Source organism: Cebus imitator, unplaced genomic scaffold (assembly GCF_001604975.1).
Source record: "Cebus imitator isolate Cc_AM_T3 unplaced genomic scaffold, Cebus_imitator-1.0 Scaffold288, whole genome shotgun sequence".
Classification (NCBI taxonomy): domain Eukaryota; kingdom Metazoa; phylum Chordata; class Mammalia; order Primates; family Cebidae; genus Cebus; species Cebus imitator.
The window spans coordinates 2,048,099-2,120,187 of record NW_016107603.1 but is presented as its reverse complement, the minus strand read 5'-3'; the positions used below and the strand labels follow the sequence as shown (position 1 = coordinate 2,120,187).

Here is a 72,089-nt window from a genome sequence, read left to right as displayed (position 1 = left end):
CAGCTCCACATATGGCTCTTTCATCTTACCGTGAATTTCTCGTGGGAGTATAAGATTTTATGATTTGGTAGGTCTGATAGAGGTCAAAGGAATTCACTGATGTATGTCATTCAGGCCAGCCTTCTGGAGCCTGGAGACGGGTGGAGAAGGGTAGACAGTGGATTAAAGGCAAACAGAAGATACTCAGGTCATTCCTAAATCTTGCCCACTATAGAGGCAGAGCCCTGGAGGAAAAGCAGAACTTGCATTTTAGTAGGTGGCTCATTCCCAATAATTCTTCTAGATTAATCTATCAATAAATGATGTCCACCACCCAGGACTAGAATGAGTGAAGAGGCAGAGAGAGGTCAGAAATGTGCTTAGGGAAAATTCCTCTTAATAGAAACCCAGAAGGAAGGAAGCATTCCTGCTCCAGTAAGCACGATGGATCAGGCCCAGGATGACTAACACAGCCTCATAGGGGAGGTCCCATTAACAACTAGAATGTTCTAGTGCTGTCCAGCTCCAGTGCCATGCAACAAAACTTTCTGTAGAGATGAAAACTTTCTAAAAGTCTGTGCTGTCCAGGATAGTCACTAGCTGCATGTGGTTACTGAGCACTTATATATGGCGGCTGTGACAGAGGGAATGAGTTGTTTTTAATTTAATTTTAATTCATTTAAACTTAAATAGCCACATGTGGCTAGTAGCTACCATCTGGGACAGCACAGAGACTAGGGAATGCATAGGCACTGACTTTACAGGTAAACACCTTTAGACCCCAGTCACACTTTCCCATGGAGCTAACAAGAGTCCGGGCACTTTTACCTAAATCCATTGAACTTAACACTGCAAAGCTCTTAGCCTGGGGCATGGAACAGGCTTTTGAATCATTCAGGCCCCAGGTCACTGCTCACTAGCTGTGTGATTTCAAGCAAGTGGCTTTTCTCGCTGAGATTCAGTTTTCTAATCTGTGAAATGAGAATAGTACTTTATAGGGCTGTTGTGGATATTAATGAGAGAATATCTGTAAGATGTCTGGTCTACAGGGGTCATTTTATTAACACATCCTGATACCAGACCCCAGCCTCAACTTTCTAACCTCAACATTCTCCTACTTCTGCTTTTCCTTAGTGAATCCCTAGAATATCAGCCAGTTCTTTAGTCTGAGCTTGCTTTCCCACAGGGGAAAAGAAAGTCAACAGGGCTTCCTGCTTTGGATATTTGTATTTATTGACCTCAGAGAACTGGAGACATGGATCATTTAGAGTATGAAATAGAGGGTACTTTAGTTACTTTTGGAGAAGGGAGGAGTGGAGTTGATTCTATAATCTCATAAACATAGCATTACCTTCTGCATCATCCTCAGCTTATCCTAACAACAGAATTACTTAATCAAAATCAGCAAGCTCCCTGCATCAGTGGAACTGAGATTCTCACCTATTTTTGCTGCCAGATCCTGGGAGTAAAATATGAGAGGCTGAAATTCTCGGTTGAGAGTCCTCGTTTTAGAATTACGTAATTCCTCATGGGCAAACAGCCAGAGCCAAATTTGGCAATTCACCAGGGTTCGCTGGAGACTGACTTCTCCTCCGTTTGTTGGCTGCTTGGCGAGTTGCTTTTGTTTTGGTTTGGGATGTCGTGAGTGATGTTGTGAGCTGTGCGAGTATTCTCAAGTCTGCCTTTTCGCCTGTTGTTGCGGGGAGGAGAGCGCTTCCTTTGTTTTCGGAGCTAAGTAATGATCTTGTTATTTCTGTGGCAGGAGGAGTCCAAAAGTTCAGAGGTTCCAATTTTAACCAAGCTCCACTACAGCTCCTTCTGATGAATTAATGTTTTAATTTTTCATCTGAGTCTCAGTAGCAGATATCATATACATAAATAAAATGCATGAACCTGGCCTAGGGACTGGGAGCCAAGAAGCCTTGCTGAGTTTCAGAGATGAGTTTTAACATCACAGCCTCCTCATCTTGTTCCTTATTATCACCTATGCAAAACCCTGTTACAAAGGCACAAAGTAGGTCAGGCCCAGCTGTACCAAAACAGAACCTAGGGAAGGAATTATGAAGAAATCCTTAAAAGCCTGTCTTGTCCACGATAAGACAAACTTTCATAGGTTTTCTTTTGGTGTAATCCTGCAAATCAACCTCATGTCAGTAAACTAGCTCTTCCACCTTTGTGAAGACAGCAGTAGTAAGTCAGCGTTCATAATAACACTGTGTGGAAAAGGGCAGTGTGTATTTATGATCATCAAAAGCACTGAGAACCTAGAGAAACTTCTCTCCCAGCCTGATGTACACTATTATGTCACTTTCTGCTCTTTCCTGGGGCTTTGTTTTCCATGAAAAATAATGAAATAACTTTCATTAGTTCCTTTTCAACTCTTAAAAATCACTTTGTACTCTTTTGAAAAAAAAAAAGAAAGAAAGAAAGAAATGTGCTTGAATAGAACACACCAGCATATCTTCAGATTACCTGCATTTAAATAGCTCTACCAGTTTGCAAATCTTTCTGGAAAGACGGGGAAAAACGTTTTAGGCAACCTGCCATATTAAAATGAGCTAAAGTTAAATCCCTAGAGAAAAAGAGGAAGTGGGAATAGTTGTAGTCCCAATGCCCTCAAAGACAAGTGTAATGAATGATGCCACAGAGCAAGCCAAAAGGAAAGAAAAACATTATGTTCTAACTATAGTAGGGTGTTCTTCTCTCCAGAGGTCTTTCTCCAGGAGAAGTCCACATTAGAAAACATTTATCTCGTGGAACTCCAGTCTTAGCAGCCCAGTGTAGAGGCTCCAAATCTGCTCATCTGGGCAGAGAGGAAGCACATACTTCATTCTGTTGTTCTGAAAAATGCCAGTAAACCAATGGGCCTTGTGCCTCACCTACTGTCCTGGTCAATAATTGTAGATTTCCTTCTCAATATCTCTTTCCCTGCCTCCATTCAGAGGGCCACTTGGAGAGAAAACGAGTTCCTAAATAGATGCCCAGAAAAAAAATGAGTGAAAGGGCTGCCCCGTGAGCAGCCTCCCGACCAAGGGCACAAGGAAACGATGTCCTCTGGTTTCTTATTTGCCCAGCCATCAGGGTGATCCGAGAGTTTCATCCTCCTACAAAGTGAAGATGCCTGCACAGTTTCTTTCCAGCCCCACATTGCCATCCATGTCTCTGGTAGCAGCTATGCAATCAGATGGCATAAGCAGCACCATCACACTTAGTGTTGTCACTCTGAACACCTCTGCAAGATCCCTTTTTTCCTCCCATTGTCACTTCATGCAAAAAACAAAGCCTCAAAGTGGAAAGGAGAGAAGCAGAGTAGATGGCTTAGGAGCAGTGCCCTATTGAACAGCAGAATATCCCCTCTCACATGTGTTGGGGTCCTTCAGGGACTGCTCTGCCTATAGCCCCTCCCCTTGATCAAGCCTCAGGCTGCCCCTCATCCTTCACGTGCAGCCTCTTATCTCTAAAATCCAGGGCAGTGTTCCACACAGAGATCTAGAGATGTGTTATTATGGACCAGTCCTGGGCTAAGCCAGGCATAGAGCCCAAGCCCAGATCCCCCCAGAAGTACAATCTTCTGCAAATTACTTAACCTCTGTGAACCTTCATTTCCTCATGTGGTACATGTGGATAATAACATCTAGTTCATGGAGCTGGTATGAGACTCAGAAAAGATGATATACAAAAAGCTCCTCGTTTGGCACACAGTAAGAGCTCAAAAAGTATCAGTGCTTTCTCTTTTGCATAAAACAGTCAATGAATCTGAATGAATAAATAAGCCCTCCTCTCTCTTTCTGTCTTACACACACACACACACACACACACACGACAAGCAACAGGGACAGAGGAGTAAATGAGAGGAACACATCTAGTGGTACATAAAGTCATTCAAGCTTCCTAGACTATAGTGACCTCATCTATAAAACAAGGAGGTTGAGTTACATTATTTTGATGAAAAACTGAATTGATCTATGAGGAAGAGAAAAGAAGTAAAAGGACACAGGAATGGCAGCCTGAAAGCAGGATGGGAGGTGGAATCACAGTCTCCAGAATGCCCACAAGAATAAGAAGGCTGTCCTGGAGAGGACGACAGGTATTCCTTCTGATTTCCTCGGAGACCCCAATCCCAGAGGGGGCAGGAACACATAGGACCTAGCCAGCATAAATGCCCCTTGATAAATGGGAGATATGCTACAGGCGTTTGAAACAGAGCAAGTCCATCTTGAATAGGGGCTGGGTAAAATGAGGCTGAGCCCTACTGGACTGCATTCCTGATGGTTAAGGCATACTAAGTCACAGGATGAGATCGAAGGTTGGCACAAGATACAGGTCATAAAGACCTTGGCAATAGAACTGTTTGCAGTAAAGAAGCCGGCCAAAACCCACCAAAACCAAGATGATGATGAGAGTGACCTCTGGTCATTCCCACTGCTGCTCTCCCACTAGCGCCATGACAGTTTAAAATTCCATGGCAATGTCAGGAACTTACCCTACATGATCTAAAAAGGGGAGGCATGAATAATCCACCCCTTGTTCACCATAGGATCAAGAAATAACCATAAAAATGGGCAACCAACAGCCCTGGAACTGCTCTGTGGAGTAGTCCTTCTTTATTCCTTTACTTTCTCAATAAACTGCTTTCACTTTACTGTATGAATTTGCCTCTAGTTATTTCTTGTGCTAGATCCAAGAATCGTCTCTTGGGGTCTGGATCGGGCCTGTTTCTCCTAACAAATAGGCAACAGGTTCAGCAATGCACACAAACAAAACTTCATCAAGGCTGGAAATGCTTCTTCTTCCCCTTTAGTTTCTGTCACGATGGCTATTGAGCCAAACTACACGGGCATGGGCAGGCAGGAGAGGGTCATGGAGGGGAGGTTCAAGCAGATCGCATCACAGAGATGCTTTCCTCCAGGCTTGCCCCCTAGCCTAAGCTGTTGGAATTCTGGAAAATATGTTGAAGTGTAGACTTCAAGGACCTCAAGGGGCATCAGTTTCCAAATACAGATTCTCAAGAGACGTGGAGCACATGCTGAGAGATGAGTAGGCCCTCTCCTCCCCACTCTGTCTCTGGAGTCAGTCATTCTGAGTTTACCCTTCTTTTTTAGCTGACACTGGTGAAATGAGGAAACAGTTGGGCTAGATATTTTATTATGAGACACATGAGGGAGTGAAGAAAATACCAGGCACTGGCCAGAATGGGCAATGTGTCTTTCAGGATAAGTGTTATCTGGAACTTGAGACTGGGAGATGCCAGGGTGATGGTAGTCAGAAACTGGGTGGTCCCGGACAACTGCCAGAGACCCGCCCATTCAGTGCCCAGCAGATATTGTAAACAAGCAAAATTTCTTGAATTTATGGAAAGGGCATTGGCTTTTAATTTAAATTCAGTTTAGTTCAACAGCATTCTTTTCCCCGTCTCACGCTGTCCTTGAGATGGTTGAGGGTTGCCTGTCCTTGAGGAAAATGGGGTGCCTTTAGTTGGTGATTCAAAGACATGGGGGATTTTGTTTCCTCAGCTCCAGGCATGAGAGATGTCTGTGCCTGGGCATAGAAGGCGGCTGTACTGTTCTCATTTCTGCTGCAGACAGACAGCTCTGCACATCTCATGGACACTTGGCTCTCTATCTGGCCACGATCACAGAAAATAAAACCAAACATTATTGGCTTGCTGATTAAAAGTAAAGATAAAAGGAGTGGCGTTAGGTCTCACATGTGTTTCCTTCACTAATAGGGGTCTTTGCTTTGCTTTTAACTCAGGTGAAATGGCTGTGCTCTCATTATAAAACTGTGGGAGAGTGAGAAACACAAAATAAAGATTTCTGGTGAAATAAGTATTACGGAGGCATTTTCCCCTTGTAGCTGTGTTGTAAGAACTGCAAACCTTTTTACAATTTTCTCAAATTATAACTCTGAGGAAGTTCACTCAATCCATTCAGAACTGCACCCCACACTGCAACCCCACATTCCAGCTCTGTCCCAGACCGTATCAGCTGCTGGCGTTCCAGTTCCCACAGTCAAACCATGTGACTCTGTGGAGAGCTCAGTGGCATGAATTTGCTCTGCACTGTCCGGCTTTCTTCACTGTGTATTGAATGAAAGAGCAGTTGACAGAGGAGAGTTTGTGTCTCCTCTGAGGTCTCTTCACTTCCCAATGAGTTTGCAGAGAACCTACAGAGAAACTGGGTCAGGTACTGCAAAAGTCCTGCAAAGGTTTCCCATCGGAGAAGAAATATACATTTTCACCATTTCTGCATTTTTGCCCATCAGTTTACTGCACCCTCCCTAAGCAGATCAGGCCATTGTTAGAGAGAGCACTCATTAGAATACCAAAGCCCAGAGCTAAGCCTTTTGCTAAAAGAGAAGCTGACTTGCAGGCTTCACAGGATTGGAAGGCCCAAGTCTCTGGAGCCAGATGAGCTTGTTTGATTTAGTGGCAGCACGAATCTGATCCTTTAAATTGTTTCCTAGCAGAATGTAACCAGCACTTCTGAAAGTCAGTCTGACTGTAATTTGCTACTAATTGTAGTTTAAAATGAGCTACTCTGGGCCCAACTGACAGCAAAGCATAAATTCAAGTGGCTGCTCTCAGGATGTCCTTGGACTGAGGTGAGCTTTAGTATTCTCACTACCTGCACTTCTGGAAATTGGATAATTTCTATGCCTATCATACATATCACCCCTACTCATCAAGTTAAGGAAAGCCCCTAGATGATGAAAAAGATAAGAATTGCTCTGGGTGGCATTTAAATTTAAGTAAAAATCAGTTTCATTGTGACAACTTGCTTCTTTTTTTTTCTTGTTACACGAGTGAGTTCTTTAGTGGTGATTTGTGAGATTTTGGTGCACCCATCACCCATGTATACACTGCACCATATTTGTAGTCTTTTATCCCTCATCCCCCTCCCACTCTTCCCCCAGATTCCATTGTATCATTTTTACGCCTTTGCGTCCTCATAGCTTAGCTCCCACACATCAGTAAGAACATAGGATGTTTAGTTTTCCATTCCTGAGTTATACCACTTAGAATAATAGTCTCCAATCTCATCCAGGTCACTGTGAAGTTTGCTTCTATCATGCCTTTCTCTGGCTATCCATCTTCTGAGATTTTTACTGCTCATTCCTTAGGTCATTTACCCTGTAGGGCCATATCCAAAAAATGTGACCTATAGACCACCTTAGACCTTTGCAAAAATGCAGACCCCTAGACCCTAATCTTATTCTAGTAAACCATAACTTGGCTGTGGAGTAGGAGACAGTTCCAGGAACCAGCAGGTAAAATAAAATCGCTGAGGATTCTGATGTACATCCACCTTTGAGAACCATTGCCTCATAGGGAGATTAGGATGATTCACCCTGAGAGATTTAAAAGTAAAAAAAAAAAAAAAAAAAAAAAAAAAAAATTGAGCACTGATTGGAGTGAAATGGAAGCCAAGAAGAGAACAGGGATTGGCGGTGCTAAGATAAGCTCCTTCACTGCTCTCCAGGCTCTAACACTGCCCAAACTATGGTCCCTGCCACTCTGGGTATCACCATCCCAGACTGACCAGGTTGGATTCAGGGTTGGTATCAAGATCACAGAGTACATTTTGGGGTTCTCCATAATTTGATCTCCTCCTTCTGTCTGTCGCGCACTCCAGTCAGGTCAGTGGCTCTCTTCTGCTCGGATAAGCTGTGCTTATGCCAGGCTTTGTGTCTTTGTTCACCCCATCCCCTCCCTTCCACACAGAAAGTCTTACCTCTGACCCTGACATATTCTAATCCTACCATCTTTCCTGTTTAAATATTAATCCTGTGTAAGCCTTTTCGGTTCATTTCAGATACCTTCATCTCTCCATTCTCTGAAACGTAACTCTAGAATAAGTCTTAATTTTAAAAAAATTAGCTTTTAATTATTACATTTGAGTAATATTCATCTTGCCAGGTAGATTTTGACGTTTTCTGGCCAAAGAGACAGACTTTTTAATATTTCCCTCAGTTTTTAGCACTGAGCACAAAGTAAGTAGATGGTGTGAATCTAATACATTCTTTTTAAATTATTGATTGCTGGAATGCCTCCCTCCCTGCCTAGAAGATTATGTGGTAATTTCAGCCACCCCATCATGTCTGACCCCAGTCAATGGCAGCAGTTTAAAGTCAGTGGTATTACAGAAGACACTGAAATTGGCACAAGAAATATGCACAGAAGACAGCACTCCACTGGTCATTATTTATTAAGCCTCAACTGTATGCCAGGCACTTGGTTAGATGTCAAAAATAGAGTGGTAAGTAAAACATCCTAGCACCTCTCATGGGATTCCTGCCCTCTTGGTAGAGATAGAGATTATTCAGGTGATCATAAAAATTAATATAATTTTGCAACATGATACATATTAGAAAGAAAGTATATTTTGTGGGCTCTGAAAGCAAGAAACAGGAGGACCTGTTTGCCCTGGGATTTGAAGGAAGAGAATTGTGCTGGAAACAGAACCGGAGCCTCCAGGTTAAGACTCTGCAAATCTTCTTCCCTCTGGTTACTCCCATCTCCCATCTCCCATTCTCTAAAATTTAAAGTTTCATGATCTTTCCTTTAGGAGTCCTCAGACTATTAAAGAGCTGCCTGAATCCATGTGGCTGAATTGTGACTGCCAGGAGATTAACCTAATTTATACCAAAGTTAGCCAAATCCCTTGGACTTTCTGGCAATAAAATGGGTATGATAATAGAGCCTTGCTAAATCCACACTGTGAAGTGAATGGCTCCCAATCAGCAGAGATTTAGCTCCAAATTATTTCTTTGTTAGCGAAGTACCCCTCACAAAAAAAATAAAGGAATGAAGGGAAAGGAGAGTGTGTGTGTGTGTGTGTGTGTGTGTGTGTGTGTGTGTGTGTGTGAATGTGTAAGCAAGAAAGCAAGCAGTTATCCCTGTCTCAGTGGGTTCTTAGTAAAACTCAGTTACATATTTCAACTGCTCTCTTGTGACTTTCTACGGATTGCAGCAAAGAAATATTTTAAGGGGTTCCAAAAGAGTCCTCTTTGGGAAATTGGCCACCTATCAACTGACAGAGGGTATTGTTTAGCCCTGAATAGCTTTGTCAGCAACAGGCAAATTTAACAACAGGATAGTTATTCCGAAAACGCAGTGTGTAGAAAATGCAACAACATATGGAGACAGAGTTGTGTTTTTATATTTTTCTTTTCTGTGGCTTACAGAAAGTGTGCCACATGTGTCTCTTGAGAGTGTGTGAGAACGTATGGAAGAGTGGTGAGGAGGAGATACCAGAGATCTGGTCACTTAATATAGCGCTATTCGGTCAGATGGCTTCTATTATGCAGACTCACACATTGAAGACATTTTCTGTCAACCTTTAAAACATGGGATTCAAAACAGCATTGTCATAAGACCCAGAAGATTTAAATAGATAACGCACCTGATTCTATTTTACAAAAAACAAAACACCTTCAGTGACTAAAACTATGAACACCTTTGCATTGAATCTGATCTGCTTTGAATAGCCATTTCATACTTAATCAAACCATAAAAGAAAAAGATACCTGTTTTTACAAATAAGCACTTTCCTGGTCCACCTGTATTCCTCTCTTCTCCAAGTATTTACGTATTCTGAACACATTTAGAAGACAGTTTGATAGTAAAATGTACTTACATTTTGCTTCTATGTTGCAGGCAGCCTTCGAACGTCTTTGTACATCTTTAAGTCATTTTGTACTTGCAAGAACCCTATGAGGAAGGCAGAAGCTTTACTTTCATTCACAGTTGAGGAAACTGAGACACAGAGAGGTTAGGTCACTTGCCGAAGGTCACATAAATGATCATAGGGAAAGGCATGATTTGAATTCAGGTATATGCAAGTGAGTGAATCCTGGCATATGCAAGTGAGTGAATCCTCTTGACTTCCCTTCCATACCCTTTCTCTGAGACTTATGAAGAGGGATGGCTGGTAGTAATTGTAATTGTCTTTGAGTAGGTCAAAAAATATATAATGTTTCCCAAGGCTTGACATAGGCTAATTTAAAAAACTCTTGTTTAGTTAGATAGCTAATGATGAGATAGTCACAAGTTAACTTACAGCAAAGTAAATGTCATAAATAAATCACAGACAACTAATTTGTACAACCTAAGCAGAAATTTGCAATCAACACAAGAGGGAGAAAGTGTTTGAGAAAACTATCTTCAGAGGAAAAAGCAATAAGTTAAAATTAACTCCCTGAGGTACAGACTCCACTCTTTGCAATTTACCCAAGTGCTTGGAGGTGACTTAACAATTCCCAGCCTTCGCTCAGATCTGAGTTTAAAAGTGCTTCTTTTAGCAGCTCTTGCAGGATAATTTATGACTTCAAAGCAGAAATGTCTCCATTCACAAAATGGGTCGCTGACAAGAGCTCTAGGGTGCAAAGAAACTATAACGAGCAAGGAAATATGGCAACAAGAAAAATGAATTTTTACCCTAGGTTCTGCCTCCTCTTATCTGTCTCACAATGTGTTACAGCGAGCCTCATTCTGCCTCTCATCGCAGTGGGAGGAGTATGAGAAAGGGAGCCGACTCAATTAAACCGGATGGCCCTGGTCTTCACAGAACTACACTGGAAATGGCAGGGAAACTTCGGCTTCTTCTGCAGGCCTGCGTGGCTTTTGCAATGAGAGATGCCATGCCGAGGCCCTGTCCTGGCGGTAGACCAAGACTTGAAGTCCTTTCTCGGGGCTGGGAGTCTGGGCCTAGGTGACATGGAAATGCCCTCACAAGGCTTCCTGTGAACTCCCGGAAAACAAGCGATTCCAGGGCAGCTGGGAATCCATGGAGGCCTGCAGCTACTTCTTGCTGTCTGAGGTTGTCCATCTCTACCTCCAGGTGGGGTTTCTGTTTACAAAGCCAGCGTTGACACGTTCAAATTGCACATATGTAAGTGACTTCAGAAAGGCCAGTGTTTCTGTCTAAGGATGAAGGAAGACACTGTTTCGTGGAGCAGGGAAGCCTTCTGTGTGCTTGGAGACAGGAGCCTGGGGCATCTGGGGATACAGGCGAGGGAGCAGAGCACCAGCAGCATGAAGCACCCAAGAGGGCAATGTTTGCATATAAAGAGAGTGGGCCTATGTCACAAGGTACATGGAGATGGCAGGAAGGCACAACCTACCCCCCAGCAGGTGGTGAGGGAACTTGGGAGCCATAGCCAACCTGGCAGGATTAGGTGACACCATCGCTCCATAGGCTCAGCTCTGCTCTCAACTCAGCAGGAGTCCTTAGCCAGTAAGCCATGGAGTTGGTGGAAGGACCTTTGCTGCGGTAGCTCTCTGGGCTTTGCTGCAGTACCCAGCCTGGCTCTGCAGCTTCCTTTGAGGACCACAACACACCTAGGATTCAGACCACTTGGCTACGGCCCTGATGTCCTATCTGGACACCCTCCCCGGAGCCTAAACTCTTGCTCCTACCCTTATTCTCAAGAACTAAAACTTGTATATGGTGGTGTGGATAGCGAGGGAAGGATGTTGGGGGCCAGAGCTCTGTTTCATGACTTCTTGATTCAGAGAAAATCCGAGTGTTCCCAAGAAATAATATCCTACCTGTTGGTGCTACTTAATAAAATGAATCATTAACTCCAGACCAGGCTTTATGCCAAATGCTTTAGTTAATCCTCACATCCTGCCTGCGAGGGAGGTAAGTTTTGTCCCCATTTTGTAGATGAGGAAATGAGGTCCAAAGTGGTCATGACTTTCACAAGGGCCTACACTGGGAAGCGGGGAAGAGCCAACAAGCAAAGCTTGACAGTTTGCTCTCATGTTGTATATTATATTTCTTTTCTTTTTATACTTCTTCTTCTTCTTTTTTTTTTTTTTTTTTTTTGAGACACAGCCTCCTTCTGTTGCCCAGGCTGGAATGCAATGGTGCGATCTCGACTCACCTCTGCCTCCAGGGTTCAAGCAATTCTCCTGCCTCAGTCTCCTAAGTAGCCGGGATTATAGGCATGCACCACCACACCTGGCTAATTTTTGTGTTTTTAGTAGAGACAGGGTTTCACCATGTTGGCCAGGCTGATCTCAAACTCCTAACTTCAGGTGATTCGCCCGCCTCGGACTCCCAAAGTGTTGGGATTACAGGCGTGAGCCACCGCGCCCAGCATATGTTATATTTCTTCCAAGGCTTGCTGAATATATTCTTCTCACCTTGTGGAGCTTCCGCCTGCTTCTCTCCAGCAGAAGTCCAGCCTTGAGGAAGGTGTCACTGGGTGAGGTGGTAAAAGAACATGATCTGATTCATGAGTTAGTACTACACAGCAGCTGGTGTGATGAGAAAACACCCTCTCTTATAAAAAGAAGCAAAGAGTTTTTCACCCGTAGTTAAAATTTCCCTTCCCACCACCCCACCTCCCTCTACTTTTGTGGCAAAATAGAGAACGGAACAAAGTCAGCACTCCAACTCTTCCTGCCATCTTGATTCAGCCAGGAAGGCATAGTAAACAGACCCAGACCTCCCAGGAACAGGGTACTGACAAGAAGAGTGGAAAGAGTTAGGTAGGAACCCAGTGGGAAAAAGAATTGGATGCATCAAGAGAAATTAAAAATGAAAACAAAAAGTGAGTTCTTCTGTTGTTGCTAATAGATACAGTATCAAGATACAGATGGAAGACACCATATGGAGAAAAAATAAATAAGAAAAGCAAAGAAGGAGGGAAAATTTTAGCCACTATATCTCTTTCTCTAGTGAAATGACAACCCATTGGGTATCAGGAGATCTGAGGGGCTGGCCTCTGCTGTGCTTCTAACAGACGATGTGACACTGGCCAGGACACTGCCCATATCTGGCCCTCAGTTCCGGGTTTTGTTCTGGCCGCAACCAGAAGAAACCCATTCAACCAATTAATCAATCCACCGGCATTTGCTTATTGTAAATTGTTCCTACACCTTTATTCCCATAATATACACAAAATAAAAGGGGTAGGAAGAAAACTGTAAGACAAAGTCACCTGATTTCTTATAAGAAGACTGTTTCATTTCATATCTTTATGAAATACTTTAAAAGCCATCTTCATATATTCACTCACACATACATACATACACACACATACAAATGCTTTCTCTGTAATTTTTTTTTTTAATTGTGTTTGGACTGACATTCAAAACACAGTACAGTAGGTGGATATACTATGAAATTCACATGCCCTGTTTCAGTTTTGCCATCATTAAACTGTCATCAGACAGGATACAAACAGAGCTGACCAAGCATGTGGGCTTGTAGAAACTAATGTGTATTTCACTTCCAGGAGGAGTTCAAGTCATTTCCTGCAGATGAAACAATAACTTAAGGACTTACCTTACCCTTTTTCCTCCTTCTGGAAATTAGTAAATAACATAAGCACAGTCATAAAATCTGAGATTGTGTTTTCGGAATATATTCTCTCTTAGCTAATGAGACTATTGCCTACATTTTAAAATGTTAAATACACGCAGTGTAAAGGAGACAAACAATTGTGTCATCCTGTACCAAAATTTGTCTTCTATAGTTACGGGGAATGCTGAGAATTCTCTGAACATTCTGTGATTAATTTTTGACGGAAGCAGAAAACTTAAACATGGTAGCTAATGTGTGGAGGAAAGAGCCAGAGAGATTGTGTCCACACTCCCCACACTCAGCTGTAGGATGTTAAGCGGAGAAACACGAAGAGCCTCCTGTAACCTTTGCAATGACATGCTCTTTATCTAATGCACTCCGTTACTTAATTAGTCTGCCAATATAAGTCCTTAAGAAAACTGCGTGTAAAGTCAGCAAGGGGTCCACTTCCTCATGTTATTTTTTTTCCTACTGCTGAATAAATGATTTCCTCCACCAGCACCACAGTCACACGTGTGTCCTCATTAGTATGTATGAACTGAGTGGAATAAGAATTGGGAGATTTACACTGTACTACATTCAACTTAATTAATAAGAAAGGGAGCCCATTTCTAGGGGAGGGAGTCAATGTTCACAGGTTCCCACATTCTGCTGTTTAATTAATAAGTCTGTCATGGGGAAAAGACTTTAACAGAGCCCTCCTCATTTTCTCTACCTGTCACAACTATTAACTAAACTTTTCAGTGACCTTCAGATGTTAAGGTGCCCTGATCTTTAGGTAGCACCTCCAGCGTAATTATGACTTAATGTCCCTATCCAACAAACACTCAACTCAGTCATTCAATGAATACCAAAAGAGGGTCAATCATTGGCCTGGCAATATGGTAGATGCAGAGGACACAAAAGTGAACTAGGTACAACCTGGTTTTCAAGTAAATTTCAGTTAAGTAGAGGAGACAGGATATAAACAAAAGTCAAGAAGCAGGGAGGTTTCTGAAGTAGGGGGCTATATGCACACATTTCTAAGAGAGCCGCAGGCAATGGCAATGGGAGAGTGGGGCATAGAAGGAAGGCAGTCAGAGGTGTCACAAGGAGCCGGTGTCTCAATGATTTAAAGGACAAGTGCCCACCTCCCTACAAGACTGAGGTAGACTCACCAGTGGATCCCCAGGATCCAGCACAGAGCAAGTAGTCAATGCAATTTTCTGAATTGAGTGAGTTTGCCAGGCATGGAAGGGTGCGACAACATTTTGGGGAGTGGGGTGGGTGCAGTATATGGGCAAGGGGCAAATGGTTTTGGTGTGTTCTGAGAATCACAAATAGCTTGCTACAATGGAGAATATAGTTTGAGCAAGGAAGTGGTGAAATAGGGGGCTGGAAAGGGATTATAAAAAACCAGGATGATAATATTGTGTAAAATAAATGGCCATCTTCCAAGACTTTTTATTTCACAAAAACCTAGAGGCATATCAGAGCTCATGTCAACTTCACACATAAATAAGCACAATATGAGAGGGGCCTGGATAATCATCCTGTATTGTTCTTTGACTTGTTTGCATAGGAAAAAAAAAAAAAAAAACAGAACCAGGTGTCTCAACAATAAAATATATTTCTTTCAGTTTGAAATGGTGAAAAAGCTCTGGAGATAAATAGTGGTGCTGGTTGCACAACAATGCCAGCATACTTAATGTCACTGAATTGTACTCTTAAAATGATTAAAATAGCAAATTGCATGGTATGTGTATTTTACTACAATAAAGAAAAGTATTCATTGAGTGCCTATCATGCTCAAGACACATAGACTTGCCTAAGAGAATTTTGGTAATGATTGATGTCAAGCTCACCAAGCTTAGTTCATTATTTTTTATTGGGATGTAAGTACAGACACACAGGTCTTAACTATACATCTTGATGAATGTTAATATGTGTACCAATCACTACCAGGCTCAAGATGCAGAATATTTCCAGCAGGCTCCCGCCTGCCCCTTCCTGTCTACAAACTTCCCACAAAGCTAATTACAATTTTGATTTCCATTTGAAGTAAAGAAATATTTTTTGAAAATATGTATTTCTCCTGACTTTTCCTTGACTTTATGCAGAACAATCTTTTGGCAGTTGTTGACATTGCTGTGTATTTTGTTTTGTTTTTTCTTTAGTGTGTAACCAATTGGCCACAAACTTAGTGACTTAACACAGCACAAATTCATTATCTGTTGATCCTGTCCGGTTAGCTGGGTTCTCTGCTCAAGACCTTACCAGACTAAAATCAAGTAGTAGGTTAGGGCTGCTAACTCATGCAAGAGGTAGAGCCCTCTCCTAAGCTCACCGGTTGTTGGCAGAATTAATTTCCTTGCAGCTGCATTCCTGAGGTTCCAGTTTTCTTGCTGGCTGTCAGTCAGGCCTCCCAGATGCCACCCAATCATGTTGGACTCATGGTCCCCTCCTCTGCCAACTGGGCAGCTTACTTCCTCAACGCAGGTAGACGAAGGCCTCTGCTGCTGCCTATCTCTTTTAAGGGTTCACTGTGTTAGCTCAGGCTCACCCAAGACAATGTCTCTTTTGATTAACTCAGACTTAACTGATTTTGGACCTTAATTATATCCACAAAATCCCTTTTGTCCTATAACATAACACAGTGACTGGAGTGATATCCCACAGTACTCCCAGTGCCTCCCACACTCAATAGGAGAGCATTATACAAGATGTGTTCCTTATACACAAGGTGCACTGAGGGCAGGAATCTTGAAGCTGTCTCAGAATCCTGCCTACTAGAGTTGCTTCCAGTTATTTCACCTGACCACAAATCTGATGAGATAATAATTTTATTATTTAAGACATTCATCATTGAAAATTTAGAAAATAGAGATAAAAGTAAAATAAAAACTAATTTTTTACTATTTACTATTATAACTGGATGTAATTAGTATTTCAGTGAATTTGCTTCCAGATTTTTCCTAAGCATTATAAATATATATATGTAGGTATTTCTAGAAAGAAGATGGTGCTGTAAACTAATATTAGGTAACCATTTAAGTGGAATTTTCAGTCTGGTTATTCATTGTGTTACGGGAGAACTATTTTTATCTTTTGGTTTTGAACCTATCATAGAGTGTCCCTGTGTTTATGCAATATGCTGCAATATATAGATATATATGTACAATGTTAAATTTCACTAAACTAGAATTTAACAGTATGTAAACATCAGCCCCCTTTCCATGTAGTAAGCAGAGAGAAAATGGTCCAGAAAGAACTTCCTCAGCTTAAGCGTTTGCCCAACTAAGCTTTTATTGGATAGCAGGAGGTGCAATTAACAAGCAGAGCAGTGATATATATCCTAACTCATTGTTACTAATGATTTTTCTCTTTTTAAATCTGTAGTGGTAATTAGGACACTCACAAATACTCCATTTTTCCTTCTCAAAGCGTATGTTAAGATTGCTTTTCCTTGTTCCCATATGGCACAGCCTATGTGACTTATCTTGGTCATAAAAAGAGAGAAAAATGGTATGTCATTGCAGGGCAAAAGCATAAAGAATGAGTTTGTGATTGGTGATGTCACCTTCGCTCAGCTCTGTGACCCTGTGAGCTGCTTCGAGATGGTGTTTCTGCCAGTTGGGTGCCTGGGTGGTCTTGATTAGCAGAGCATATCCCCTCCGCTGTTAAGTTCACATTGAGTGAAAAACAAAATGTTGTTGTGGTAAGCCCCTAAGAGTTGTTTCTTATTGCAGCATAACTAGCCAAATGCACCTAATGCAAAAACAAAAGTTTGAAAACAACTTTTCTCTTTTTACAAATTAGTGCTGATTCAAATTCATATCTATAAAAAATATGTCTCTTACTCACTTGCATTTGAATGGAAGGGAATGGGTAAAGAAAACATGAATGTACTGAGAATGCATTTGGGAACCTTGTCCTCGGGGCGAACTTCTTCCTTCATGTGAGATCTGGTGGGAACAGATTGAGAACAGCAGAACAGCAGATTATCACACTAGGGCTGGTAGGCCAGAGGCTGACTCACCTGCTCACCTTGACATACACTGTTCACTGCTAGTTCATCAAATTAGCTAGAAACTAAAATTGAATATATCTAAACATATGTTCAGGCTGTTCAACTCTAATTCCACTAAAATTCACTTTTGAAAGCAGGGCACCATATAGAATTACTTTTAAAATATATGAATAGACCTTTGTATGCACTTAAGTCTTTATAGTCATGTCTACTATGAATCTGCCAAGGGTAGTATCTTTTTACTCAGCGCTGTGGCCAGTTACAATTCCATGTGGCCAAGACATGTATGGATTGTGATAGTTCCTGTTAATACAAAACAAACCAAATAAGCAAAAAAAAAAAAAAAAAAAAATAGAAGCAGTCCTGTGTTGAGTATGAAGAAGTGAAATCAGATTTTTAGCAGAGAGCAGAAGAATGCTTTTAGTCAGGTGCCATGGTTATTATAAGTGATATTGAAATGGTTTAGATCCTGACATGGTTTAGATCTGTGTCCCCACCCAAATCTCATGTGAAATTGTAATCCCTAATGTTGGAGGTGGGGCTTGGTTGAAAGTGATTTGATCATGGGGGTGGTTTTCTTTTCTTTTTCTTTTTTCTTTTTTTTTTTGTGTACGAGACTCCGTCTCACTCTGTCACCCAGGCTGGAGTGCAATGGCACAATCTTGGTTCACTGCAACCTCTGTTCAACTTCTGTTCAAGCAGTTCTCCTGCCTCAGCCTCCTAAGTAGCTAGAATTACAGGTGCCTGCCATCATGCCCAGCTTTTTTTGTTTTTTGTTTTTTTCTCTTTGGTAGAAACGGGGTTTCATCATGTTGGCCAGGTTGGTCTTGACCTCCTAACCTCAAGTCATCTGTTTGCCTCCGCCAAAGTGCTGGGATTACAGGCATGAGCCACAGGACGCAGCCAAGGGGTGGTTTTCTTATGAATGGCTTAGCACCCTACTCTTGGTGCTGTTCTCATGATAGTAAAGGAGTTCTCACGAGATGTGTAGCACTTTCCTCCTTGCTCTCTTGCTCCTACTCTGGCCATGTGATGTGAATGCTCCCCTTTTGCTTTCCCCTATAATTTTAAGTTTCCTGAGGCCTCCCCAGAAGCTGAGCAGATGCCAGCATCATGCTTCCTGTACAGCCTGCAGAAACATGAGCCAATTAAACCTCTTTCCTGTATAAATTATCCAGTTTCAGGTATTTCTTTATAGTAATGCAAGAATGGACTAATACACTAGCCTAGGGTCCATTCCCCCTTCTTTGGGTAATTGTCCTAATTTTCTTTTTTTCAGGTAACCACACCTTCCATGAATCCTTGCTTGAAGGAGGCTGAATGCCCTATTCCCACTGAGGTTGGGGTATGTAGTTCAGGGACAATCTACTCAGTGTGCCCCCCTCGGCTGCAGTGATTGCTTCAAGCATGGATGGCACAATATGTGGGCCAATAAGACTGGAGAAGAAATTTTCTGTAACCTGAGAAGTATCCCTTCCCTTTTCTGAAAGCTTCTGGAAATGGGCATCTCTCTGACTCTCTCCAAGGACACATGTGAGAGCAAGTACTTGAGAAAATGTCAAATTAGCAACGTGAGGTAAGGCTAAGTCATATTACCACCTAGGTAAGTCTGACCTCAGAGGGAATCTGCCATTGTGGTAGGCAGAGGAAAAATAGAAAGAAACTTCGATGACATTGTTGAGCCACTGAATTTTATAATCCACAGTTCTGTCTTACTGGTAGACTTCCAGATATATAGACCACTATGTGTGCTTTTATTGTTTATTGAAGCTACTTTTTGTTGGGCTTTTGATTCTTTACATCCAACATGCTTAAACTGGCATAAAGACTGACTGGAAATACAGTTGCCTAAAGACCTGATGCAATCAGAATGCAGTTGCCCGTTTCAAAGCAATGGCTTTAAGCAGGCCATGATTCTAAGTGTCCTAAAATGACAGGCTATATGAAGTCTCTTGCAGTGTCAATTACGTTGGACAGAATGGTAAATGGTAAAATTTTAGATGTATTTTTTCGGAGGTTTTTTTTTGGGTAGAGAGGTGTAATCAGGAAGGGAATGGCAGACAAAAAGGAGAGAACGAAGATCTGATGGTAATAAGAGCTAACACTACATTACACTTGCCCAGGAGTTTTCAAGTCAGAGGACATATTTCCTCATTGGCTCTTCATAATAGTCTTGCAATATGAGTATATGTATCCCCGTTTGTTTTCAACGAAGAGAATAGAGGGACCAGAGGTGCCACAGATAATAAGACCTGCAATTCAAGCCGCAGGTTCTGGCTCCGGTGCTGGCTCCACTATTCACTGCTGCTTTTGTCATTTGGGTCCTTTAAGGCTGATGTAGAAGTATCCAACTATTGACACTGAATGTTCCCCAAGTATGCTTTGTTTGTAGCATCCTTTGAAATCCCACAGAAATAGTTAGGATTCACCTGGATGAAACAAGGTGTTCAGACAGGGCTGTACCTGGCAGAGCCCACATGGGCATTGTTTGTGAATGAATTATGCCAAGGAATTAGGTAAGCAGAGGGAGTTTTCCTGCCAGTTACTTGCTCAGACTTCACCACCTCCTACTTACCTGGTGATTTCATTGAGAGCCAAAGTTTCTTTTTTGTAAACAGATTCTACATTGCTTCCTCCTGCCTTTCTGCAGAAAGGGATGTTACATTAGGATGAAAAAGCATCTATTTAAAAAAGGATGCATTTTTGCTAAAATTGTAACAATGTTGGTTTAACCTAATACAGCTATAAAAGTAAAGAAAACAAAACAAAAAGAAAGCCTTAAAAATTCTGGTGGTAGAAATGGAAGTTCTCACCATTTTCATTGAAAATGTAAAGACTCAGTTCTGTGAGTTAATTGAAAAAGTCTTTATAAAGCTCCTTCTGCATTGCCATCAATGTTGTGTAAGATAAAGTAGGAAATAACAAAAATGTATACAGATGTTACTATTTTTTAATATTCATTTTTCTTCTCTGTATTTCTCATTTTTTCCTCGTTTTGCAGTGAATCTCTCCCACCTCACCCCCATGCTAGCACAAGACCAGATCTCTACTCAATTGGAAGAAGCACAGAAAAGAGTGGGAAACAGGGCAAACCACAAGCTTTTGTGTCTTTGTTTTATAAAAGCCTAAACCCTTGGGGAAAGAGATTCTCTATTCACATTCTAAAGAAACAGGAATGGAGAAGTTCCTCCAAACCTCCCCAATTCCCTGGGCTTGGGGAAGGGTGGAAGAGGCGGCGGTCTGGGACCAGTCCCAAGAGCGGAGAGGAATTGTGCCCCGCATTAAGCAGCCCAGTAGGAAGGCTGCCAGCCTGGAGAGGGATGGCTACATTGTGCACATTGACGGAAATATAAGCGGCCCTCACAAAGATTCCTGGGCTCACAGCATGACATGGGAACAGCAGAAGATCATTAAAACTGAGGACAGAGATGACAAGCTCTCAGGCCTAGCCTGTGTGCAATAACAGAGGACCCAGTGTCTCCAACCTCCCCACCGCTTGGCTCTGTGGAAGATGCCAGAATTGTGGCACAGCCCCAGGGGATAAGTTATATTATCCCAAGACTAGCTAAAATTTAGTTGTGTTTTGCTTGTTGGATTGTTTTTCCACAGGCCCAACAGAATGGGAAAATCAGAATCAGATCTTAAGTTGAGATATAAAAAGCAAAAGATGAAGCATTGTTTGCAGATCAGAGTTTGGCATGGCTGCTGCAGGAGAATGTGGCAATCCTCCCATAAGCGTTTAGAATCTTCTGGCCTACAGAATACAGAGGCAAAGCAAATCTGAGAGCACCCCAAACAGAAAGTAGCCAAATGATAGAACCTGTGTTAGAAAGAGATATGACTGAGCTGGGAACCCAGTGAAACTCTCTGGAGAAGGTGGAATGGGCATGGCACCTCGGCAGAGTGTACGAAAGTACAGATGTACAGGGGAAGAAGCAGGGTTCTCCAAACACGGACAGCATGAGCAAGGACTCAGAGATGGGTGTGTGCATATGTATTCAAGAGTGAGGATAAGAAGGAAATGTATTTGATGGACTGGACTGAAGGAAGTGAACAACTAGATAAATAAAGGTGGACCACCCTTGGAGTGTCTTGAGTGCCTGGCTCAGACATTTGTATGGACACCATAAGCAGGACCCCAGTTGGAAGCCTCAAACTGGACTGTGAAATGATTTTTATTTTGTTTTATTTTATTTTATTTTTTTTAGAAGGAGTCTGTCTCTGTTGCCTAGACTGGAGTACAGTGGCGCAATCTTGGCTCACTGTAACCTCAGCCTCTGGGTTCAAGCGATTCTCCTGCCTCAGTCCCTTGAGTAGCTGGGATTACAGGTGCGCGCCACCATGCCCAGGTAATTTTTTGGTATTTCTAGTAGAGATGGGGTTTCACCATATTGGCCAGGCTGGTCTTGAACGTCTGACCTTGTGATCTGCCCGCCTCAGCCTCCCAAAGTGCTGGGATTACAGGTGTGAGCCACTGAGCCTGGCCTGAAATGATTTTTAAAACTGGCATTCTAAGATTAACATGAAGTCACTATGATAGATTATTGATAGCTCGTGAAACTAGAACTAAGCTGAGTAGAGGGGACGTCATTTCAGTATCTAGGAAAAAAGGGAGGTGAAGGCCTGCATTATGGATAAATGGAGAAGGAAATGTGTACAAGAAATAATGGAAGAAAATATTTTGAAGAATGGAATTAACTTTGGCAAGTTGGAATGATGACTTTAGTATGCTATTTAGCTGAGCTCACAATCAACTGATCACACAGGGGATGATGGTTTATTTAAGTAATGTTACAGGCAAAAATGGTAAAATATATTTCAGTTTGCTATTTTAAGCTGCTGTTCACCTAAACCCCTTTGGAAATATGTTGTCTTGACTAGGTTGAGAAAGAATTACAGAAGTAAAGAGAAAACAAGTGTTTGCAATCTCACAATATTGTCATTTTTGTAATGTTTGGTGCTCCTGCTATTTAATGTCTTCTGATACTTTGACACACTGTTGCATGAAGCAACTATGAGGACAAACATGTCTAATTTCAGGAACAAAGTCACCTTAGAGTAATTGAATCTGTTAGTCCTAAGAGAGAATTTATGAAGAAACAAACAAGATTTGTGCAAAAACTACCTCTAGAACATAAAATATATTCAAAACATATGCAGGAAATTGCCTTAGCAGCTTAGCAGAGTCTTTGGATTGAAAGTCCTCACTTCAAATCCCAACCCTGCCACTTAATGTATGTGACCTTGGACAAGTTACTTAAAAGAGTAGTCCTAGGACCTTGGTGCAACTTAGAGACAGGTGCTCCTTTGGGCAGATGAAGTCCAAGGAGGTTGAAGGCTTCATTTTTGACTCACTCCCTTGACTGGGCACCCACACAGTACGCAATCCACATAACTGTATACAGTGGCTCCGTTACTTGAAATCTCTGCATTTTCCTTTCTTTGGATACTGAAGAAAATAATAGTATCTGTCTGATGGGGCTATTTTGAGGACATAACTGCTATAGAATATGTAGGTTTAGTATGGTGCTTGGCACATTTTAAACTTGCTACAAATATTTATATTATTATTGCATTATTATTATTAATCTAAATCTCTCATGTTTTAGGGTAGAGGTTGGCAAACTGTGGCTCACAGTCCAAATGCTGCCTACAGCCTGTTTTTGTGTTGTGCAAGAGCTTAAAGCCATTTTTATATTTTAAATGGTTGGAGAAAAATCAAAAGAAGACTATCCTGTGACACATGAAAGTCCTATGAAATGCAAATTTTATTGTCCATAATAAAGCTTATTAGCACAGAGCTATGCTCATTCATGTATATATTGTCTGTGGTTGCTTTCATGGGATAGTGGCAGAGCTGAGAGGTAGTGTCAGAGATGAGATGGCCCAGAAAGCCCAAAAGATTTTCTATCTGGCTTTTTACAGAAAGGGCTTGGAGACCCCTGTTTTGGTATGGTTTCTTTTTTTCACTAGTTTCAGAATATGTTCTTCAATCTTTTCCAAATTAAAATGATTTTTTAAATACTTGAGCACCAGTGAGCATCAAGCTGTTGAAAGAAAGGAATTCTCATCTTTTCCAAGTATTTTACAATATCTTTCAAAACACTGTCACCTCTTTTTAGGATGATGACAATGTGCCTAACATTAACTCTCCTTTTAATATACAGAGATAATGGTGGCATAGCACTGCACCAGAGCCCAAGCAAACACATGCTTGAAGAGCTGCCCTAAAGTGTAACTATATGTTAAACAGGTTCAGAGTTGGACACATATTTTGTATGCACAGGCACCAAGCAATGTTTAGCTTTCTAATAATGTCAACATTTATAAACACAAATCAAAAGGTTCAGTTGATCATTGACATGTTTTAACTATTTGATGCCAAAAATTCAGATATTTGGAAACATCTGGATAACAGATTACATTTTTCACTTTTCATCTAGATTTGGCACTCAGTTTATTTCAGCTAATGAGAACAGCCAAATATTAGCCATGTTCTAAATATTAACATGGGAAAAAATACTCTCCCCTTTCCCTTTCCAAGATAAGCTTGCTGGTTCTCTTCTTCCTATTCAGTACCTTGATGGTTTTCTTCTATTTTAACCTCTATTTCTCATCTCTTTTCCTTCTTATTTTTTTGTCTTAACTTTCTCTATTTCCCCAATCATTATCTTTACTGTCAATACTTTTTACGAATGTCTTCTTTCCAATCCCTTTTACCCAAGGAAGAAAAATGATTTGCTTTACAATAATTGAAATTCTTAATTAAAACCCAATGTCCAAGCCTTTATAAGGCATAAATGGCTTCTTAATTGCTGGGAACCTGCTTTGTGTACAGTTTGCCACACCATGTCTACAGCAGAATTCAAGGGAAAGGTCACAGAGAGACAGCTTATTTATCTAGTCATATTTTTTCTATTAATTTCAATTGATTTTTAACAATCTGTTTGATGTTATACTTGTATGTAAAATCCCTGATATAATGCAGACTTCTCTGGGCCACTTATTTACAATTATGGCAGTTATGCTTTTCCTTATCTTGGGCTATTTCAGGAGGCATGGTTATGGTCCACGCTGGGCTACAGGCTTGTGCTGTAATAACATGGACCTTGCCAAGATAAATGCAATCATCTCTCCCAGCTCCCCTAAATTCTTGATTGATGTGCTGCCTTTATGTAGTCTTGCTATGAACACAGTGTTTAATCCATGACACTCTTGTCAGGATGTCTTCTGTATATTCCCAGGGAGGGCTTTTTCTCCTCCAAACAAAACTGTAGGTTTAGCTATAGCCCCAGATCCTATAAACAGGAATAGCAGCTGCAAAACTGTGAATTTTGTTGTCTTTGGTCCTAAGCTGCTGACTTCATACTTAAAAAGAAAGAGCTTCAAAAAGAAAATAGAAAGTATCTTGATTTAAAAATAATTATTGTATGATCTCCAGAGCTAGGGAGATATGTCATGTTCATGCAAACATTTAGTTTCCCATGTAGTTAAAGATCACTACAAACATACCATTGTCTTAAAATCCTCTGAAATTAAAGAGAAAAAATTATACTTACAACATTAAATTGGTCAGCTTAATTTTAATGCTATCCAAGATCATATAAATACTTAATACAAAAATCCTTGGAGAATGTAAGTAAAGATGATAACAACAACCAATATAGCTGTATGACAGGAAAAACATGCCAGACCAATTTAACCTGCAAGTAAAATTACATTACCAAGTGTCCCATTACAAAAATATTATAAAGATGTTTCTGGATAGCTAACTTATCTGAATATCTTGGGGGATAGAACAGGATGACAGCGATTCTTAATTAGATCAATTCTACAGAACAAGCTATTTTATGGACTACATGCTTTCTCAGGTATCTGCCAGAAAAGCTTATATTCCCAACACTTAGATATCTTATTGTTCTTTGCTCATGTTAGAAAAAATAACAATAAAGAAAAAGAGCCAAGATCATCTCAGCTCCTCTACAAAAGTATCTGTTAAGAACCTATCACTTTCCACTCTACTTCCCACCTGACATTCTTAACACCCAGCCAGACCCATTAACAAAGGATTTCAGTCCCTCACAGGAGGGAGGGCAGAGGACTCTCATGACATCTCACTCTTTCTTTCTGGTTTAGGATGCATTGCCCAGGATGTGTCCTAAACTGAGTGACTCACCAAAGAGCCGGGAAGCAGTTCAATATGCTCCTGAATTTATTTATTTATTTATTTATTTATTCATTTATTTCTCTTCCTTCCTTCCTTCCTTCCTTCCTTCCTTCCTTCCTTCCTTCCTTCCTTCTTTCTTTCTTTCTTTTTCTTTCTTTCAGATGGAGTCTCGCTCTGTCACCAGGCTGGAGTGCAGTGGCGTGATCTTGGCTCACTGCACCCTCCACCTCCTGAGTTCAAGCAATTTTCCTGCTTCAGCCTCTGGAGAACTGGGATTATGGGTGTGCACCGCCACACCCAGCTAATTTTTGTTTTCAGAAAAGACGGGGTTTCACCATGTTGTGCAGGATGGTCTCGATCTCCTGTCCTCATGGTCCGCCCGCCTCAGCCTCCCAAAGTGCTAGGATTACAGGTAAGCTGTCGCACCCGGTAAGAAAGCAATTTCTACAAGTTCATTGAGTTCTACAAATATATGAGATCATGCCATCCACTCTAAGAATCTTCCATAAGCTTGCCATCCCACTCAGAATGAAATCCTCAACTGTGTTTTAGGAAGACCTGCAAAGCCCACATCTGCAGCCCGCCTTACATCTAGGACCTCAGACCCTCCCCTTTCCCATCCTCTTTCCCCATTCTGTAGCAGCCGCATGGGCCTTTTCTCTGCTTGGCACATCATATGTGCCAAAGGGCTTCTACAGTTGCTCTTTCCTGGAAGAGCCTCCCACCAGGTCCTCCAATGGCTCACTTAGGTTATGTAGGTCTCTGCTGTAAAGTGAAACCCTCAAAGAGACCTTCCCTGATCACCCAGTAGGAGGGAGAATAGCAGCACTGATAGACGTCCATATCCTAATCCCTGAAACTTGTGAATATGTTACCTTACATAGCAAAAGAGGCCATGCAGGTATGATTAAGAATCTTGAGATGAGAAGATTATCCTGTATAATTGGGACGGGCCTAACATAATCATAAGGGTCCTCATGAGAGGGTAAGAGTAAGTGAGAGATTTGAAGATGCTAAGCTGCTGACTCTGAAGACAGAGAAAAGGCACTGAGCCAAAGAATGCAGGTGACTTCTAGAAGCTGGAAAAAGCAGGGAAACAGTTTTTCCTCCAGAGCCCCCAGAAAGAATGTAGCCTTGCTGACATTTTTATTTTAGTCCAGTGAGACCCATTTTGAACTTTTCACATCCAGAACAGTAGGATAATAAATTCGCATTATTTTAAGCCACCAAGTGTATGGTAATTTCTTATGGCAGCAATAGGAAACTTAAAAATAACCTGCCTACCCCAGTCTCTACCAGGTTACTTCCGACTCCTGCACTCTGCTGTTTCTTCATAGCATTTCCTACTACTGAAAATTGCATTGCTTTCTCATCTGTTTGTTTGCTTACCTACTGTTTGCAATAGGATGTACACTTCATGGGAATGGAGACTTTGCTTTGTTCACCTCTAAATCTCTCATAGGTAAAAGCTAGCTGGAGAGAGTAGACTCTCAGTGGATCTTTGTTGAATGAGGGGCTGAAAACATACATAAATTAACACTTATTAAAACCAGCCCCCACTGCAACATAATTTGGGTGCTCATGGAATTGTGTGTGTACATGTATATGTGGGTGTGTGTATAGGTACAGTGGTCGTGCTGGAGCAAGAGAGGCAGTGCGAAGTCGTAGTGGTGGTAGCAATAGCAGTAGCAGCAGTGGTGGGATTGTGGAATTTGACCTATTTCTGTGATGGTGCAATGGTCTAGACTGACAATAATTAAAATACAATATTTCAAGAAGGCTTTTTATTAGATCCATATGAAAATGTCCTCTGTATGTAAGTTCAGAATTGTTCTGAGCAATGTTACTGTTTAGACAACATCCTCTAATGAAAGGTCCTACCCACATGACAATTACCAGTAGTTCAGTGTCCATACATGGACTGCATACTTTGACAAATTTCCCCAAATTATGTGACTGAAGAAGTCAATCTAGTTGTGATCAAAGCTGTAAAAGAAAAATTAACTCCCAGAGAAATGTAGGTCAATATTTAAACTCTCGATATGTAAACCAAAAGGTGATTCCCACATGAAAAAAAAAAAAATAGAGAAAAGGAAATTTAAAAATTGAATTTAATTGGTACCAGAAATTGACCTTAAAAGAATTATAGGCCCAATTAGTAAAGTGAATCTGAGTTGACATTTCTGTTTTCAGTGTAAGAGTGTATTTATTTAACTACTTTCAGAGGTTCTGTGCACTTGGAAAACAACCATTTTCTATAAAATATTAATGACCTTCAAAGAAATAAAAAGATAACCTGTCTGTAACTTTCTTCAGCTGTGAACTGTGTGACTATCTGGCCACCTCAAACAAATCCGAGTGCCATCAATTAAATCAATCAGCTTCATTCACTGTGTGGTCCCTGGGCAGCAACATCATTGTGACCTGGGAACTGGTTAGAAATGTAAATTTTCAAGCTCCAAACTTGACCTATTGTCTTAGTTAATTTGTGTTGCTATAAAGGAATACCTGAGGCTGGGTAATTTATAAAGAAAACAGGTTTATTTGGCTCATGGTTCTTCAGGCTGTACAAAAAACATGGCACCAGCATCTGCTTCTGGTGAGGGCCTCAGGCTGCTTCCACTCATGGGGAAAGGCAGGAGGAGCAGACCACATGGCAAGAGCAGGAATCAAGAGACAGAGGAGGAGGTGCCAGGCTCTTTTCAAGAACCAGTTCTCATGGGAACAGAGTGAGAACTCACTCCCTCAAGAATAGCACCAAGCTATTCAAAAAGGATTTAGATCCATGACCCATAAACCTCCCCTCAGGTCCCACCTCCAATACTGGGGACCAAATTTCAACATGAGACTTCATGGAGCCAACAAATCACGTCCAAACCACACCAGCTAACTCAGTCTGAAGATGGGAACTGCAGTCTGTGTTTTAACAAAGCTCTCCTGAGAATTCTGTGCTATGCTCAAGTTTGAGAACCACTTGCATCAACCATTCTGACTAACCAAATCCAGCACGATAGTGTTCAAGAAATGCTAGTTATTATTATTAGATAAGCCAGCTGTGACAAATTTGATGCCGCAACTAAGTAAAAACACTCCCGATTATATTCCTCACTACAGAATGTGTTGGTCATATTTTATAAATGGAGTCTGATCCCCAGTTGATACCTTGTCTGTTTGGAAATGAAGACGATCAAGAAACATAGGATGTGGTAATCCAGATGCTGAAGTCAAGTTTATGATTGCAATTAAATTGATATGTGAGATTCATTGATGAGGTTTGGAAATCAAATCCCCCAAATTTATAAATATTTCATGATCAATTATGCAACACAGCTGCAGTTACCAAGTAGTAAACCTCATAAGAAAAGTTGTAGTTGCACGATGTTTTCAGAATTACATTTGTCTAATTTAAGCTATACAGCAAAGAGTGTGTATGTGTGTCTGCATATGTGCCCATGATAGTGTGATAGTGAGGTTGGCCTTCATTGATGAAATACTAGTATTTATTTATAATGACATTTCTTGCAATTTTGCCTTCTTTTTCTTTGTTCATTAACGTCTATTCAGATTTTTAAATTTTGCTTTGAACTCTCTGGTGATTTAAGTGCTGGAGCCTGTGGTTCTTAAACAGAAAAGTGCAGACTGTATGCTCAGACTGAGTCACAGATATATAATGACCTCGGAAAAATCTTAAATTATGTTGTACAGAGCCTGAGGTTTTGATTGTAAGACAACTGTCCCACCCTTTGAATGTCTAGCCTCATTAATATAATGTGATAATCCATTTTTCTCTTATGAGTGCTACATGACATATATTTACTTGTCCTAATTAAATTGAGTTAAAAATAATCTCTAAGAATGTGGTGGCATGCCTGGAGCTTTCCTAGAGATCAGCGAAGTCAGATCTGGAAATCACTTTTCTGAGAATATTACAACTTGACCAGGACACTGCAACCTCGTTTCCATCTTTATTCTCAAAACCTTGGAGGAAATCCTCAACTAACAAATGGATTTTTTTTTTTTGTATTTTTTTTTATTGCACTTTAGGTTTTGGGGTACATGTGCAAAACATGCAGGATTGTTGCATAGGTACATACATGGCTATGTGGTTTGCTGCCTCCATCCCCTGTCACCTATATCTGGCATTTCTGCCCCTGTTACCCCTCCCCAACCTTATTACCCCCCTGCTGTCCATACAAATGGATTTTTATGAATGAGTTCAGTTCTCTGTTTTGCTGTCCCTTAAAGATTCATGCCTACTCACCTTGGAGTTTCATACCGTCTGCAGAATCCAGTCGTCATTCATTTAACAAATATTTCCGCTAACTTACTTCAATTATTTTTCTATTTTATTTTATTTCCCAAGCCCATCCACTTTCTTTTATAAGCAGTCAATCTGATGTGTATAATGTACATCTTTGTGTTTGTGCTTTTGCAAAATGTATATTGCTATCTGCATGCATATATTTTTTATTTTTTAAATGGCATTGTGTTAGATATCTAATTTCTTTCATACCTCTTACACTCTGCAACAACTATATTGCCATGTATGGAATCCATCATTTCTAATTATTTTATAATTATTACAAACTCTTTTGCTCACTGTTAGGTATAAAGGGTTGAAGAAGGAAATTCATGATTTCTGTTTCCACAGAGCTCACATACTAGTTTACAAAAAGCATTTTAAAAACGCCACATATAGTGTGATGAGTGCCGTATATACTGATAAATATATAAATATATATATTTATATAAACATATATGAACATATATATTTATATAAACATATATAAACATATATATTTATATAAACATATATTTATATAATTGATTTATATCAAATATAAATAAATATGTTGAAAATATATCAAAATATATTTTGATATATTTTCAAAAATATCTATCAAATTCTTTCTCTGTGTTAAATTTGATGTTAAGCACTAGGGATAAAATAGAGAACAAGGTAGTAGTGATAACTGCCCTCAGGAAGCTTACATTCTAGAAGATTATCCAAGCCTTGTAGATCATGGAAGGGATTTAAGTTCAGTGGCAAATAACGAAATGGTTTTATGCAACAGAGCATGATAAAGAAATTTGTATCTTTATTCTGGTTGACGTAGGAATAATGGGTTAAACAGAAGCAAGACCAGACTCAAGAAACAACTTAGTTGCAGCAGAACAACTGAGAAACTATAGTGGCTTCAACAGGGTGGGTGGCACTGGAACATAAAAGAAGGAAGAGAATGATGTGATATATTTTGAAAATGGAACAGATAGAAGTTGATGTTAGATTAATTATGAGGGGTAAAGAGGAATCAGTTCATGTCCCTGAGTTTCTAGTCTGGAAACGGAGATGGAGAAGACTGAGCGTGGATCAGGTATGGGGAGAAACGCGAAGTCCTGTTTGGGTCATGATGTCTATGTGGCATCTAAATGGAGGTGTCAAACAGGCAATCGAGCGTATGGAGCTGATTCTCAGAAAAGGGCTACGGACTGAAGATGCAGATTCAGGAGTCATCACACATGGATGGTCTTTAAAATCATAGGAATGAATAAGAATGTAGAGAAAAGCAAACGGGGCCCATTGCAGATCCCAAATGTTTGGAGACCAGATGGAAGAGAAGGAGTCAGCAGGGAAATTGTAAGCAAGTGCTCAGGAAGGATCTACTGTGTTTGGGTCATTTAGGTATCTTTGGTTAGCACCTTTAGCCAAAGCTGATTGTATGGAAAGATTTAAAAAGGAGGCCTATATGGAATGGTGTAAATCAGGAAGTAGAGATGGTGCTTGCAGACAAATCTTTAGCAACTATGGGCTAAAGCGGACAAAATAAGGCAGGGTGATATCTGAAGGGAAATTTTGGCTTAAGAAATTTTTTTTAAGTAGGTGAGACTTGAGCATGATTAAAGCATGATACAAAGGTGCATAGATAGTGGAAGTTTCCTGAAAGGCAGGAGGAGATAAAAATCCAAGCTCAGGGGCAGGGTCCAGCTCCTAGTGAGAGGAGGGGCAGCTGTGGGTTGATAACACCCACTCCATGCCTTTCTCTGAATACCTTTTCACCGGCAAAATGAGATAAGAGGAGGAGCTAGTTTGAGAGTTCTGTTGAGATGGGTTTCACAATGAGCAGAAGGCAAAGGACCTACACTTTAAAAAGTAATTTGTTCAAAGGTCACTGTCAAAAACACTAGGCCTCAAAACAAGAAGACATCTATAGAGTTTAGCAGATAATCAGATTTGATATTGTCGCAGGGCAAATTTGGGTTGAGAGAAGGCTGTCTGGTGGAAGAAAATTACTCCCTTCTGTCTGGGAAGAGACTACAACAGGATTTGACAGAATCCCAGAAAAATTGGGCAGTCTTTCATTATATTTATCAAAAAGCTGAAAGCTCCCTGCTTTTTCATCTTAAGCAGGCATATGGAGCAGAAGACAGATTCTCCAGGATAAATAAAATTCAGGAATATCCAAAGGAAAGGGGAGTGATTAACCGAATGGGGAGTGACCAGAAGACACACTAAGGCCTTTTAGCATTTCATTGGTTCCTGGCCTGGGGCCAACATTCTTGAGACCTTAGCTTTGAGTCTGCACAGTCCTATGATGAATCCTCTGCTTAAACCTCAGAAACAACCACACACAAATTAAATAGTATTTAATAACAGCTAAAGGATAGGTGTAAATAGATCTAAAAATTATTTCTTTAAATCTTAGGCTAAAGGGTACAGCGTTTAATTTCCTTAATCATAGTATCCTCACAAATTAATGCTAGCGTTTTGACTCTTTCTGAGTCAACTTCTTATACACAGCAAACCAAATCACATCTTAAGTTTTAGAAATATTGGTGATTGAGTCACAAAGGTGACTCAAGAGGCCAATATTGACTTTGGGGCAGCAACATTATAGCCAGAGTAGCTGAGAGGAGATAAACTATCTTTGAAGTGTCTGATTCTCAAACCCAAGCTTATAATATGATATCAGAGGTAGTAAATAGAAGGGCAGCATATTTTTGTTACAAAGAATACTAACTTGGGACCCGGTCTCTTAGTGCTATCCTGCTGTTTACATGGAGGTATGATGATTTTGGGCAAGTTGCTAAACTCCTCAGTTTCTTCATCTGTAAGTATCCACTAGGTACTCAGGAATTTTTAAGATCTCTCCCAGCTTTAAAATCCCTTACTTTGATGTATTAATCAGGATTCATTCAGCTCTAAGTGACAGAAAGAGACCTCAAACTGACTTCAGTTAAGAGGGGAGATTTATTGTTTCACATAACTGCAAAGCTACTGGCAGCCTGCATAGCACCTTCTGAGAATAGAAAAAAGGGCTCCTGAGTGAGCATTTGGCTTGGCAAGCAATGGGAACCTTTAATGAAAAATAAAACAAAACAAAATGAAACAAACAAATAACAAAACAAAACAATAAACAAGTCTCTTTCTCTGAATAGACACACCCTTCCTCCCAGATGCACACAACAGATTTCAGCAGCCACTTACCCCTTTGGCTGGGAATGCTTTGCAGTTCACAATTGGCTCAACTCTACATAGTGGCCCTGAATCCCAGGGTAGTCTGGCATCATTGCCAGCTGGATCAAGGGACTCAAACACTGTCACCAGGACTTACTCTTTCCTCTTGGCTCTGCTTTGTTTGTTTTTGGATCTACCCCCTGCCCCGAGTGTGTGTGAGAGAGAGATAAATTGAGGAAGAGAGAGGGAGAAAGAAAGACCCGTGACCAACCTGGGTCACAGGTTGAATTCTTAAATTTGAGGGTGGGACTGGAGTCCTGTCAAACCACATGGATTGAGAGAGCGGAAGACCTCAAGGTGCAGTTCCTAGAGAAAGGGGATGGACGCTGAGCTGGGAAAGATAATCCATGTCCTTTTATGTAATTCTATGGTTTTCAATCAGCTTACCAAGTAGTCTTAGATGATCTGAGGCATTCCCCTCCAAAGTTTTTACATTGCCAAAAACCTTGACATTGTATAATCAATGCTGAAAATGCAGTATATTTGCACATTGCTGGTGGCATTATTAATTGGCACGAAGCTTTGGAACTCTATTGAATAATTTTGATCAATAGTCATAAAATCTGCTTGTATCATGTGGTTTAGTAATACCCCGAAGAATTTATTTTAAGGAAATAACTCAAATTTTAAAATTCATGTATGTGAAAATGTTTATTCAACATTATCTATAATAAAAAGTTGGAAATGGCCTAGATGTCAACCACACGGGAATAGATAAGTCAATTAAAACTGAATAAAATGTTGAGTAACCATTAAAATGGCAATTATAAAGGTTTTATGCTGTGAAAAAAGATATGTACAAAATTATATAAACCATTTGATGACTGCCAAAAAAAAAAAAACAAAACGGTAAGCGTATAGATAGCCTAGAAAGGAATGCCTAAAAATGGAAATCATGGTTGTGTTTCCAGTGGAGGTGTAATGAGGAAATTGTCTTGTCTTTAAATTTGTGACAGTGTTAGTATAATATTATCTTATAATGAATAAAGTTAATTGAACTTCAATAAGAGTTCAATAAATATTTTATTAAACAAAACTAAATAAACACACCCCTGTGTTCTGTGGTGAGAAGATTTATTTTTAGGGACCTTGACCTGAAGACAGGTCTTTTTGAAAAATGTTGCTGGAAGGCTCAGAATGTATATGTCTGCCACAGGCCTTGATTAATATTGCTCAAAGGAAGATAAAGGAAAAAAGGGCGATTATGGGGGAAGAGGGAAGAGAAAGTTGACTTTAAGAAGTTAATGTTCTAATCACATGAGTCATACATAAATACATTCTCATTCTAAAACATTAAAATGTTACATCTAACATTTCAGCTAAGGCTGAAGTCCTCTTTGACACCTGTCGTAATCTGCTCAGGCTGCCATAACAGTACATTACAGTATACTACAGACTGTGTGGCTTAGACAACAGAAATTTATTTTCTCACAGCTCTGGAGGCTGGGAATTCCAAGATCAAGTTCTCACAGCGTTTGGTTTCTGGTAAGGGCTCTCTTCCTGGCTTGCAGATGAATGCCTTCTTGCCTTCTCACTGTATCTTCATATGGACTTTGTTCCCTGCTGTGCAAGAAAAGAGAAAGAAAAAGAAAGGGATTGAGGGAGAAGAGAGAGTTCTCTGGTGTCTCTCTTTTTTGTTGTTTTAAGATGAATTTTCACTCTGTAACCTAGAGTGCATGGTGCAATCTTGGTTTACTGCAACCTCCACCTCCTGGGTTCAAGCGATTCTCCTGCCTCAGCTTCTGGAGTAGCTGGGATTACAGGCTCATGCCACCACGCCTGACTAATTTTTGTATTTTTAGTAGAGACAGGGTTTTGCCATGTTGGCCAGGCTGGTCTCAAATTCCTGACCTCAAGTAATCTGCCTGCCTCAGCCTCCCAAAATGCTGGGATTACAGGCATGAGCCACCATGCCTGGCTGTGTCTCTTCTTATAAGGACAATAATCCCATCGATTCAGGAACCCATCCTGCCCCTTCTGACCTCATCTAATCCTAATCATTTCCTTATTCCAAATTCAGCCACACTGGGGGTTAGGGCTTCAACATATGAATTTTGAAGGTACACACATGTTCAGTCCATATCAATGCCCTCCTGTACCTAGATGCTTCTTCCCCAATTCTGATCCCCATAATCAATTTCCAAGTACAAGCATGTATTCAGATTTTTTTCTCAAAAAGAAAATAAAATGTACCCTTAGATTTATAAAGTTATTTTTATTATGTGCATTTGAAAACTCTTCCTGTGCACAGGCATTTTTAACTTGTTTTTTGTAAAATATGTCTTGGTGAATTTTCATAGTAGTTATGGGTACTGGAGCTGCATAATATTCTGATATATAATTACCAGATCCTATTAACTATTGTATTTTTTCTGATTGACATATAATTTGTACACATTTATGGGGTACAATGTGCTGTTTTCATACATGTATACGTTGTATAATGATAAAATCAGGGTAATTAGCATATCTATCACCTTTCACATTTATCATTTGTGATGAGAACATTAAAAAGCCTATCTTCAAGTATTTTGAAATATACAATCCATTATTGTTAACTCTAGTCTCTAGTATAAAATAGAACACAGAACTTATTTCGCCTATCTAACTGTAGCCTTGTAACCATTGACTAATCTCTGCCCAGTCTATTAACTGTTTTAAGTAACTATCACCATATTGATAGGCATTTAATTAATTTCTTTTTTTTCAATCAACAATTCTGCAATGAGAATCTTTATACATGCCTTTTTGTATACAAAGGTGAATATTTCTCAAAGATGACTTGCTGGATCACAGAATATGCACATCATCCAATTTGTTTGTTTGTTTGCTTGAGATGGAGTCTTGCTCTGTCACCGAGACTGGAGTGCAATGGCACTTTCTTGGCTCACTGCAACCTCTGCCTATGGGGTTTAAGCAATTCTCCGGCCTTAGATTCCTGAGTAGCTGGAATTACAAGAATCTATCACCACGCCCAGCTAATTTTTGTATTTTTTTTAGTAGAGATGGGGTTTCATCATGTTGGTCAGGCTGGTCTCGAACTTCTGACCTTGTGATCTGCCCATCTTGGCCTCCCAAAGTGCTGGGATTATAGGCCTGAGCCACCATGTCTGGCCCATTATCAATTTTAATAGATACTGTCCAATTGTCCTCTCAGGTGGCTATACCAGTTCATATTCTCACTAGTAATTTATGAGGTTGCTTGAACATTTGGTACTGTCAACATATATTTGTCAACATTTGGTATTAATATCTTCGTCAATCTGATGAGTACCAGAAAATATTATCTTACTACTTAAATTTGTATTCTCCTGATTGATGTTGAAGTTGAACATCTGGGACATATATCGACCAATTTCATTTCTTCCTAAGTATTACCCCTTTATGTGTTTTTCCCACTTTTACCTATCAAATTGTTTATCAATATCTTATTAAATTTGTATAACTCCCTTATATATTCTATATGCTAATCCTTTATCTGTAAATTAGGTTGCAAATATTTTCTCTTCATCTACCTTCTTTTTTTTTCTTTTCTTACATTATTTATGGTATATTTTGTCTTGGAAAGTTTTTATTTTGAAAATAGTCACAATTTTTAATTTTTTCCTTTACAGGTTTTGCTTTTAGTGCCTTAAAAAGGCATTTTCTCCCCCAAGATCATAATTGTGTTATCTCATATACTCATTTAACCCTCATATTTTTAACCCTGATATTTTGTTTTTGTTTTTCTTTTACTTTTAGATATTTAATCCATCTGAAATTTATTGCCAAAAGTGGTGTGAGATAGGAGTTAAGTTTACTATTTTTCAAGTGGATAGTCAGTTATCCCAGTGCAGGGAGTTGACTTTTTTCATTGTTGTTAGAAGCTCATATTCTAAGAAGAGAAAACATTTTGATATTTCACAGTTTCCGGAACCAGCTCAAGAGGAAAATCAGCTGGTGTACACAGCCATGCCCGTGTCTGGAAGAAATTGAGCACACACTTGAAAGCACAGAACCTACAGTACATTCATTCTTCATGCAACAGACATACGTTGTAAGTATAATTTTAGTACGGTTAGACATTAAGCCTAAATCAAGAGCTTTCTTCAACCTTGATCCCTCTCAAAAGCAAATAATCTTTTCCATAAATCACCAACCTCTGCTTTATCCCTTTCATAATTAAAATTTTCACGTAATTTGGTTTTTGTTTCAATGAGTACACATTTAAATGTAAACAATTTGCTGAACTTGTGTTAGAGAAAGATTCGCCATAACATTACACGCATTTTGAACCTACCTATATTTTGTTAAATTAGCAGTAACCTTATGCCTCAAAGACATTTTGGACTTCTGTGCATTTTTCCAAATGGCTGAAACAAGGAACCAACTGCATAGAAGATGTGTACCCTCTTTGCCTGACTATGCAGAGCAGTAGGTGGGTGGGTGCCAACTCTGCCTGGGTCATTTCACACCTGTAAAATTTTGGCCAAGTCTTCTTAATATTTGGTTGCCACATTTGCCTGTCTGTTTAATGGAAATCATAAAAGGCCTTACACATTAGAATCATTATTATGAAAACTAAATAGGATAATACTCCAAAGCTCTTAGAATAGTAGCCAGAAGGCCATTTTTTCAGTGTTTGGGGAAGATCGTAGCCCAGAAGGATGCTGCTTTGATAATGTTCTACTTTTGTCTTTTTAAAAACTTTGCATGCTTTCAGTTTATCTTTTTTCCATTATCACTACTTTTTTTGTGTGTAGTTTTTAAAAATAGAATCTTTGTCCCAAATTTGTTATCAAAGGAAGTTGGAAGATGTCTTTGCGGCAAGTACCTTAATCCCCACACACCAGTTCGATTCCAGGGAAATGTGAGCCTCAATTATGGGCTTTTTCACAGTCACCCTGGAAGGGTGACTCCAGACCTGAATTATGCCAATGCAGAGAACACTGGGACAATTGATGGGGAAATCACACATTCCCCCATAAAGCTTCAGGAGCATGCTTGCCATGTTTATTCACTAGGGTCTTTTTTGTACTCCAAACAATTTTTGCTTGGAGATTTCAGATCCATAATCTCAGAAGAAACAAGAAAAGGCTCAGGATTGTCTGGGCTTACCTGGATTTTCTAGGCCTCAAACCTTTGCTTTTTCACACACATGCTGCTTCCCCAAGAGCCAAACAATGTCTCAGCAGAGCCCCTCATTTTATAGAACTGGTCTCTATGCCCATGTAGAGGCTTCTCTGTGAACACCATCATGGGGGAGCAGGTTTCATGTTTTTGCATCTACGCTGACAATCGATAAAGATCTTGTTACTCAAAAATCTCCACAAAGTGCTTGGGATCCTTTTGCCTGCTATAGTAGGGGTGAACTAGAGGATGGAAAGATGAGTCAGTGAAGACACTGCGGGTATGGGAGGCCTTGTTCATTTTGGAGAAGTCCCAGAGAAGAAAAGATTATAAAAAGAAGATTTGGAAGGCAAGAGATGGGTAGGAGTCCCAGTTCGGGGACAAGAATCACACAGCTGTACAGAGAGTAAAACAGAGGAAAGAATTGCTGCCAGGAAGGGCCAATGTTGAGATAAGATTAATAAGGAGGGTCAGCTTGGTGGACATTGTGTCCAAATCTAGAAGAGAAGGCCTCTGAGGTAGGGCCAGACCGTTCATCCTTCCATTCCATGAAAAAAATAACAAGTGCTAAAACAGGCTTTACCTGTGCAAATATTAATATTTAATTTGTAAAATAAAAGTGCAATGCTTTGGGGTATGTATTTTATGTATGTTTTTTATATATTTTATATACACATAAATATGTTATATATAACATTTTAATGTTTATGGTATGTGTGAACATTTTGAAGAAAAGGTCAAAATAGATCATCCGAGAACTTTTCTGAACGTGAGATTCAAGCCACTAGCCCTGCTAGCCTCTCCTTTATGTAAGCCAGCCCAGGCAAGAGCGGGCCTGGGATACCACAGGACTGAGCTAAGCCTCAAAGGGAGGCTGTTAAGGTCTCAATGTTTGTGTTCACTCAAATTTCATATGTTGAAACCTTAATCTCCAATGTGACAGTATTAGGAGTAAGGAAGCTTACATGAGGTCATAGGGTGGGGCCTTGATTCTATGGGATTAGTGAGTACCCTTCTAAGAAGAAACACCAGAGAACTAACTCTGTCTCAATATTTGTCTCTCTCTCTGCTCTCATGCATCAAAGAGAAGCCATGTGAGGACATGGTGAGAAGCTGTTGTACTGTAAGCCAGCAGGAGAAAGAGACTTCGCCAGAAGACAAACTGGCCAGAACCTGGATCTTAGACTTCCAGTCTCCAGAATTTTGAGGAAATAAATTTCTGTTGTTTAAGCCATGAAGCCTGTGGTATTTTGTTTTAGCAGCTCCAGCTCACTAACATAGATCATAGATGCCTAGATGGAGGTGATGATATAAGGCTAGCTCTCCTATTCCTCGTGGTCTGTGGAAGTGAACATCTGAAATAACCAGCAAGTAGCGTCATCCAGCAAACTGGATTTTTTAAAAAAGTACCACAGGCTGTCTACTGTAACGTTAGAAAAATAAAGTACATTTTTTAAAACCACTACATTTGGGAGCATTTCTTGACAGAAAGCTGCTCATTTGCTTTTAACATTACCTAGTTTATAATACTTGCCTCAGTGGCCCTAATGTGATAGACATTAAATGTGGTAAAATGTGGTTATTCACTCAATCACTCAGCAAATATTGACTGCAGGTATAGGATTGTACCAGGTGCTATTCTAATTGCCGGCAATACTGTGGCTAATGAAAGAGCCTGCTTCTGCCCTGATGAAGCTTACCACTAAGTGGTAGGAGACAGTCATTAAACAAACAGGTAAATACATACAGGGTCAGATGGCAATAAGTGCTATGAGGAGAAGTAGAATAGGGTAAGGGGAGTAGGAAGAAGTATGGGGAGTTGTTATTTATATGGTCAGGGAGGCCTGGCTGAGACACTGACGTGGGAGCAAGGACCTGCAGGAGATGATGGAATGAGCCCTATGGATACCAGAGGAAATGGTTTTGCAGGAATAGGAAGAAACAAGAGTTTCTTGTTCTTGAGGTGGGAATGGGCAGGAGGCAGGGTGGCCAGAGTAGAGTGAGAGGTGGGGAGAAGTGGAAAAGCCAAGGCCAGAGCGCGGCAGAAGCCAGGTGGTATGGGCTTTGGCTTTTACACTGACTGTGACCAAAGAATGCACATGATTTTAATGATTGAGTTAAAGGATTATTCTGGCTGCTATTTGGGATTAGATTCAAGGGAAGTAAGTTCAGAAGCAGGGAAACCAGTTATAAAACTATTGCAAAAACCCCAGATGAAATGATGGTGGCTTGGACCAGTGAGACAATGGTGAAAAGGAGAAGTGATCAGACTCTGGATATATTTTGAAGGTAGGCCGACAGGATTTGCTGATGAATTGGATGTGACAAATGGGAAAAAGGGAGGAGTCAAGGACTGCTCAAGATGGTAAGGTCTGAGCAGCTGGAAGGAGGATGTTGTTACATGATCAGGAGAAGCAATGCTGATAAGTATCGCTGCATCTTGAGTCACCTTCATCAACAACGCGCTGAAAGGAACCTGAGAGTCTCAGGCGAGTTCTTGGTCCACAGTTAGCTAATTAATGCTGTCATATGCCATTTTTATTAAAGTTTATTTGGTGTGTTTTACAAGAAAAATAGCTAACCAGTTTACAATAAAATAAGTAACCTAAAAAGGTAATGTATTGACTAAGGAATTAAACAAAAAAAGGAAATCCCCAAAAGCAAGGGAATCTAGCAAAAAAAAAAAAAAAAAAAAAGTCAAACATTGGACTGTAATAACTTAAAAATGCAAATCTGCAATCTTGTTCAGAAAGTATTGAATAGAAGGGAACAGTAATAGCGAGGAGGAGAAAAGGGTTAGGGACCTTCAAAAGTTTGCTTCAACAGAAGGAAAGCCTTTAAAAGGTGACTGGGAGAAAGGAAATGACTCAATTGCTTTGAGGCATGCAAAGAAAGGGAGAGGAATTATGAGGAAATCAACTCGTATGTATTTATAAGAGTCTTAATAATATAATGAAATAACACAATACAGTAGTTCTTAAGAAAACAGGTGTGTAGGTTTTCGGTTCAAATGTTAAAATGTAACATTCTAGTTTATATTAATAAGTACTTGGTTATGAATAAAGATATATTTAAGAGGTTTCACAGAGAAACCGACATCAATTGTTCCGCTTATATTTAGTGAAGTACAAATCACGCACTGGTAACTAGTGGCTGAATCATCTGAAACTTTTGGAAAGGGCCGAATTATATATTATTTATTTTGAAATGTAACATTTAAACTCATTCCAGCCAAAAAAGTTATATCTGAAAACACTCAAATCTAACTAGTTTAGTCAGTATTTTACAGGACAGTTAACTACAGACTTGTTCCAGGCACAAAATCCAAAATTCAAGATCAAGTTAAGATATTGGGAAACCATCCTTATTTTTTATAATTATATGTACAGGGGAGTTTTCAGATGATAAATTTATATTCAACAAGGTAGTTTTTTATACTTCATTAAAACTGTACTTTCGATCCAAGCATATCATTTTTTAAGTACATTCATTGTTCACAATTATCCAGCCTAAGTTGAGATGTTTAAAACAGCTGTCTTCTGTTTTAAAGTTTCAATGTTAAAGAAAACAAAACACCCTTAGTTGTCTTCATTTCTCTGGTTATAAAATTACTCTTAAATACACATTCATTATAATAAACAGCCCAGAAAATGTCTTTCAGTTGATATCAGTACAGTTTTCTCACATAATCTAAAAACTAGAATTGGAACAAATTGAAGCATAATTTTATATTTAAGCACGTGCCAGAACAATCTTCTCTTCAAGTAGGGCTTCCACTACCTGGAAGCAAAGGCCTTGAAAGGCAGTTCTCAAAAAGAAGTATATTTTCATTTTCATCATTCTTTTGGCCAAATAGCAAATTCCAAAGTGGTATTTAATCAACCAGTTTATCTGGTTATGAAAAGTATAAATTACATTTAGGTAACTGCATTTTTAAACAATCTCACATCCCGATAGATATCTTTAAGTCTAAATATTAGTAGGTGGGGCAATTAAAAGAAGTTGTTTTGGAACAAAAAGAAGAAAACAGGGCCAAAGACAGTCTTTGTGTTACATAACTAGAGATTTCAACTCAATGTAAGAGCTTTTGTGGAGGAAAAAATGGAGCTCTGGTTTAATTAACATGTATTGTTCATTCATTACCTTATTTCTAATCTACCATTCTCTTAATTTCCCAAACAATAATTTGATATCAGAAGTGAATGGAGCCAAAGCTCCACTATGGTACAGTGGAATGGTTGTCACACACAGGGTGGGAGGCCCACCGTGAAGCTATTCATGGAGAGGCAGACAGTAAATCACTGTTAGCAACTCCAGCTTGCTGGTAGAGCTGGCCCTTGGAGATGATCTGACATTGTTCCCAGTGAATTCAAATTTCAGTTTATCTCCTTCCATGAGTCTTCTAGAGTTCTATTTATATTCCTATTGCATCTTATTTTCAAGCATCTTGTTTTTGTAATTGTTATATTTACTCATCACTTTCATCTATAAATCTTTTTCTCCCCATTCAAAAAGCAAATTAGACACTTTACAGTTGAAATTCTGTGTTGGGAGAAGCCTAGATTTTGTTCATCTTTGGAACTAGAATCTCAAAATCAGAAGAGCATATATATTTCTAGTGGTTTTTTTTCTGTTCCTTTTTAAATGATCCTTTCCATCTAAGGATCTATTATTTATCCTACTGAATCCTTGAAAAGGAACTCATCGCTTTCACTAACTCATGCCCTCCTTTATGTACCCTCACTCTTGGTTAAGTGCTAGGGATACAAGAGAAAATGACAGAGATGTAGTTCAAAGACTTGAGAAACTTGTGATTTAACAGAAAAGAGAAGCACTCAACAAATAATTGCACCCAATATTAATACTAGCTGTAATGTCTGATATGTACTATGAAGTAAATTCACAGGATACTTTGAGAATGCATAATGGGCAATACGACTTATCAGGGAAGTCTTGTTTGAGGCAGGGACATTGAAGGATGAGTAGGGGTTAGCCAGGTAAACAGGGAGAAGGGGAAATTCCAGTATTCCAGGCAGGAGCACGAGGGCAGGCCTGTAGTTAGAAAGAAGGAACATGGAGCTTTCCAGGAACTGAAATACCAGTAATGCTGCAAGAAAGCAAGACAGCGATGGGAGCATGGCAGAGACGAGAGCAGAGAGGTAGGCAAGAAACTAATCACGCACAGTGTTAAGGCTGTGTTAGGGCTTGGGGGTACCTATGGATGCCTCTGAAGTGTTTCAAGCAGGGCTTGACATGATCATATGTGTATCTTTCAAAGATAACTTAGGCTACAATCTGCAGAATGAATAACAGGACAAGAGAGAATAGAATTTAATGTTAATTTGGGAGTAAAAGAAACAAAAAATATTGCTATATATTGGTCACAGATACATATGGCATATGTAAAAGTACAGAAACAAGCTGTAAGGATGCACAGAAAACTTATAATAGCATTACTTATGAAAAAAAAGAAAATGAGAGTGAGAGTAAGAAAAGATATTGATGATAAGGAGGTTAAGCTTTATCCACCATGTTTTATTTCTTAAAGACAGTAAACAAAAATGACAAAATAATAACAGTTATTAATTCTGAGTAATGAAAATTGGGATGTTGGTTAAATTAGTCTTTGACAATCTTTCAATTTTCTCAAAAGAGAGACTACGTTAAACAAAAATGAGAGGAGAACCAAGAGACAGAGGTGTGTCATGGAAGCAAAGAGCAGAGAATATTTCAGAAGAAACAAGTTCATTGTTGCTGATAATTCAAATAAAATGAAAATGTTAAAATATCTACTGTAATTACTGTCACGACTGTCACTGAAGACTAGCAAAAGGGGACTGAGTTGATGAAAGAGCAGGAAGTGGCAACACTGGTTGTCAACAATCTCTGGGAATGTCTGGCTTTGGAAGAGAGGAGAGAAGAGAGTGGCTTGAAAGAAATGGGGTCCAAGGTGGGCTGTTTCTAAGATGGGAAAGACCGAAGCTTGCTTACATGCTGATGGGCAGGTGCAGGAGAGGGTCTAGAGAAAATAGGACAGAATTTCTGAGAATGTGTGAATTATTGGGAACATCAGGAGGGACTGGCCTCCTACTGGAGGAGGGACACTGCCTCGTTCATAAGAAGAGACACTTAGAAAATAATGAGTACGGAAGCAAAAACGTCCCCTTCTGATGGACTGTGTTTTTTTTCAGGGAAGTACGAGGCATGAAGGGTGAGACATCTGGCTAAGGGGAAAAAGTTAGTGGCTAACGGAAATAAGGCAGTGCTTTGGATGTGATTGAGGTTGATAATAACTTGCCTACATGATTTCCAGCAGGCTTCAGCTGCCCAGTTCAGGAGCAGAGACTGCTGATGTATACACAGTTCAGAACTAGCTTTTAGTCAGACAGATGTGGACCAAAAAACAGAGGAGCAAAGGAATTGAAAGTATTTGCAAGAGAGAGGGATTGACACTATGAAGCAATGCTAGACAGAGAGAGGAATGAAAGAAGGGAGAGAGTAGGCAGATTGAGAGAGAAGCAAAATCAACAATCTGGAGGTCCTCAAGAAATCAGAGTGAATGTAGAGGGGTGCATGAGCAAGGAGGGTTGAAGGAGAAGGGATTGGAAAGTGGGATGTCAGAATTAGTGATCTGGAAGATGGGGCCTTTTTGATAATAAGGTCCAGCATAAAGCCTGGAGTGGGTGGCAGAGGGGATCAGACAAAGACAGCATAGATGAGGAAGGCAAGAAATGGAAAAGCCGGTCAGTGGATATATGGATGTTAACACTACCATGAGTGATGACAGGTGGAGGGACAGATAGGAGGTCAATAAGTCTTTGAAGAATGGGTTAAAATGAGACCACAAATGTATGTGTAGAATATAGCCACCAAGGTCAGCCAGAGGTTTTTAGAGGAGAAATGGCCTGAATGCAGCATGGGGAGCAAGGAAATGGACCTCACTTTCTTAAGGAAGAGGAATAAAGGGGCAAGAAGGAGAAGAAACAGCCCCCAAAAGAAAAAGGCTGGGGAAAAGCAGTTGGTCTAGAACACAGCCAGGATTTATTGTGACCGTGGTTCTCATCCCTGGCTGCAAATGAGAATCATCTTTGGAGTTTTAAAACCTACCCATGTCTAGGTCCCAGTCCTTCCTGATGAATTAGAATCCTGAGCTTGGGGATTTGCATCACTGAAGAGCTCCCCTGGTCATCTAAAAGTGCAAGTGGATTTTAAAATCACTGACTTAAGGCAAAAAGGTGGAGGAAATTTTGGAGAAGGGGCTGAGGGTACAGATAGGTTTCTTGATTATAAATTATAATGGCCTGTATGTACAAACTGTGCTCCCTGAGTGTGTCCCCATGAACTTACACCCTCAAGGAATTGTGAGTAGCAGCAGCCCTTTCTTCTCCCAAGTTCATTACCCCGTTTTGTCTCAAAGCAGAGATTCTGATCAAACAGCTAGACGTGGTCTTCGCAGGGAACCTGAGTGAGTTTATCTTTCTGCTTTATTTTAATCTTCCTCCACACTTTTTTCCAGGTGATCTGAGGGAAGTGGGAGCTGCCACCAGGCATTTAAGAAGGGGAGGAGGAGTTATAACAGGTAGCTCCCAGCCCTGACTCACTCACTGACACAGGTCAAGCCACTTCTTTTCTCTGTGCCTCCATGTAACTCCTCTAAAATGGGATGGTAGAACTGATGTGGAGGATGGCAAGGATGACAACGTGCCACTTAATCTTTACAAAGCAGTGTGTGCTTTGGACTCCAGACTTACAAAGATCATCTAATGTAATCACAGGCTTCTTGGGGAGTGAGTAGAATAAGAATCCTCATTTACAGGTGAATCCCGCCCAAGGTCACTAGCTAAGTTACATTACCTGCAGATGGCCTCCAGAGACCAGGGCCTTAAACACTCCACTTTATGTCACTTTTTTAAAAAACAGCGAAAGCTCCTTCTAATCACTTTGTGATTCTTTAAGTCTTTGGCTTTCTTTCCCTGAAGGGACAGGATATGCATTGCAGACTTCAAAGACTTTGAAGGGGCAGTGGTTTTACTGAAAACTTACGGCAGGCTTCTGGAAGTGAGTCCGAGGCGCACATATGGGAAATGATGTCATGAGGTTCCATCGCCTGGCTTCCCCACAGGTGCTCCCCTGAGTGTTTCCGGAGCCCGACAATAGCTGGCTTTTTTTCCAGCTCCGGGAGCAGCTCTTCTGGCAGGTGGAAATGTAACACCACGTGGTCAGAAGGACGGCTCCTACTTGGATGGTGAGACTAGGATCTAGTAATTGCCAGGAAGATTCTGGGTGGTATTTCTTGACCGTGAAAAAGTAGACTCCAATTCTTTAACTCTCGTATTCTATACTTTTAAATTGGGTAATTTTAATCACTTGCTTCTTGGCTGAGCATTACTACAAATTAAACATGCAATATTAATATTGAAAATAATGTCCCTTTAAACAATGTCCTAAAACCCGATGTGGGGCATTTCCAATATATCCATAAAGCAAATAAAACAACTTAATTGTTTGTTTCTCTAAGGAAAGGAGCTAAACCCGGAATTAATTTGGTTCAACCTGTGAAACAATTCCTTTGCTCTGCCTAATTCTGCCAATTAAAGAACTTTTCCCAGACACAATTAGCATGTAAATCAGCGGTGGAGAGCAGAGAAGGAGCCTCGGCGACCGGGGTTGGGTGGAGCGCAGGACCGAAAACCGCGCGGGCCGTAGGGGCCGGACCATCTGGCTGCGGTACCGCGCCTGGGACGCACGGACGAGATGGGGACCAGCTGGCACTGACCGTGCGGTCGTCAGCCCAAATCTGGGCGTTAAATAGCGCAGCCAGGGATCGAGCCGTCTTGGCCGCCAGGTCCGTCTCCGAACCCCGTGGGATTCTAAGGAGACGTCCCGGAGCCGGCCCCCAACCAACCCGCAGGAACCCGCAATCCTACCCGCCGCCTCACACTCCCCAACCCCCTGCCCAGGCTGCCTCTAGGAGCGTCGGGGGCTGCGCGCGCACCTAGGGCCGCGCCCCCCGCTACCCCAGGTCTGTAGCTGCCTTTGCCCGGGAAAGGTGGAGTTAGCGGCCCCTGCTGACAGTTCTGGAGAACAGCAGAGGTACTGATTTTTTCTTCCTTTTCCTATCATTCTCCCCGCCTTTTCCAGGTGGTGGTAGTGGTGGGGGGAATGGGTGTTGACCCGTGTGCATTTATTCTTTGTGAAGACTTTTGAGCAGATGTCTGTACATGCAGAAGCGACAAAAAAAGGAACGTGGACTTGTTAGTGGCCCTAGTCCTAAGTAGGGAACAGGTACAGTTTCCAAAATAAAGAAACTCGGCCTAAGTGGGACTGAGATCCTGATCTCCGTACTTGCTTTTCTCAGCCGATTCCATGACTAGTAAATAGCTCTCCGTGAATTGCTGGGCCGTCCGGTGTTACTTTGCTTAAAGGCTGCGACTGTGGTCTGCACGTCTGCGAAGCTCCCTTGGGGAGCAATAGCTGCGGAGCGCAGTTGCTTTCGGGGCGCAGCGGCAGGGGGAGGGGAACGTGGTGGTGGTGCCCGACGAGTTGGCACAAGCCTGTAACTGCAAGACTTTGTAGCTATTGAAAGTTCAAGTGGTGAAAGAAGGCTGTGCCTGCCTTTCTTCTTGTGATCGTAACAATAGCGCCTTGGAAGTAGCTGCGATTTTCTTCTTCCATAAAGCTGTTGGGTTCCCATTGGAATTGTTTGCCTGTTATTTCTGAAGTTTACTTATTTCTAAGACCAGTCCACAGACTGTGAACTTTAAGAGCTTTTAAAATAGATCGCCGTCGTTAAAAACATCATTCTCTCCACTAGTTTGCTTACTTCACATGCTTTATTAACATGTGTTTGTGCGTAACTAATAGCTGTGTTCTTATCTTCCAAGTGTATTTTTAACCGCAGCGGCCTCTATCCAATTCATCTAGCTACGTAGAGCGTCCATCGCTTCTGGAATCTACCTCTTGATAACAGTAATCAGAATCAGAAAGGCTCGACGTTCACTTACCCTCATGCTTTAAAACTTTTCCATTTAGGAAAATCGATGAACAAACCTTTCTTGTAACTCGCTCCTGCACTACGTCTATTTTTATTTATTTTTCTGATTTGGCAGGACTCAGCAATGCTGTCCGGGATTTTTTTTTTTTTTTTTTTCTCTTAGCTAGAGCAGATGTGGGGGCGGGGGAGGTGAGGGTTGGGCTCCTGCCGGAGTCGCCCCCGCTGAGCCTCCGCCTAGCGCTTGGTGGGGCCAGGAATCCTGGTGGAAGGAAGCGGCGCTAGCCAGTAGGTCCAAGGCTCCACCTGCAGCCACACCGCGTAGTTTCTCCCTCTGCCTCACTCACTCGCACTCACACACACCACAGCTCTCCTTTGGGTCGGAGGAGACGCCAGCCAAAGTAGGCGGAGTTGAGGGAGGAGAGTCCGATCTGCGCAATCCAGTCCGGGATTTGGCTCTGCCCGGGAGCGGCGGCCTCTCCGGTGACAGAGGAGTAGTGAGCGGCTCCGGGTGAGGCTGCAGCCAACTCTGCTCCCCGCGCACTCGGCTGCCCAGGCGCTCGGGACGCAGCAGAGGCGCTCCTCCGCGGTGCCGGCCGCCCGCAATGCCCGCTTAGCAGCGTGTGGCCGCGGCCAGCATCACCACACCCGTGGCACCGCGCTCCCGGCCACAGAGCCGGGCCAGAGCTGTGCACCCCTGCCCCAGCCCCCACCCCGCCCCCCGCCCTGAAATGACTTCTTAATCGGCGCAGACACCACCAAGGGGACTCACCGGAGTGGAATCCAAGTGGAATTTGGATTTGGAGAAGAGTTTCTTGAACATTTACCCTCTTCCTTGTTGGTTTTCTTTTTCTTCTTCTTCTTTTTTTTTTTNTTTTGGCTTCTTTTTTCCTCGCCCCTTCTACGCTCGTCATTGAAGATGAACACATCGCGCTTGCATCCCAGAAAGTAGTCGCCGCGACTATTTCCCCCAAAGAGACAAGCACACATGTAGGAATGACAAAGGCTTGCGAAGGAGAGAGCGCAGCCCGCGGCCCGGAGAGATCCCCTCGATAATGGATTACTAAATGGGATACACGCTGTACCAGTCCGCTCCGAGCCCCGGCCGCCGGTCCGTCGATGCACCTAAAAGGTACGGCCCGGGCGCCCTGGCGCGCCCCACCTCCCGGGCAGCTGGACTCCAGCCTCAGGGTCCCAGGGCCGTGGCTAGCGGATACTGTCGGCTTTGTGGTGCTTGCGTTTTATTTTGTCTTGTGTCTCCGTTTCTCAAGCGTTGCCCGGTCCTGGGGGAGTAGGTCCTGGAGGAGTAGCCGTGAGCCCTGCCTGCTGTTCCTCTCCGCCCTGCGCCCTAAAGAACGCCGGGCTCCACGTCGAGAGCTTTCCCAGCCGCGTTGCGCACTCGCCCGGCGCCGCCCCGGGCCGCGACGGCGCGTATGGTTGTTCCTCCCGGGGGTGTGTGTGTGAGACCCAAGGCTCATCCTTTCGCGGGCCAAGCAGGGAGCAGAGCGGGCCCTAGAGAGTGGGATTCTCAGAAGCTCCCTGGCCCGATGTCGAAGGCAGGGGAAGGGGTTTTGCCCTCGAAGGCTGGAGGGGGTTGGGTAGAACAGCGCTGTTTTCGTCCTGTGCCAGGTGGGAGAAGGGGTTCCGCGGAGACGGTGTGAAAGCGGAGAGAATCTTTTGTTGTCAGTGTGGGGTCTGGGCTGGGCTCCGTGGAGTGCGAGAAACTTGTAATGGCCCTAGGCACCCGCGCGCCCTGTCTCTTGCTGAGATCCTGGCTCCTGTGGCCGCTGCCACCAGAGGTTCCGGGCTTTGTTTGCTCGAATAAGTGAGCCCAGGAGCAGCCGTTCGGGTGGCGCGGCGCCCCCGCCCTGGGTCCTGTCCCCCGCCGCAGCTCCCACCCCGTGCGGCGAGGATGCAGTCCGTCGCGGCTGCGTCCCCCTGAAGCACCGAGCCCCCTGCACCGGGGCTGGCGCACGCTGTGCCCTCCTCCCAGATCTGCGCGGTCTCGCTCTGGAAAGATGTCCCAGGAGGGGGAAGGGTGGGAGACCTGGCAAGAGATGGCCCTGGGTGTGAAATCCAGACAAGGGTTCTGTCCCGACTCTTCGCTGTGTCCTGGGGCACTGCCCAGGGAGCAGTGGGGCGCTGGAGAGTGAGCCGGGCAGTGCCCACCCACCCTGCCTGACCCTGCTGGAGAGGGAAGTGTCTCTTGTCCCGATTCTCCGCGTTTTTCTCAGCTCCTCACTGTGGGAGACCGTGCAAAACAGGATCCTGAGGTCTCCCCCCCTCCTCGCACGACCCGAGCGGCACAGGGGGAGCCAGGGAGCTGTCCCGGACTTGGGGACGTCGGGAAAGGAAACAGAATTCCGCTGTTTTTCCCGCTCCCTCGCCGCCCCTACGCCCAGCGCCTCCTCCCACTTTGCAGCGGCGGGGTCACTAGACCTGGTGCTTCTGGAAAGTTTCCCTGAAAGCCAGGGGCGGCAGGCAGGACCGGATTGGGGCTCAGCCTGTGCAGTCCGCGGGAAGCCGGATCTGGAGGGAATCAAATGGGCAGCTCCGTGTGCGGCTAGGAGCTAGGTCCCGGCCCTTTGGAGAGTGGAGCCTCCTGGCCGGCAGTACTTGCTCGACAAGCCGGGGAAGGGATGGATGGGGAAGCAGGACTCTGGAGGCAGGTGCGGCCACTGTGGACAGAGGCTGTGGCGAAGGTGTGTGAGGACCCAGGCCGGGGCTCGCTGGCTTGCAAGTAGCCAGGCATACCGAGCCATCTGCGCCCCGCGCGCGATTTCCCAGAGGCGATGTCCAGGGAGGGGCGAAGCAGAGCCAGGTGCGCTTGGAGCGCGGGAGGAAAGGGAGACTGGAGGCGCTGTCTTTACAGCCAGGGCAAGCACCTCCAGGGGCCGCCTCCGGCCTGAGTCGCCCTGGGGAGCCCTGCAGGCTGTTCCGCGTCTGTCTTTGGGAGAAAGGTGGCTGCTTTGGAACTGCAGTGGCCAGGCACAGCCACAGAGGGATCGCTCCTTTTTTTTTACGCTCAGTTTTTTTACGCTACTGAATGCGATCTGTGAAAGGTTTAAAACACAGGAGCGCACGGACACACACACACACTCCACACCCCCTCGCGCTTGTACGCACAACTTTCTTTACCTCAGATCTGAAAAGCCATTTAACTCACTTGCATTGTTGTGCCAGCAGGTCTCAGAAAAGCTATTTAATGCCCCCCAGCGCTGGTTTTTAAGTCTTTCCAGGATGAGAAGGTCGAGTGCCTTTGCCTTGTCTTTCTTTAATCCTGATAATTGTTCGTCGTCCTTCCCTTGGTAGACACACATCTTGGGCGTCAAGTCCGTGGTATGCTACAGTGATGGCAGGGAAGACTGGTGGTTTAATTAATTATTTAATTAGGTTTTCTCCCAAAAGTAAAGGTGCCTGTGTTTAATTCTGAATGAAAATATTCTTTTTTACACCATACCCAAATGGCTACCAGAGGTCAAGATTGGAAGAATTTTGTATGACTTTAATGCTGTGTTTAGTCTGCATGGAGCAGTTTTATGATTTACAGTAAGCTTTGATTAAACTACTCCAGGCACCAAAGTTAATTATTAACCTAACCTTAAATACAGTGGCAGAACTATGTCTCCACCTATTAACCTAAACTATCTATTAAAAAATAATTGCACTAGCTATTTGAATTTGGTTTACCCATGCTTGTTTGTATGGTAACTTCTATTTGAATCTTGAGTAACCCCTAGTTTCTGTTATTATTTTGGTTTTAGGACAGTCTTGAATAGGCACTTTGCAAACCAGTCTAAAGCAGAAAAGAACAAACAACATCAAATTTAAAACCTTTCTTTTGTATTATGAGCCTTTTTTTCACCTTGATGTAAAGAAGCATTCTATTTTATGTTCCTTATTTACAGTGTTTGTGGGTGACAGCCTTCCCTATGTGTTAGGTTTTGCAGCTATCACCTTTAGAGATATGCTGCATTCTCAATAATGCATATAATCCGCATATGTAAATGTTAAGTAGATACCAAAAAACATTTCTTAGGAGCCATCGGCTGAATATACTTACTGACTATAATACCTAAGCTTAAATAGGTTAAAATTTTATAAGAACCAGCATAGAACACTCAAGTAAATGTCGAATTAATGAAAGAAATAGTCACACATGGTGCATGTTTCTCCACTTAGAGTGGACTTTTTTATTTTCCCTACAGTAAAAAAAATATATGTGCCTTCAAGTGGGTGGTTATTACAAGGGAGCAGTAAGTGCAGCTTTTTATTTACACACAAATACACACCCCTCAAATTCTTCCAAAATCTAGTAAATGCTTTTTCCAACATCAAACACATATAGCAGTTGTATTTTGAGTAGGCAGTAACATTGCACTAATCGAATATGTTGAATCAGAAGGATCGCGAGAGTTGGGAAGACTGTTATCTTCACCAAATAAAAATAAGGCATCCAAATTAAGAACTTGGATTAAATTCAAAATAAGTACTCATGCTTTAAAAGTAAATGGGTAGTTGCACTCCTATATGAAATGGAAGGAAAAATACTATTTTGAACCAGGAGTTAAGTCAGATAGTTTATTCAGTGTACATTGTGGTTCAGCTCTTCAGAGCAGGACAAAGGAGTGATGATGGGATGAAAGTTTTTTTAGAACTAGATTGCCAAGAGCTAATATAGTCTCTCCATCTTATTTGTTTGCAGGAAGGAATCACAGAACAAGCTAAGCTAATTGCAAATGCTTTAATTAGGCATCTGCCGTTTGTGTAAGGCAATGCCTAGGAAACCCTATCTCTGCACTGCCCGTCTCCACACCCTTCTTTAGGTTTAGACAGTTTTCTATCCTCCTCCTAGAGTGGATGCTCCTTGACATATTTATATAGGAGCTTTGTATTATGGCAGCCACATTTGTGTATGCCAGGAGAAGATAAAGCCTTGAAGCATTGTGCTGGGCCCTCCAATATCAGGACCTCCCACTCTCTTGGGGTGGTTGGAGCTAACTTTTCCCTCAGTTATTTCTATTTCAGAGTGAAGGCTTTTCTCATCTGCTTTCAAATGTGCTGCAAGAGCAACTGAGCTATTCTCTGCTGGCAACCACATGGTCGCCTCTTGGGGATATGGTAAGGTAGAGAAAGGCAGGAGGCATTTAATCCCTTTGAAATGGGCAAATGAGATGTCATACCACACAAGCCTCAGGGGGAGGAGTTCAGGACAACTTCTCAGCATGGGACTATTGCATATAGTCTATACACAAGGGTATCTTAATTTGTGAAACAGACGAACTCTTGCAAAACTTTTTTATTACAATAATTCCATTTACACCCATAGAGGGTATCATATAAAACTTTTAATACACTGATGATTCCCAAATAACCTCTTCATTCCAGACCTCTCTCCTGGACCTCATATATAACCAATGCTTAGTGGGTAGTTAGCTTCTGCTGAACCTAATAGACATCCCAGACTTACATTTACACGACCTAATTTTGCATCTTTCTCCCCCAGATCTGCTTTTCTCATAATCTTCTTCATCATAGTAAATGGCACTTCCATTCTTTGAGTTGCTGGGGACCCCAAATTAGTTCTTCTTGAAGCTTCTCTCTCACACCTACATCCATTGTGGCTGCAATGCTGTTGGCTCCACCTTCGGAATGCCTGCAGGCTTCCTTCAGGTCTTCCTTCTCTGTGGCCCTCAAATTGGCCAAGCCATGGTCCTCTTCTGCTAGGTTTTCATGCCAGCCTCCCAACTAGCATTCCTGCATCTGCTCTTTGCCCCCTATAGTCTTTTCTCAACACAACAGTCAAAACAGCAGTGATTTTTTTTTTAAAAAAAACTAAGCCCGATCAGATCACTACTCTGCTCAGATGTTTTCCAATTTATTTCAATAAAAGCCAAAGTCCTTCCAACGGGCTTTGCAGCCCCACATGATCTGCATTCAGGCTCCCACTGCTCTGACCTCCACTTCTTGGTCTTCTTTGAATATACCAAGCATGGCATATACTTGGGATCCCTTGCAAGGGCATTGCACTTACTCATTCATGCCTTGGGATGGTTCTTTCCCCAGATAGCTACATGATTTGCTTCTCACATTCTTCGGGTCTCCGTTCAAATGTCAATTTCTCAGTGAAGACTTTTGATCCCCTTATTTACTTCACTCTTTTCTCCAGCACTCCCCACCCCTAGGCAGCCCTCATTTTTTTCTTAGCATTTTTCACAGTCTGACAAACTATATGCTGTCCTTGTTGATTTTCTGCCTTCCACTAGAACATGATGCCATAAGGATAGACATTTTTATGTTTTATTCACTCTGGCACCTAAAACTGTGCCTGGCACATCATGGACCATCCATAACAAATGTTTGTTGAATGAATAAACAGCGAATCTTTTTTGCAAACAACTAGTCTTTATTTTATCTATTTTGTCTGCCTTTGTTTTTCTATGTCATGTTTTTATCAAATGAGATACTTCACTGCATGCATGAATGTGTGTGTGTGTGTGTGTGTGTGTGTGTGTGTGTGTGAGCACAGTCTTCCAGGCACATAGGTGGTATGTCTCATGCATCATTGGTGGAACATTCACTGTGTTGTTTTCCCAGTGGTAATGATGGATTGGAGCCTGTTCATTCCCACACTCTCACCCAGTCCCCTCCTGTGTCCAAGAGCACACATCTGTGAGACACCTGGTTGTAGCCGGAGGGAGTCTGAATTAGGTAAAATCAACTTGCCAAGAAACAGTGCTAAGAAGACAGCCAGCATAAATGGGGACTGAGCTTTTGACCCTGGCCTCATTTGTTCTGCATTCTAACCACTGGCCACAGAACGTTCTTGTTTTTTTGGAGTTTGCTAATAGTTGTTTTAAAATTCAACTTTCCATCAGGAGAATATAGTATACTTTATTAACCCGTGTTTCTGCCCTGTACCCATACAGTATATCTGCTGTTGAGGATCCTACCCTGGAATTAAGGAGACTTGGGTTTCAGACTCTTACTACCTTGGACAAGTCACTTCTCTGAGGATGCGTTATTTTAATTGAAAATTGTGAATAGTAAACCTATTCTTCCAAACTTATAGGATTGCTGGGAGAATAATATGAAATCATGAATGTGAATGTATTTAGTGAAATACGACACACACTCTAGAAATTTGGGAAGTTTGATGTTAAACCTCTCTTTCCCACTCTGGACCCTAGAGATCCTACTTCATCTTCTAAATTATTTTTAAAAGAATATACCCAGTTCATGTAGTTTTAGTGTAAATCACATTACAAAACTAATAATATGTTCAAATTCATTGAAATTTTACAGTTCACTTAGAGCATGGGTAGCAACTGTAGTAATCAGAACAGCACTACTTCAAGGAAACCTTGCTTTTAACATGATCATTAAATCAGTCAAGGTCATGGGAGTGCTACCCTGCCAGGAATTATTTTAAAAGTAAGGTAATTGTTTTTGCTCATTTAAATTCTGTAATAGTTCATATCAATGTAACCAAAAATGTAACACAGATACGTCAGGGTGAACCAGGACTAGTAGAAGTTTCCGTCTTTGCTGTAACAAGGGCAAATTCATTAGATTTTGTGGTGTGGAGTTAATAACGTGAAGGAACTGTTGGAGGGAATGTAGTGGACAGGTCTAGGGGCATTGCTGAGGTCATGCTTTTTTGTGTTTGTTTTGCCATTTACTAACAGTGTGACTTTAAGCCAGTTTCTCTTCTCTTTCAGCTTTCACTTACGTGCTAGTATGATGATAATGCTATGGTTTTTGAGAGGAATAAGTGTGATAACATCTGTCAAATGCATAGCACAATAACATCTGTAAAATACATAGCACAATGCTGGGCACTACAACAAACAGTCATTCAACATAAGATATTATTTTTACTTGCATAACAGTAGTTATAGAAAATGCCCTAGGAATGGATTTTGAAAAAGCAGATAATACTTTTGTTGCGGGGGACAGGGGAAAGAGTACAAAAGGAAATGGCTGTGAATCTGCCATATAAAGAGATGATGCAAAAGGAAACAACCTTTGGACTAGAAATAAACATTCACACCATAAACAGGCCGTAATGTCATGGATTTTAAGTTGAGACGCATGTGAACAAGTCACTTTCAGGGAAACAGGAAACAGGGAAACTTTGGAACTTGAAATATGACACCCAAAACGTGGAAGGGAAAAAACACTATATATATATGTAAAATAACAAGCAGAGCCTCCTATCAAATAGGAGTCCAAGGGATAGTTTTTTTTTTTAATGATAGCTGTCACTTATTAACATTTTAATAATAAAATGTATACTCTGCATCTACATTTAGAATCAGAAAGCAACTCCTAATGATGATTTTAGGGATGAACTGAATTCCCAAAGACCGCACCTGTCTTAGGAGAGAAGGCTGGCTGCTGATTGGAACCCTCCAGGAGGCTGTGGCGAGGACCTCTGCAAGAGGGTCTTCAGGGTGACCTGCGTCTGCCAGGTCACTGTTCCCTGGCCAAGCTTGAAATCAATTTGAGAGTGTGAATCTCAGCAAAAGCAAACTATTGCCTTCCACACCAAAAGTAGGAAATAGTTGGCTGACTCCAGTAGAGATAGCAGTTATTCTACTGACAGACACACTACTACAAAACCTGAAATTTGATTCAAATGATAGTCATACAAGTTCTTAACGGTGAGAAGAATCTGACTTCTGAAACGCACAGCAGAAGGGAAAATAAATTGATATTATCACCACAATTCCCTGCTACCATTATGTTTTCTAGGAATTCCTCAATGGCTTAGAGTTACAGTTATTTTCATCTAAGAAATAAGATGTTCTCAAACTCTGTAAGTGGAAAGGGAATGGAAAGAGAGTGAGGTAAATCAGTAATTAACATGCTGCTAATACTGAAGGTTCAGATCCTTCTCAGCAGCCAGTATAGTGACTGTGGCTTTGAAAGTATTGTTAGTAATAGATATTTCTTCATGCAGCCTTTAGACTTGAAGCTTTCCTTTAATATTCCTAGGTGCTTTCTAGGAATTTTCAACTAACCTATAATTGTTATCTGTAGAAAATTAAATTCAAAGAACCCATGCCAATTAAAAAAAATTAGCAGAAGAAGCTCTAAAATTGGTGCTGTTTACCCCTTTCTTAGCCCTTCTGCCCCTCCACGCTTCAAAGACCAGCCTTTGGCCATGATTTGATTTGAAGCATTTATAGAACAGAACAGGATCTGGCATTAAATACAATGAAAGCATACTATTGGAAAATAAACATTGTTAGAGACTGGGAAGAAATAAAGATTGTATTAATTATGGTTTAATGTTCTGTGGGAGTTTTACGGACAAGCTCTCTGTGATGGATCCATTCTTCTTTCCTTGTTTCTATTCCTGATTCGTTTTTTAAAGAAGAGTATTCAATCTTTTCATTAATATTGCAGTGACTTCAGCACTTCCCGCCCCTCCCCCAGACTCCTACTGTCCTTGAATGAGGAAACTGAGAGAATACTGATTGAGTTGGTGAATGGAAACGTTCCTTTCCTGAAAATGGAATGCTTTACAAAAAATTGCATTCCACAAAAAAACACTCAAACAGTTCAACAACTATCCCTCCTCCTTTCTACCCAGAGAGCCACTTGACTTCATTCACATATTTTGGTTTTTCAATGCATTTGTTCTTAGGCCTCAAATGCCCAGGTGGAAAACCATTCTATTAAGCCTTTCACTCTTTTAATAACATGAGCATCTGAATTACTAGGAACATTCTCATTCCTGTGTAGTGAGCAATAAATAGAAACCAAATTGTTTACAGCATTCTAAACTCGAGTATATGTGGCAGAATGGCAGTGGAGTTGATTTTTATAAGAATACTTATTAATGGTTTTCGAGATGGATTCTGTGCTAATTCTTCTTGTATCATGAATGATGGCCCTAGCTAGACACTGTCGCTGGGATCTTCATCTATTAATCATGGAGGCTGCTTTCTTATTCGGTTGCCATAGTTTCAGTGCCTCAGATAGTGTTGGAGTGTCTTGGGAAAGGTTTGAGATATACTAGGGCTTGCAAGCCTTGCAGTTATTTTGGTAGTTGTGCTCTGAGAAACTGAAAACCGCTTCTCATGTAATTCAGTCTTGGATTAAAAGAGGCAACCCTGAGAGTGTCTCCCTGGACCTTGTTATGTGCACATCCAGCTGATATTTACTCCAGGATTTGCCTCTTACTCACTCTTGCTGGTAATAAAATAAAAATAAAAAATACAGTCCAGAGGCTGATGTCACTTTCATCTTTCAACAAGAAAGCAAAGGGGTGCAAACTCTTCATTAAAGCTATTCACAAATGTAGAGGTAAATGAGGGCATTCATGACTTTGCTTAAAATTTCAGCTTCATAATTTGGTTTTGGCTCTGCAGATTGCTAAATAAATAAAATGACATCATGATTGCTGTGTGTTGTGTGTTATTTTGGCAATGGAAACATGTAGAGCTTTACTTCAGGTTTAACCTTTCTTTTTTACACTTGACACTCATTATTAAGGAGCTAGAGACCATTTTACTGTATTTTGTAACAAAAGGCTCATACATTTTGGGCTGTAGATCTACTGCTTTGTCAACTCTTGAATAGTATATGAACATTTTTCATTTATTTAATAATTTCAATATTTTGCTTTTTTTTTTTAGGCTTGTGACTTTAGGGTTGATTAGAAAATGCTCTCCAGTGATATATATATAGTGTGACTTGGTCAAGAAAGGATTTGGGGAGTAAATTGCTGTGAGAGGGTGATACACATACACACACTCCGGTGATTTTTTTTTTTTTTTTTTTTGAGACGGAGTTTCACTCTTGTTACCCAGGCTGGAGTGCAATGGCGCGATCTCGGCTCACCGCAACCTCCGCCTCCTGGGTTCAGGCAATTCTCCTGCCTCAGCCTCCTGAGTAGCTGGGATTACAGGCACGCACCACCATGCCCAGCTAATTTTTTGTATTTTTAGTAGAGACGGGGTTTCACCATGTTGACCAGGATGGTCTCGATCTCTTGACCTCGTGATCCACCCGCCTCGGCCTCCCAAAGTGCTGGGATTACAGGCTTGAGCCACCGCGCCCGGCCCACACTCCGGTGATTTATGTGCTTCACGTGTGATGTAGAACACAGCTTGCTTTTGTTAGGCAAGTTTGGCCTTGTGTACTAGATAGTGGTACACTTCATGTTTCAGTTTCCATTTCCTAAGTGGACTTTCAAGGACTCCTACAAGTCTAAGCCAAGCAATTTAATTCCTTTGTAGATTAAAACATAAAATAAGGTCATCTCACACTGGAAGCAAACAGTGCTGAATTCAAGACATGCAAGGCATAAGTGAAAATCTAGGCTGATTTAGAAGAAGAAACTTTGAATTCCTTACAAATGGGAGTAATCTAGACAATTAGTCATTTTTTTTCCCTTTTACTAGAAAATGACTAGTTTTTATTTCAGAGTGAGCTTCAAAGCAGTGTTTTAAATTTCTCCAGATCCGGCCTGCCAAAATTTTTGTGTAAGATCAACAAGCATTTTTAATGCACGTGCCTATTTTGTTGACCCATCCCTTATCCAACCACACTAAAGGATTGATTATAGAGGCCAATAATGTGAAGTAAATTAAAAGGATAACAGGGCCTTAATTGCTACTGGCTTCACCAGTCTTCTAGGCACCGGAATTTCTTGTGGAGAAATACTTTTAAGTGTCACAGCAGTTTTTGATCATGTGGTCTGGCTCACCCAGAGGCTTCAATTATCTCCCAGCCCTTCTCCACCTCCCCTCAGATATCTCCGAGAAGCAAAGAAAATGTGCATTTGTAAATTCAGTATTATGGACCCCTGATTATTTGGCAGGGTAAGAAAATAGGTTCCACTCACTTCACAGTATCTGCATAGGTTAGATGTTTAAATAACAACAAAAAGAGACATGGAATGGAGGAGAACAGTGGGACTAAGATCAAAGCTTGTTTCATTAAAAAGAATTTTGTTGAATTCAGTTCATTCTCCTCTCAAATGATAACGAGATTGTGATTACTCTTGGGTGTCGGGTTAGACACAATATTGCACACATAGCCTTAAGAAAAGTAAAGAGTACTTTTTGTGTGGATGTCAGTCAAATACAATGTGGACTTTAATTAACCTTAATTAATGATTTCTGATTACAGATTTTCTTTTGTATGCCTTGGAGGCGGTATTTAGGTAGAGTATTTTCAGCCAGTAGTGACATGAACTGGCTTCCTTTGTCTTGCCATGCAAACCACACACTAGGTTCTTATTATAATGAAAAATGTGATTCTGCATCATTTTCAGAATGGTCATATAAAGAATGAAATATCACTTGGGGAACAACTGAAATTCATAAGTGGTGTGGAGTATTTGAATCTTTAGAGGAACCATTTCTAATTTTAAAAGAATTTACCTATCAAAGTTGCTGATATTTACTGGCTTCTGGCTGGATTTAAGGCCATTCTTTCCAAAGATTGAATGGGATTTTGAGTGGTGCCCCAGTTCTTTCAAATAAAAGCTTACTACAGAAGCGCTGGACCTAGCAGCATTTCCTTTGCCCAAGTGTGCCCTTTACAAATTACCGAACATAACAACCAGGGAATATTGTAGACACTGGAGAGAATTGGACCTTATTTTTGATTAAAAGTACTTTTTCCTGTGTCATGAGCTATCAAAAACCTGAATTAGCACCCATTGACAACCGTTCTGTTAGATAGCTCCGTAAAAAAAAAAAAAAAACCTGAATTAGGATGTTAATGTGCTATTTACATTCAACTTTTAACTAGAAGGTCTAATAAAGGTTAGATATAATATATCAATGCCAATTTATGAATTAAATTTCTGTGTGAACAATTATTTTGTAGCTTATACAAAGCCCTAATAGCATATAACCCATCTAGTTTAGCGTAATTATGCTTATGAATTATATATGCTTAGCTTTTACAATTAGACTTACCGATCTGTAGGCACCTTAATGAGAAGTTACTGAAATTAAATTGATTTGTAATATTTGCTGTACTTTGTTCCAGAGTAGTGGTTATCTAAAATAATTTTTAGAGTATGTGTCTGACTGCATGCAGTATGGCTTTATTTTTTAATAGAAATAAAGTCCTCCCTGTGGCACGATCCCACCCCTGTCCAAGGAGGAGATGTCAAAAGTTGAAAGAGCAGAGTAGTTTCATATGTAGCCAAGAGAAAAGGTAGCACATCTTTTGGATACTTTTTAAAATTATTATTATAAAGTGATGTTGAGAGTACAGGGAAAAGTTTCTATTAAAAAGTCAACTTTTTTCTACAAGGTGTTTCCTCTCATTTGTGATGAAGGGAAGTTCAACATGTTGAATATTCTGGTTAATTAATTCTCCAGGGATCTCTCCGAGGGTGAAGCTTTCGTTTTTATATTTTGTCATGTCCAAAACACAAAACCTGTTAATATTGCTCAAACACATCTGTTCCCAAGAATTAAAAGGACAATGTAATTGCCTTGGCTGCTGGTAAACAGCTACATCCAGTTTTCTAGCAGATCCTCCAACATGCCAGGTGTGCAAGACAAGCCTTTGAAATGTTGTGAATAACTTGACATCACCACATTGTTATTGAAATGCAAATTCTGCGTAGAACTTGAAAGAGTCTTCAGTGTAGGACTAGGACAATGCATGTTGTCAACCATACCTAGTCTTAACTGGCTTGCTCTGTGAAAACTAATCATAATGTATTTGCATCTTTTATTGTTTTTTCTTGGCCATGTTTAAAGTGCTCAACACGCCTTCCTGGGTGGCACCTTGTTGGGGAGAGAATAGATTGGCTCCCAGCCTTGAGGTGTTTAGACAGGGCTGTTCTGCCCAGGAAGGAGATACGTTTCCCCAGATGAGTCTTGCTGAGTTCTACTTCAGAATTAGAAGTCAGGCTTACTGATGGTAATCAACACTGACAGTATTTAAGGGTGTTATTATTAATAATGAAGACTATTTATATAGTGCTTGTATTTTTCAAAGTGTATTTATAAACATTGCCATATTTCATCTTATCACAACCCTCTGGGTTAGGCAGGATAGGTATTATTATACCCAATTTGAAGATGAGATAACAGGTTCAAGAGGTCAAGTAATTTGCCTAAGAGCACACCTCTGGTAAAGGGAGGGCCTGGGACAAGGTTCCAAACTGTATGAATCCGAGTTTCATGCTCCTCCATATCACTCTGTTGTTTGCTCAATATTTAAAATTAAAAAAAAATATTAAAATTGTCCAACCATAGTTGTTCTCACATTATTCCTGTTATACAGAGTGAAATCTGACAGAGAACAAGTTTAGAAGTAGCTTTTCAAGGATTTTACTTGAGACTTTAGTGCAACCAGGACCTAAATTCCTACTTCTCAGTGAAATACCATTGCTGGGAGGGGACATTGTGTCTGGAGATTCTTAGAGTATTGAGTCAAAGTCACCCTAAGAAATATCAAGTGGCAAATAGCAGGTGATTTTAGTTGGGATTCTAGACCTATTTTGTGGTTGGCATAAAAATAAATAGTTACATAAGGGTGGCAGTTTTGACCCTGGCGTAGGGTGGAACTGGAGGGACAGAAGGTTAAATCAGATACTCTGTCAGGAATATTCTCCTGGGGCTTGCAACTCACACCTGTAAAACAGAAACACGTTTTAGCAAGGAATGAAATAGACGGCATGGCACAACCTAAGTGGATCTTCCCTCTGACAAAGGTCATTCTACTCTAATTCAGGCTACTGGATCTAGTGAAAACAGCATCTCAATTTAATTCAATAGGTAATATATTTAGCACCTACTCTTGGCAAGGCAAAGTTCTGCACACTGCAGAGAGACAGCGAGGAACTAGTTCAGAGTTTACTGGTGTATACTTACCATAGGCCTACATTTTAGTGAAGAAGGTAGAGATGTGAAGAAGCTTTCTAGTGTAAGGTCTGACTATTCTCTGTCCCAAATGCAGAATGCAGAAGATGCTAAGAAGGCTGGAAGTGGCTCTGTCTAGCTGGGAAGTCAGACCGGGCTCCGGGAAGGAGGAAGCATTTGAATAGTGTCTAAAAACGGAGTGAGGTCTCCATATTCGGGAGGCAAGGGGAGGAGGAGCAGTGAGGTGAAGGGAAAGGCAGGAGCAAGGCCCTGAGGTGGGGACTGTAGTACTTGGCCCCCCAGCAGCAAGGGGCCTTCCTGGTGACTGGAGCACAGGGACAAGGTGATGTGGGAAAGCCCTGAAGACAGAGGAGGCATTGAGGCAGCTTGCGAAGGGCTCTGCCCAGGGTGCTGCAGGTGGCTGAAGCTTTTCAGCAAGAGGATGATGTCACCAGATACGTGTTTTAGAAGTATAAATCTGCTAGGACTATGAGTGGAAAAAGGAAATGGATTCTGGGTATGTTGGCATGGTACAGCCAACAGGATTTGGGGACCAGTTGGATGTGTGGGGTAAGGGAGGGGAAGGAATAAAAACTGGTTCCAAGGTATCACCTCTGGGGAGCTGAGTGGATGGTTGTGGCATCGGCCAGGACAGGAACCAGGTTTACAGACAAAATATTTAATCGACAGCCGTCATAAACCATATTTAAATGACACATGATAAGCCCAGCACCAAAGCCCAACACCTAGCCGCATTGTGCTCACCCTCAGCTGTTCACAAAGAGTGCTAAAGATTTTAAAATTCAGTATATTTAAACTGTGACATTTGTCCTAGCAGCTGAGGCCACTTTCTTCAACATGAGAGAGTTCATACCATAATGTGAGGTGGCTAATAGGAGGAAGACAGAAGCACATTCATTGCATCTATAAAACCCACTGTTACAAACACGCAGGAGGACCAAGCACTCAATGATCTGCTCATGGGAGAATCGGGGCATATATGGAGCCACCTAATTCTGTTTATTTCATTCCAAACAATCTTACTTTATGAAAGTTTTTAAATTATGAAATTAGATGTACATGTGTTCTCCCCTCCTGCAGCTCAGTGTTGGGCATATTTATATGAGTGTTTATCTCTTAAATTGCCTTGTGCGACTGAGATGCTACCGATGATGTAATTCATAAAACAAAATAACACCTGAATTGTGTTGTTTATTTAATAAGACAGTGTTAATCAGACAACTAGGCCATTTTTTTTTTTTTCTTTTTGAACACCGCTTATATAGTGGACAGGAAAATGTGTTGTTTAATGATATTTTACTTAGGAATAAATAAATCTTCTTTGCATAGATGATTGGGGAATCACAAATTTCATATTAGGTTTCAACCTTTAGATAAGTGTTGATACCGTACAGTTGTCCAGAAGAATCTTCCAATACCTCTACTAGGTTAGAATAGCTAATATTTATACTATTTAAAAGAATCCTTAAATGATGGGTGTTCTCTAATGCATGTGGGGCTTGAAACCTAGATGAAGGATTGATAGGGGCAGCAAACCACCATGGAACATGCATACCTGCACGTTCTGCACTGTATCCCAGAACTTAAAGTAAAATAAAAATAAAATAAAAGATGGGTATTCTATATTTATCTTTCATGTTGCATTTTTCTTCTTGGGGTTTCTAAATAAAACTGGTAGCATGAAAGTTTTATTCTATTCTTTATTTTAAAAAGAAGCTGAATAACAAAAGGCAAACAAAACAGGATTGGAAACATCAACTATTTTCGGCAGAAGGCTTTAACAAACCAAATCTTTAGAAAGGTTCTAGAGAACCTTGATGAACCTGTTTGCTTTGATGCATTATTTTAAAGGCACGTTAGAAGTAAACATTAAGGAAGGACTTGGGACACCATATTAAGTTGCTATCGTGATGCCGAGAAACAGAATTATAGATTATTTGTCTGTTATATGCCACATTATTGCATAGTTGTGCTGTGGCTTGTTTCTAACTTTACTTGTAGGCTGCCCTCTAGTGTTACTGAATCTCAGCACAACCACTTTTGTTTAGATCCGATGAAAGGTGACAAAACACAGAGAATGCTACCATCTAGTCAGCAGCTAGCCTGTTAAGAAGTTTATTATACATAGTTTGAAAGGTTTTGAATAAATTAAAATGCGCTCATTACCAGTGCTCTTGATGGCACAGAAGACAACTTTGGAAAAAACACACACTGATGACTGAATTGAAGCCATATCCTGAATACGAAGTCTAACACAAGTTTTAGGACTACCTTAACCAATTAACCACTTACATTTTCTATTTTGTATGTGCAAAAAAGCTACATGTGATAAAATAAGCTCTGTCTAAATAAGGCTGTAAGAAATTCTTTAGTTTAAATAAAAATTACAAGTATTAAGAAAAGCACTTTGGGAGGCCAAGGCAGGCAAATTACTTGAGGCCAGGAGTTCAAGACAAGCCTGGACAACGTGACAAACCCCGTCTCTACTAAAAATACAAAAATTAGGAAGAGTGGTGGCTCACGCCTGTAATCCCAGCTACTTGGGAGACTGAGGCACCAAAATCACTTGAACCCAGGACGTGGAAATTGTGCCACTGCACTGTAGCGTGGGCGACATAGCGAGACTCTGTCTCAAAAAAACCAAAAGGAAAGTATTTCAGCCACCATTGGGTGGGATGTGTTTGACCAGGCGGCTTCAAAGTTCATCTTATAATTAGCCCTCAAAGAAGAGTTCTCAAACTTCAACACATTTTTCTCTTCCAAACCTTCAAAGAGTAGATCCAAGCACTTTTAAGATTTTAAAGATATTAAGAAGAGAAACACACCCCGCAACCTAAACTGTGGTGTTAAGTACTTTTCTGGCAGTAGTGCCAACTCTGCTTTTTCTTGGATGAAGAGTAAGCATACTCCAGAGTCTGCAGAAAGTGGCGAGGGTAAATTTCAGACACAGTTGCTATTTTTTGCATGTATAATGATGGCATTCTCAGTGGATTATGAAGGTAATATTGCAATGCTCCAAGTACATCTAGCTCACAGCAGCAGAGTAACTGAAGTATATTTTATAAAAATGGCTACTGATGATAACGATTTTCCAAAGTTTTGAAACTCAGATGTGGAAGAACAACTAAAACCATATTAGTGCTAGACACACATAAAAAGAAATTGAACACCAGAATGACACTTGGAAGTCAGCTTTTCTTCTAGAGGGGTGTTAGGACAGAGTAGTTAAAAGTATGGGCTTTGGAGTTTGCTATTCTGTTGGCTGTGAGGTCCTGGGAACATTAGAACATCTCTGTGCCTTGTATTCCTCATCTGTAAAGGGGAAATACTAATGATACCTACCTCTTAACGGGAGTCTGATGATTAAATGAGACAATATTTACCAGAATGATGTCTGGTACATAATAGCAGTCAATAAAAATAAGCTATTAGTATTTGACACCAAACCCTCCTAATATAACTAGCTAAATGTAATGTTTTTGTCACCAGCAGGATATGAGTTCTTGACAAGTAAAACTAAACAGACAAGATGATGAGGAGATGATAGTGTCCAGATGAATCTTTCTGCCAGTTTCTGTCTCTTTCTCTGTGTTCTTTTGTGTGTCAGAGCATGGCTTAAAATAACTGAGCAAATAATCATTATTTCATTTTATTTAGGAAATATAGCACATGCCTACTATGTGCAGAGAGCTAAATTAGATCCTATTGGATATTTCTAAAATATTAAATAAGGCACTAGGAGTTAGGTGACTGTTTTGCTATGGTTTTTATTTGCCTTTGTTGAGTCCAGTGCCCAGTGAGAAGCCTGTATTTATCAGGCCCACGATGCCCTGAGCTGCTGCCTTCCTGTCTTCTGTTCTCAGAGGACAGGAAGAAACTCTGAGGTCATAATACCAAGTGTTTCCTCGCTGGCTGAGTTTTCTGAATGCAGTGTTTATTTTGTAGATAATGTAGATTGTATATTTGGAATCACAATACTCAGGGATTTTCGCTAACAAAGAGGGCCCAAAGATCTCTGTTAATTAATTAGATTTTTTAAAAATATGTATTTATCTTTCAGAGACTGGTCTCCTTCTGTGGACCAAAGTGGAGTGCAGTGACATGATCATAGCTTACTGCAACCTGGAGCTCCTGGGCTCAGGTGATCTTCCTGAGTAGCTGGGATTACAGGTGCACACCAAGACTGGATAATTTTTACTTTTTTTTTTTTTGATGGGGGGTCTTGCCATGTTGCTCAGGCTGGTCCAGAATTCTTGGCCTCAGATGGTGCTCCTGCCTCAGCCTCCCAAGTAGCTGGGATTACAGGCATGAGCCACTGCACCTGGCTTGTTAATGTGTGACTCAAAACCAATGTATAGCTACAAACAAGTTTACATTAGATAATAAAACTTTGTTATATGTGGCATTAACTACTTGTACCAGTAAACTGAATTGTCAAATTGAGTCATTGGCTTTAAACACGTCTTTCACAAAACCAAATAGCTGAATCACTAAACAGCCAAATGGCTGGATTGGAAAGTAAGCCTTTATTGTGAGCCTGCCCTCACCCCTACTTCACTGAAGTGTAATGAGGAGAGAAAAGAAGTTGGGTGATTCAAGAAGAAGAACAAGGCCTGAACTAATCATTAGCTCTCAAGCAAACAAGAGTTAATTCTGGCTTCATCCATTCCAGTTTACTCGGATGGGCACAACCTGATACACAATAATAAGGAAGTTGTTGGTCAGGGGTTAGGGAATGTGCTAACAAGAGCTTGGATACTGGGTATCTCTGAAGCTGGTTAATGGGAATTGGGGCTCCTCCTTCCCAGTGGCAGAGAGGATTGTGCTCATTTGGTATTCACCCAAAGTCAGAACCATCTGACAGCTGTTTGGTGTTTCTTGTGAAATGGACGTGGGCCCTGACCAGATGCTAGTGGACAGATGTTCACAACACAAAAACCTGCATCAGAATAGGCACTAATTGGCACCCTTCTGACAATTTCAACAAATAAGGCGGGAATGGGCTGTATCTGCTGTTGACCATCTCAACGCCGAAGCCTGCCTTTCCTGGCTTAGGGAGGAGGCCCTCTTGGGGAACTGAGCTTTCTCCATAGCCAGGGATTTTTGGTTCCAGAACTTCTTGACATGAAACTTCCCAAAAGGTACTGGATGTTTGTTTTATATGTATGTATGCTTGCATGCATGTACTTAATTGAAACCTTTTAAGAAGACAGGCAAACGAAGGATCATTTGGACTTCACCACCCACCTCTCACCAAGGCAAGTCTTAAAATGCAGCATTTTCTCCACAATGTTGGTTGCTGTGCAGTACTTTTTGAACAAATACTTTATAAAAATTGTTACAGATTATCTTCATATGAACTCCTCCAAATAAATGTGTGTATTTCATTTCACATGAGATAAGTGATTAGTAATATCTGTGATGTAGTTTTGAGCAAATATTTCTGTTAAATGGATTTTTAAAACCTAAAGTTATTTTAAAGTGGAAATTTCAGAGGCAAACTGATTTGACTGTGCCCCATAAATCATTAGATAGAACGTGCTCCTACTTGTACAGGATACAATTAACTTTGATTTCAACAGTTAAACTGTCTTTTTAGTGCCCAAGACACTTTTTGAATAAGCATTCTCTCCTCTTTTTTTCTCTCAATTTTGCAAGTTGAGAACAAATTCTTAACTCCTGACTTATCATTAATTCTATTGGAATCTGTTACCCATCTATGGACCGACAAATATAATTCTTTCTAAGGCAGGATGTAGTTTTATAATGTATGGTTTAAGACGCATGTACTGATGTTACTGTTTATTACAGTAGAAAGCCCTTCCCTAACTATAGGGCTGTCTGTGGCCCTCCTCCCATCATGATCCATTAAAGTCTTTTCCCCATTCTCTCCAGGAATACAGATTTAAGAACGATCTATCCTCCACTCCAGATATTTCCAGAACACAATCTATATTAACCCAGGTAAGGCTGGACACATTTTGCCAGTCATTTCTATAATCATTTATCAAAAAAAATTATAGACGTGGTTGCTATGTCATATGGAGTGTGAGAATCTATCTTATCATGGTATTTAACATCCTGGTTGAAAGGATGTTGGTTTTCTTCCCCTAGCATCTCACTCTCAGGATTTCTCTGGACCAGGAATCCACCCCCTCTTTCCCATTCTCTAGTGTGGCTCCTGCTCCTTTGAATGAAAAGCTGCTCTGACTAAAGGAGCTAGAATATGCCCAGCAACCAAGGCTGGGTACTATTGAGTCCATTGTTTGCTCCCAGCACTGTGGAGCCAAATCTCATTTTATAGCACAGTGTGTTCTAGGAATTCCACTTCATCAGTACAACAGACCTTCTCTAATGCCTTCCTATTTTCCCCATTTGCTGCTGTCACAGGCAGCGCCACACAGTCCTGCAGCAGGCAATTATAATTCACTTCTCTCCAAGGCTCTGCTCTCCCCCTTTTGCAAGGGACCACAAGGCATCAGCTGCCATATTAAATAGACGCTAATGGCACCAAGTGTGAGCAGCCAGAGCTGTGGTTGTGATGGTGTGTTTAAGATTTAATCCCTTTGAGGAACTGAACCGGGGAGTTCAGAGGTGGTTTCACTGAGGCTTATAAGAAATTTGGCTAAGATTATACTTGATGGATTTTCAAGTACTAGAAGGTATTTGTATTTAAAGTGAATATATTGATAAAATTTTCCGAACACAGTCCCCAAAAAATAGATCTGATACAAAGTTATGTAACATGTTATTCAAAGTTATATAATGTGGTTGTTTAATAATAATACATTATATGTGCATATGTGTATGTACTCATTTTTCCTCTATAGCTTTCAAAGCAGTTTGCTGTTTTCTAAATGGAGCCTTGTCCTTTGATGACTCACAGGGACTCTGGGGAATGAGCGAATGCTCCCTAGAGCAGGGCCAACTCCTTCTGGGCCCTTGTCTGTGCAAGGAGATGCTTTTTTCCTGGAGACAGGATCGCCATCGTTAGTAACATCCCTGCACCCAATCCATAAAAAATTTTACTCTTTAAAATTTTCCAGCACAGTTTGGCAATGGTGGAATGAAAATATTCATTTTTGTCACATCTGGCAACATTTTGGCACCACTTAGGAAATTATTTTCTATTGGATCTGTAAAAGTGCCCCATTAGTAACAGTTCCTGTAAGTGTAAATTATAAGTGTAGATAAGCTTTCCCATAGCTCTCTCCTCACCAAAATAAATAGGTTTTGCACTTTCTTGCCAGTAGAAGGGATGTGGCCTGATGCTCTGTCTAAGACGGTGGCTGTCTCACCTTCATACTGCCCAGGCCACTGAACTAAATTGCTCCATGGCCTCCAGCAGCTGTGCTGAGAGATGGAGAAGAACATCCCTCTAATGAACCCGGGATATTTCATTTATTACCAAATCATTAGTTGACCCAGAGAGTGGCCAAGTAATTAGTGTAAAGTTTTGCAGAGATTTTTTTTTTCTTGAGACGCAGTCTCGCTCTGTCACCTAGGCTAGAGTGCAGTGGCACCATCTTGGCTCACTGCACTCCGTCTCTCAGGTTCAAGCAATTCTCCTGCGTCAGTCTCCTGAGTAGCTGGGATTACAGGCACGTGCCACCACACCCGGCTAATTTTTGGTAGAGACAGGGTTTCACCATGTTGGTCAGGCTGGTCTTGAAATCCTGACCTTGTGATCTACCTGCTTTGGCGTTCCCAAGTGCTGGGATTACAGGTGTGAGCCACCACGCTCCAGCCCATGCAGAGATTTTTTTTATATATATACCATCTCATTTCATTCCCATAGTGCTCTATGGCACCTACTTTTACCCTGGCTTGGAAAAATAGAACATTCTCCTCTTGACTAAAAAACCAGTCTGTGTAAAGTTATGAGTTTTATCACTTTGCCTAAATAGTGTTCTTTGTAATTTTCAACTTAAGAGACTAAAACATACTGAAAAAAATGGTTGGCTACAAAATCCTTTTTTAAAAGAAATATGTATATCAGAGGAAGCCTTAGGCCATAAATATTTTTATTTTATACATTCGAGGACATTTTAAAGAGCAAGAACAAGCCTGTAGGTCACCTTGCAGTGCTGTCCAGGTTAATCAGTGATTCTTTGGTGTCAGTGACATTTGGTGGGTGGTGATTGACATGCCTGTATTTTTCTTTGTCACCATTTCTTCAGGTTAATGTAGAAAACTGCAGTCAGAATCTACAGACAAGATCCTGTGACTGGCTCTCAGGAGAATCCTTGTGGCAAACCTCTGGCAGATATGTTTCAAAGTCCTACGCTAGCTGTCAGAAAGTTGATGGCTCCTGATACGTTACGTTGTCAGTCCAGACACACTAATTCTTTAGTGGGGTTATTGATGTTGTTGTAGCACATCTGTGTTTAATTGCAAGAGAAAGCTTATTGTGATTACAATCTCTGAGATACCTATTATATCTGAATTTAGCAATCAGGCCAAAACTTAGTAGTGGGTGGAAGGGAAAAGATGTCTGCAAATGAAACTATGTGCATGAGAGAAGAGACTGCGTGTCACTGATTACCTGCAGAGAAGCCAGTGCCTGGGTTCACATTCACCCCTCTAGCTGTGTGACCTCAGGCAAGCTCCTTAACCTCCTTGGGCCTCAGTTTCCTCCTCTGTAAAATGGAATACTAATGGCATCTCCCTTGTAGGGTTACTGTGAGGATTAAATGAGTCATTATGTATACATTGCTTTCAGTGCCCATTGCATCATAAGCACTAGCTAAGTGTTCCTATTTTTACATTTTCCCCCAAATTTTCTGCTTACGTAAAGGTAAATTTTTTGCTGATAGAGGATGAGCTGCAAAGAGAATGTGTATGTGTGTGCTAGCTAGAGACCATCATGTAGGATTCATTCCACACTTTAATTGTAACATGGGCAAATTTGGCTTTTGTTGCCTACCTTATCCATTTTGGCACCTCCCCTACTCTCAAAGCCCCTGCGTGTCACTCCCCTCCTCTACTTTTCCCCTTCAGATGATTTTACCCACATTCTATTTGGTCGTGACCTGTACCTGTACCTCATCTAAGTGACGTTTTATGAATTCCATAAAGCCACTCATCTCTGATTCTCCCAAGAACAGAGACTATTCCCTGATGATCCTTGTG

The 72,089-nt window shown here is 41.1% G+C and overlaps 1 protein-coding gene and 1 long non-coding RNA gene across 4 annotated transcripts in view; one reads left to right on the top strand and one right to left on the bottom strand.

Annotated features, from left to right (window-relative positions):
- Positions 1-32,701: 32,701 nt before the first annotated feature.
- On the bottom strand, positions 32,702-45,611 carry LOC108285047. The gene is made up of 3 exons (XR_005195971.1): positions 45,444-45,611; positions 43,312-43,391; positions 32,702-34,550 (listed from the first exon to the last, which is right to left on the bottom strand). It is a non-coding gene; the product is annotated as an uncharacterized LOC108285047 (long non-coding RNA).
- A 2,781-nt stretch (positions 45,612-48,392) lies between these two features.
- Positions 48,393-72,089, top strand: part of SEMA6A (semaphorin 6A) — a 132,771-nt gene continuing 109,074 nt past the window's right edge. For 2 of the 3 annotated variants that reach the window (XM_017502046.2, XM_017502044.2), the window contains exon 1: positions 48,393-49,219. The gene's annotated coding sequence lies outside the window, so the exon portion shown is untranslated. The remainder of the gene's footprint in view (positions 49,220-72,089) is intronic. The other variant, XM_017502045.2, reaches the window with a different exon arrangement.